General features: G+C 42.1%; 7 protein-coding genes across 10 annotated transcripts in view; 1 reads left to right on the top strand and 6 right to left on the bottom strand.

The window, feature by feature from the left end:
- Positions 1-7981: 7981 nt before the first annotated feature.
- On the bottom strand, positions 7982-25611 carry ctbp1 (C-terminal binding protein 1). 3 transcript variants are annotated; one of them, XM_049585393.1, is made up of 11 exons: positions 25507-25611; positions 24331-24378; positions 23872-24015; positions 18823-18977; positions 18402-18546; positions 18092-18298; positions 17609-17823; positions 16690-16820; positions 16469-16596; positions 11819-11936; positions 7982-11720 (listed from the first exon to the last, which is right to left on the bottom strand). In XM_049585393.1, exons 3-11 carry the CDS (start codon positions 23930-23932, stop codon positions 11543-11545), a joined length of 1338 nt encoding a protein of 445 aa, XP_049441350.1. In that variant the 5' UTR covers positions 23933-24015; positions 24331-24378; positions 25507-25611; the 3' UTR covers positions 7982-11542. The 3 variants fall into 3 exon arrangements, with proteins under 3 accessions (XP_049441350.1, XP_049441351.1, XP_049441352.1); XM_049585394.1 differs by lacking the exon at positions 25507-25611 and adding an exon at positions 25236-25454; XM_049585395.1 differs by lacking the exons at positions 23872-24015; positions 24331-24378; positions 25507-25611 and adding an exon at positions 21069-21224.
- An 834-nt stretch (positions 25612-26445) lies between these two features.
- LOC125894160 (protein FAM53C-like) lies at positions 26446-32713 on the bottom strand. The gene is made up of 5 exons (XM_049585396.1): positions 32572-32713; positions 30219-30470; positions 30053-30113; positions 29139-29971; positions 26446-27683 (listed from the first exon to the last, which is right to left on the bottom strand). Exons 2-5 carry the CDS (start codon positions 30300-30302, stop codon positions 27408-27410), a joined length of 1254 nt encoding a protein of 417 aa, XP_049441353.1. The 5' UTR covers positions 30303-30470; positions 32572-32713; the 3' UTR covers positions 26446-27407.
- A 346-nt stretch (positions 32714-33059) lies between these two features.
- phykpl (5-phosphohydroxy-L-lysine phospho-lyase) lies at positions 33060-38354 on the top strand. The gene is made up of 13 exons (XM_049585391.1): positions 33060-33261; positions 33353-33471; positions 33588-33747; positions 33828-33902; positions 33988-34075; positions 34165-34281; positions 34404-34486; positions 34579-34804; positions 36153-36307; positions 37324-37413; positions 37533-37666; positions 37773-37817; positions 38191-38354. The coding sequence occupies exons 1-12, from the start codon at positions 33203-33205 to the stop codon at positions 37814-37816; spliced, it is 1350 nt and encodes a 449-aa protein (XP_049441348.1). The 5' UTR covers positions 33060-33202; the 3' UTR covers position 37817; positions 38191-38354.
- A 402-nt stretch (positions 38355-38756) lies between these two features.
- hnrnpaba (heterogeneous nuclear ribonucleoprotein A/Ba) lies at positions 38757-42702 on the bottom strand. Of its 2 annotated transcripts, none has more exons than XM_049585397.1 (9): positions 42580-42702; positions 41837-42090; positions 41246-41414; positions 40799-40957; positions 40581-40712; positions 40398-40488; positions 40102-40257; positions 39910-39995; positions 38757-39481 (listed from the first exon to the last, which is right to left on the bottom strand). In XM_049585397.1, exons 2-8 carry the CDS (start codon positions 42073-42075, stop codon positions 39925-39927), a joined length of 1017 nt encoding a protein of 338 aa, XP_049441354.1. In that variant the 5' UTR covers positions 42076-42090; positions 42580-42702; the 3' UTR covers positions 38757-39481; positions 39910-39924. The 2 variants fall into 2 exon arrangements, with proteins under 2 accessions (XP_049441354.1, XP_049441355.1); XM_049585398.1 differs by having other exon boundaries at positions 42528-42642.
- A 1872-nt stretch (positions 42703-44574) lies between these two features.
- Positions 44575-48202, bottom strand: nme5 (NME/NM23 family member 5). Its single transcript, XM_049585405.1, has 5 exons — positions 47139-48202; positions 45564-45769; positions 45054-45154; positions 44855-44973; positions 44575-44748 (listed from the first exon to the last, which is right to left on the bottom strand). The coding sequence occupies exons 1-5, from the start codon at positions 47262-47264 to the stop codon at positions 44674-44676; spliced, it is 627 nt and encodes a 208-aa protein (XP_049441362.1). The 5' UTR covers positions 47265-48202; the 3' UTR covers positions 44575-44673.
- Positions 48203-48343: 141 nt separating this feature from the next.
- Positions 48344-53294, bottom strand: rack1 (receptor for activated C kinase 1). Its single transcript, XM_049585400.1, has 8 exons — positions 53073-53294; positions 52074-52245; positions 50502-50649; positions 49750-49845; positions 49490-49600; positions 49051-49191; positions 48699-48809; positions 48344-48456 (listed from the first exon to the last, which is right to left on the bottom strand). Exons 1-8 carry the CDS (start codon positions 53179-53181, stop codon positions 48391-48393), a joined length of 954 nt encoding a protein of 317 aa, XP_049441357.1. The 5' UTR covers positions 53182-53294; the 3' UTR covers positions 48344-48390.
- A 7172-nt stretch (positions 53295-60466) lies between these two features.
- Positions 60467-65625, bottom strand: part of col23a1a (collagen type XXIII alpha 1 chain a) — a 168195-nt gene continuing 163036 nt past the window's right edge. Inside the window, exons 31-32 of the mRNA XM_049586058.1 lie at positions 65216-65254; positions 60467-64415 (exon numbers count right to left, since the gene is read on the bottom strand). Coding sequence (XP_049442015.1) covers positions 64365-64415; positions 65216-65254 — 90 coding nt within the window. The 3' untranslated portion in view covers positions 60467-64364. The remainder of the gene's footprint in view (positions 64416-65215; positions 65255-65625) is intronic.

The following is a 65625-nucleotide window of genomic DNA, read 5'->3' as shown; positions in this document are numbered from 1 at the left end:
AAGCAGGTGTAATGTTAGTTTAGCATGCTATCATGCTAATGTTTGCTTATTAGCACAAAGTACAGCGAAAACGGGTGGCACTGTCATTAGTTTTGCAGGTATTTGGTCACAAACCAAAAAACTGGACACATTTTGACCTGATGGGGGCACTAGATGACAAGCCTGGATCACTAAGTTGCTACAATTGATCCAATGGTTTTTGAGGTATCTCAGTTTGGACCAAAACGGTAAACCCATTGACTGACCAAGCGACCGAACGACCGACAGGCCACCATTCATAGAACTACGCTAATAGTATGACAGCACGATGTGATTTTTCCAAGTAGGACATGTTCCTGGATCAACATCCCACGTTGTATTCCAGGACCATCATTGCATTCAACCAATCACAGCCTTCTGACATCATCAGATTGTCCTGGATCAGCATAAACAAAATATACAGGGTCAAAGTGACAGTGTAATCCTGGATCAACACAAGCACTGCAATCTTGCAAAAAAAAAAAGTTTTTAATTGGTTATAAAAAAAAAGGAGGGAAAACATGTTAATCGCAGGTATTTGCAATTGAAAAATTGCATCATCCACAGTGAACAATATTCTAGCCAGTTGGCTAGCTTACTTGTTAGCATAGCCTACCTAATTAGCAAGCTAACTCACTAGTCCCCCAGTGGCTTTTAAGGTTTTTGTTCAACTGTATTAACTTCATTTTGGAAAACTAGCTTAGCTCTGAAGAAGCACAAAGGACATTTGAAAGAAGCACAGCAGCAGAACACTGAAGATGTCAGAGGGCTGTGATTGGTTGATTGCAATGTTGGTCCAGGAACGCAATGTGGGATGTTGATCCAGGAGCACGTCTCACTTTGCAAAATCACATCGTGCTAGTATAACACCAACAGGACATAAAGTACTGTATTAGGTTGAGGACTATTTTCAGTAGCGGACTGAGACACATTTGGTGCTCGGGTGCGTAGTTACAGCGCCATGAGAGATTACAGTACATGCAATTGGCATTGGTTCCTTCAGGTTGATTCAAGTAAATATATCGAATCGTTCGAACCTTTCGAGTTCTGATACCCTTTGCAAAATATGGTGTCAGTTTCTCTGTCTCACTCCGTTACGTACACGCACGCCCCTCAGAACTTCTCTTCAGTGCATTACCATTCGCCAGATGTCCCAGCTACCTCCACAGCTTTATACTGCATTCATGCAAAGCCGAAATAATCTATAAAAATGAGCTTCTGTTTGGATTCTATTGCTCACCTCATGCTCACCTATTGCTCTTAGTGATAAACACGTTGTTTTAATAATAATAATAATACGTCATATTTTTAGCATCCATGTTGTTTTTACATTATAACCTAAAGCTAATGAACACACCAAAGTTGGACAAACAACCCTCTGAGGAGCACATGAATGCAACATTGGCCTTGGCTGGTGGAAGTTTTGACTCAAGTGTGATTTAATTTGTTGATTTGGTTTCGGACTTTTCATGGGATTTGATGACATCAAGGAAATACAGAATAACCAGCCTCATATCCTAAGTCAATAAATTGTTAGTTTTGGTCAAATAAACGAAGCGCTGCAGCATCTTTCAAAAAAGGACACTAAAGCCGGTGTAGTCTGATGGTGATGTAGCATCTGAGTTATTCAGTAGCTGGAATAATATTTAATCATTCCAAAGACAACCAAAGGCAAATATTTATCCACTCTGCTTTGGGGTTGGTAGCACGATCCCTCCAAAAGGGCTAGGTCATCTGCCTGGAGACTAATCCATCACACAGAAATGGGAGCACAAGCATGCACATGTATTAACTTTCTCTCTGACTCTCTCTCTCACACACACACACACACACACACACGCACACGCACACACACACACACTGTCAAACTGCTCTACTTTCTCACCATCAAGACTCAAAACAATGTTTCCTCTTTGGACCTCAGTTAAAGATTCAGCATGGAGGAGTTAGGGGAGAAATGGAATATAAGAAGTACGAAAAAAAGAACTGTGTTTACGTCACCTTAGAATGAGCCATTTATTTCTACACTGGGAGCAGGTCCTCATTAATGGAGGCCGCCACATGTTTTTCCAGTAGCCCACGACCGCCTGGCCAAACACTATAGCTCTAGAAGGGGCCATTTGTGTATTCAGTTTTCCCTTTTTTTTTTTTTTTTTTTTTAATATATGTAACTGCTTTACTTTTTAACTGGTTTAAGAGAGACCTCTGCAGATAATTCAGCTGCCGGTAAAAACCTCCTGAATGTCTGGATCTTAAGTAATTAGAGAGGAAAGGTGAGCACACATTAGCAGGCGCTAGGCTAACAGCCCGCTCCGACATGCCAAACAGCGTTGCAGAAACACTGATTTGTAACGTGTTTTCACTGGTTTAAATCACCTTTCTTTGCTATATTTCTCATTGACAGGTCGGATAAGTGCTGGAGGGGCACAAGTATTGACATGCAAACTTATGTTTAAGGGCATTTTTATATCCATTCATGGTGAACTGTGGGTGTGGAAATGAGCGCATGCGTCCAGTAGCACAATTACTGAGATTTATAAAACAGAATCAGACGTATGCATGCTTTATAAATCTGATGAAAAGAATCAGATGCATACTTCTACCTTAGTGTGTACACAATTTTAGTTATAAATCTACACAGAGTTTTATGCTCTGGCCTCTGGTCTATTTGTTTTGGAGAGAAAGAGACCTCTGCAGATAATTCGCCTCCTGGTAAAAACCTCCTGTTTCAGCCGGTTGAAATGTGCAATCCTCGCCACTAGATGGCCCTAAATCTCTCTTTATCTTACACACTGCTCCTTTAAATCATCTTGCATGACCTTTGACCCACTATGAGTTGTTTTCTTCTTATTTGTGACCCACTGACCAAAACCAATGGAAGTTGCCTGACGCAGGATGACCCACCTCACAGAGCAGTTTACTGGTGTTACGGACCCAGCAGCAGTACGGGAACCTCTTTAACTGGTTTGACCAGTGAGTTCCCAGACCTGATGGAATCTGTGAAGGCTTTCAAGCCCTCCTCCTCCTCCTGAGCTAAACAAACAAATAAAAAAATCTGGCTGCACAGCATGGGAGCTGACAGGGGTAATGTATGGCACTGGGAGAGGCGCATGATGCTTTGCTGCACTTTGTTGCACAATCTCAAGTGGGGAGCAATGAGTATGTTTGAAGTGTGTGTGTGTGTGTGTGTGTGTGTGTGTGTGTGTGTGTGTGTGTGTGTGTGTGTGTGTGTGTGCGTGTGTGTGAATCAGGTCTGTTAAAATACTGCTCGCATCCTGGGCCTCCAGGACATGTTTACATACACTGTTATGTCATACGCCTGTCCTTCACAGGACATCATGTTACAGTATGCGGTGGCTGCTGGTTCCCAGAATCTGTAGTGACAAAAATATAAAGAACTATATTTATATTATTAACAACAAGGCAAAAATCAACAAGCCAACTCAGCTTTCACTACCATGTTGGTCCAGACTGAAATAACTCTATTGGATTGACTGCCATTTCTTTTTAAACATTCATGGACCCCAGAGGATGAGTCCAACTGACACTGGTGATCCCCTCAGGGCCCTGACACACACACTGATTCAGCATTTTGATTTGATGCTGAGGATGGCAGAGCCCGCCGGTGAATGAAACCACTCTGCTTGGCAGTTCAGTTTAGCGCATGAGAAGAGAAACGGAGGTGAGGAAAGGAAACAAACTAAGTCAAGAAGGTGTGAGATCAAAACACACTTGTTATATCCCTCTGAGACTCCAACTTTTGTTTGGTATGCATTTTTAATTTCTCCTAGCTATTTGGGATTGGTTGGATCCGATAAGTTTAAGAAACTAAACACTGTCAACGATAATAAAGTCCCAAAGTCTTCAAACAATAACTTGTTACTGTTGCTAAAATTGGTCACATTTGTTGTCATATCAAATTACAAACATTATTAATCATAAATAAACAAGTTTTAACCAGAAAATGAGATCAGTTTTTTTTTTTACCTTGTCCACTTTTCTGTTGGGATCAACTGCAAACTGACTTGGCAGAGATGGTCTGCTGGTCAAATGGTGCCACAATATGCAACTGAGGGCTGAAATGCTAACAGATAACTGTAGCTCGCTAAAAAACGGAAATATCAGTAAGTCAAAGGAATATTTTAACACCTTATGTCTACCAGAGAGGAAAAGTTACACTGACTCAGTGTTGTCAGCCTTTTTCAGTATCCCTTCTCCTTACAGTACTTATCTTGGAGGAATGATGACACTTAAGGGCCATGTGACATACTCTGATATTTACAGCTTTCTGGGCGAATTAGCTAAATGCTTGATGCCCACGATATACCAAGTATCAGGATCAGTCTTCCCCATTCTCCCTGCTGATGCCTCATATCTGCACAAACTTTTTGTCCTCTTAAAATCTCAGTTATTCAGTTCTACAGCTTATAAAAACTCTGACTTTTAATACTATCCAGCCCCCCATACTGAGAGACCAGTTGGAAGGGATGGGAGTAGACCACTTCCTGACCTCCTGGATAACAGACTACCTGACAGAGTGATCTCAGTATGTCAGGCTTGGAAGCTGTGTCTCCGGGATGGTCAGGAGCAGCTCTGGTGCCCCGCAGGGAACTGCTTTGGCACCGTTCCTGTTCACACTCAACACAGCAGAGTACAACTCAGAGTCCTGCCACATACGCTCTGCCTCAATATTAGGCAAGATTATTTTAGCCATTGGGCTCTTTAGCCAGAAACAGTTCATACCTGCCTGTGTTATTTTCCGCTTGCGCACGGTAATTATCATTTGTTGTTTATGTGCTAATTGGCTAACTAGCGTCTTGAATTAGTCCTGTTGGTCCTCTGCTTCCCCTTATTTAAAGATGAATACAGACTACCTGCTGCTATAGAGAGTTATCTCCTCTCATACAGGCACTGAATGTATGTACTTATTATTACTATTATTTACTACTACTTTTACTACTAATACTATTACTATTATTGTTGTTATACTATTTTTACACTTATTTTATTTTATGTTATTAATTCTCTAAGTGCTTTGACAATATTGTTATTATAACTTTCATGTCAATAAAGCGAATTTGAATTGAATTGAATGTGCTTACTAACTGAGTGAATGTCTGAACTATTGGATGCATTGTGATGAAATTTGGTGCAGACATTCATGTCCTCCTCAGGATGAGTTGTAATAAATTTGTGAACCCTCTCTCTTTTCATGACACCATCAGAGTTTTGTCTAATAACGTTAATTCCAGTCAACCTCAGCTGAACACTGTGTGTGCTAATTCCCACGTTAGCATGACAAACAAAAATGATAAACTTTACACGTTAGCATGACTTCTGACTTTCGCCTTGTCAGGAAGACACATGATATAAAAGGCACATAGAGGAAGCATGATAAATGTCATTAAGTGAAATCATAAGCATTGCTGGGGATGTCAAAGACAAGTTTGATAACTAAATAACGTGTTTGTGTAGCGTTAAAAAGAAGTAATCTTACCAGACGTCTGCTTGCGGCTAGCAGCCGCAGGCTAAATTAGCTGCCACAAGTATAACCTGCCTGAATCTGACCAAACTGCTAGTGGTGGAGTTGCATTGTGGGTAATTTAGGGACCAGGTTTTAACAAAAAATGCATGGAATAAAAAAACATATCAGTGGCTCTACTGCATTAATTTTGATCCTTTTGTTTTAAGCATGAGTCTGACAGTCTTACATAACTGCAGTGCTAAATAGTATGAGCACTCCTTAAACATTTATGACTGTAATTGTCCAAGATACTGGCAAAGCAAAGAGCATCAGTGCAAGTTTTAGGGCTGAAAATAATTACTGGATGTATAATAAAGATTAAAACATCATGCCGTCAGTAACCAGTTTTGTAATGGACTCCATGACGCCGTGAGAGTGCCAGCCTGTAACCAGTGAGCCCCTGATGGTGCCTCTAGTGAGTGGACTTCAGCCTTCAGTCCCTCCACTCCATTTTAAGAGTAGGCTCCTGGTTAAATGCATGTGGTAGCAATTTTGGGGCTGATAATCCCCCACCCTCCTCTGCCCCGTGGGTCTAAGTAGAAGCCCCCTTTCCCGCACACCCCACCTAGTCTGCCCCCTCGTAAAGTTGTGCCCATTCAGGCACTGCAAAACCTCTCGTTGCCATATAAAAGAGCTGACAAACTGTGGCAGTAAACAATTTTGTTTATGGCAAAACCTCTGTAAACACAGCTCTATTTCCTAAAGCTGCTGAGTGTAATCAGGAGGATGACATACAAGCAGCTGGAATTAATTGACACCAACTTACTGACCATTATAATCAAGCACAGAACCTTTTATAAAAAATGTGACCAAAGGCAAAGTTAAAAATGGAGTCTGGAAAATAAAGACTCAATAAAGATTGGGCCGCTTTCTTTTATGGTCTTAAATCCGATACATACCTACCCGATCTCTGGTCATGCGACCAACAATTACATTGGAAGTCGTGTGTTTATCACGTACAGCCATGGTTTCCCAGGTCATACTTCAGTGCACAGGCTCAGATCAGTCGTCATACAGTGTCTGAGCTATGTGTTGGAACTACTGAAGTCTGCCGGATCCGCATCACTGCTGTGGATGGCTGCCCCAGTCACCAGCAGATACAGCCCGACTGCCAGGCGCTTTCTGACGGGGACGGCTTGCCTACATGACCTGGCAGTCATGCGGCACTTAATAAGGGCACATTCACACCAGGATAGTCCGGGGGACTCGGTTCGATTGGGTGGGGAACATTTGGTTTGGTTCACTTTCACACTGCACTTTTTATAGCGGACCAAACCGCCTGGACAGCATCATGCAGTTACACCAGCTGCTCGTTTGGGGGCAGTATTGCCCAAAGCGACCACTGACCAGGAAGGAAAAAAGCATGAGGAAGAATAAAACCCGGCTCATTGATTGGCCAGCACCGAAAACAGAAATCCATCCCCTTCAGCCAGCTTGGTCACCAAAAAAAAAACACTGCGCTGTGCTCTACGTCACGTCTTCTCTTTGGGTAGTCCGTTTGCTTTTCCAATGTAAACAAATCAAGTGAACCCTAGCGTGATTAACCCAGAATTCAAATGAGCATGTACACCACTCAAAACGAACCAAACTATCCTCGGAAGCGGACCAGGGTTGGTTTTAAGCGGACCAAATAGCGTCAGTGTGAATGCATCCTAAGATACTAGAATGTACTCTGAGACAGTTTTAGAGGAAGTTTTTTTTATGAAGCCCTCCACATTGCAGCCCTCCCATGCCTGACTCCTCCCACAACCACAGAGCAAGTAGCAACAGCTGCAGATAGAGCTAGTGGACTGAAAGCCAGTTTGTAAGCCAGCATCTTATCCTTGAAGCAAACTGCCATTTCTCCCAAAAATACCCTACACACTCTCGCAAATATAAGCAATTATGATGCAGAATGACATCATCGGACCTTCCTACTATGGTGATCAATCAGGATATGAACGCTTTCTGTTGCTCGAGCCTGCATGTGAGACATTTCAGGGGAGAGATCTGTTCACACTGATGTCTTTTCCAGGTTATTTCAAACATAAACATCATCAGTTTTGGAGGAAATATCAGATCTGGAACAAAAAGGTGGAATTTAACGTTAAGCCCTGTAATGTGAAGATAGCATTTCTGTTTCCAAATCACAGTCTGATCAGATTATTTTTCAGCACGAACAGAATCAACAAGTCTATCAAAAAGTTTCGTACACACCAGGAGTTGAGGGACCAGTACAGAATTATTCTTAAGGTAAAGACAAGAGCAAATGATTTCTTTATTTTTAAGATTTTATTAAAATACGGTGTGGAGTTTACCATCGGAAGTTACCATCACAAACATGATTGTTTCTAATAAAAAAGTAAACAAAACAAAAATAAAGCTTAAGAGCCTAGTTACAGGAGATTTTTTTTGTGTTTTTGTTTTTTTTTTTTGTTTGTTTTTGCAGTCTGGTGAAAGAAAAAAAAATTCACAATGAGAGTGAGTGGAAAAAAAAATGTTCACATGTTGTAAAAATACATTTCCCAATTTTAACATTACACACAGTCACTTTCAAACATTCATTCATTCATTCCTTGTTAGATGGTTAGATGTCAGTGCCAAAAGAAAGCGAAACAGGGGGGGGAGAAAAAAAAAAAAAAAAAAAAAAAGTTCAGACCTGTGCACAAAAGGGGGAACGACGGGAGAGCAGTTTCTAAAAACGGAGGAGGCTGTTCTACATTGTGAGGGCGGAAAACTTGGGACGAGGGACACGAGACACAGGGCGACTGCTAGAGGATATGTGTGCATTTGAACCCTGAGAGAGAAGAAGTGATCAATTCTCACCGTAATTTTCTGCTTCTTTTTTTTTTCTTTTTCTTTTTTTTGACAGACCACACCAGTGTCCGCTGTGCCCTCCCCCACCCAGCCCCACTGGGGCTCTGGCAGCAGTGTCAAAGACGCTTTAAGAGCCCCCGAGTGGTGTTGGTGGTGGTGGTGGTGGGTGGGTGGGGAGGCATTCTCACACCCAAGAGTGAAATATCAGCTGTGGCTTTGTGAGCATACACACTGTGCTTATTCGTTAGCCTACGCACGTACACACTGCCGGGCTGACGTGAACTATCCAAAGTTAGAAAAGAAAAACATCTTATTAATAATGCACAGTAAGAATTCACACTGGATTTATGCGTTTGAGCCCAAAACAAACTCTCTACGCGAGGCTAAATGTGGTTCATCAGTGAAAAAGAAATGCAACGTGCTGCAGATTTAGGCCTGTCGGGGTGTGAGGAGCTTTCTGCGGAGCGGCCTGTTTTTTTTTTTTCCACTGGATGTGTCTCCTGACTTCACCTGCTGGGGTCAACTGTATTAAGGCAGTGAGTGGTTCCATGGCGACTTTCTATAACAGCTATTTTTTACAGGGAGAGAATAAGTAAGGCCCAGAGGAGATCAGCTGGAAAAGACAGTTGGGATAAGACGAATTTAAGAAGAAGAAAAAGAAGAAGAAGAAAAAAAAAAAAACACCAGGAGAGGGATCTCGTTTTTTCTCCGAAATGTTTCAGTACAACATGTAGAACACAGACAGCATATTCATAAAAATGAAATCCTACAATAAAACAGAATGGTTTTCATAACAGTGCACTGCTGAACTGAAAAATATATATATAATCATCATCATCAACAGCAAAATTTAAGATTACTATTATGCTCATAATCCGAACTATGGGGGTTATTTTTTAAAAAATATATACTCATCACATGACAGAGGAGCCTAGCATCTCAGGACACAGACATGCTCCATGTCTCTCATAGACTCTGAGGGAAAACTGTACATCACTGGAAACTGACCACGACAAAAATGGCAACTCGGGTTGAAAACACTCTGAGGGGCAGGAAAGGCCGGGGAGCAGAGAGAAACAGCAAGATGACACAAATTCTTTAAGCCAATAGTATTTCCCCTAAAAAATTACCTCACATGCACTATAGATAGAGCAGCCTGACAATGAGGGGAGGGGGGTGTTAAAACAAAACTGCATCTACTACTACTGTTCTAGTAAAGAAAAAAAAAACAAAAACTAGCAGACCACGACGACCGCCTTTTGTTTTTCCTTCTTTTTTTTTTCCATAGCCAGTAAGATGGAGGTCGAAACACGTCAACTACAGCCTGAAGTCTAAAAATGGGAAAGCGTTGTGCTGAATTTTTCCACAATGAGGAAATAAAAGGTAAAGGCAAAGAGATACGCATTGGTTTCGAAGCCTGAGTATTCAGTGACCTATAGCGAACCTACGAGGATTTTGTCAATTCATTTCATGGGGCAATGCTTCTTTTTTTTTTTATTGTATCATTACTGCTACAATTTCACAACCCTTCTGGTAAAGAATAGTAAAGAAGTATCTAGAAAATCTGTACAAAAAATAAAAGGGTATGCACGGTACATTCAATATCTGTTACTGAGGTACTAGAAAGGTGTTCCCTTGACACCAGGGCAACAGCGTTAAAGAGTTACTCCTAGGGACTATTCCTTTGGAAAGACAATAGCTTGTTATCATAACAGGGTGAGGGAACATACAGACACGCATACAAACCCACACATACACACACGCACACACACCACTGTCATTAACAAAGCCAGCATGCAAGAACACTGTCCCGTTGCTCCTACAGGGAATCTAGACTCTACTGTCCTCTCACGCTTAAAGGAATTGGTGGATGCATACTGGTTCATGAGCGATGTGTAGGGTGGGCCATGACAGTGGGAGAGGAGTGGAGGGTGGGTGGGTTGGTGCAGGGTTGGTGGTGGGGTGCAGTGAGATCTTGTTAAACAATAAGGCGGTAGTCGATCCCTGCTCACCCATCCTGTGTTCTGAACGTTGGCAGTGTGTGATCATGTTCTTCATCACTACAACTAACCTGTAACTGTCAGACTGAAATTAGCTGCGTGCAAGTCTCTCAGCTCTGTGCGGTCAGACGGCGCCCTCTGCTGGCATGCTGTCGCCTTTCCAGCCAGAGAAAAGCTGCTGAACTCTATTCTGTGTGGGCACCACGTGTAAAGACCTCACACATATAGCACTCCAGCTGCTGGCATGAGATGATGCCTCGGTGCTCTCTGATATGACACTATTATCTCATTACAAAACAACCCACGAGGGGGCGAAGCATGTGTAAATACAGGGGCCCTAAAACTGACAAAGGATGCCGGGTATCACCATCAGAAGTATGAGCCGAGCAGATATAATACACTCTGACAGTCTGAGAGAGCGCCACGCTGACGGCATAATGGATCCCTCTGCTGAGCAAGCGGACGACAGTACCAGGGAGAGCTAAGGGCCAAACTGGGCTAAGGGGTAGCTGGACGCCTGGTGGGGAGGACAGGATGTACGGTTTGTGATTCTGTCTGGTTCACTTTAGTACACATTTTCCCCCCTCACAAGAAAGGTGGAGGGGGAGGGAAGAGAGAAAAGAAAAAAAGAAGAAGAAGAAGAAGAGAGCAGTAACATGAGCCATTAATGTACAAAGGGGGGCTTCAACCTTTCTGCCTCTGTGCCTCTACCGGTCAGAGTCAGAGGACTGCAGGAGGCGGCAGACTGTAAAGCCTCATGTCAGAAATGCTATTTTTTTTTTTTGTTTTTTTTTTTTACAAACAAACAAACAATAACACCTAGATCCACAACAGGTCAACTTTCCATTAAAACAACAGCCAACTAAGGATATAAACCAATCCAATCATTGAATCCTTGAGAACACAGTTATTGCTGACGTTGTGGGGGAGTGAAGGGAGGGGGAGGGGATGGCAGGTGAGTGGGGGAGATGAGGACGAGGATGGAGGGATGTGTGTGTTCCTGGGGTGTGGATGGGATGGGGCTAGCTGTGGATAGGTCACTCCTGGGCTGGTTATGTGTGATCTGAGGAACAAGACTGTGTAGCTCCACATCAGGTCAAACTGGCGCTGCCGATGTACTGGAGGGTCGGGCTGTGTCTGATGCTGGGAGGTGGAGGGGGTGGTTTCCAGAGGCGACGGAATGTGCTGGCGGCGGCAGGGGGGGCTATTGGTCGGAGGGGATGTCTCTGTCGGCTTCGGCCTTATTAGGAGAGGGGGCATGAGGCGGGTGGGAGACAGGGGCGATGCCGTGTGCCAGGGTTCCTGTAACAAGGCTCTCAACCCCCGCGCCCGCTCCTGGGAGACCCCCTGCTGCTGCAACATTGATCAGACCTGGGGGAAATCTGAAACACAGATGAAAAAGAAATTACGATAGCTGCTTACACCCGAGCCTGATGTGAAACCCCTGTCTTTTCATAGCTTCTACATCCAATCCTCTCACCTGTAAGTGGCTCCATTAAGCTCTGGGTGAACAGTGGCTGCCTCCATGCTGGGCCACTGAGAGGCTGCCATCAGGTACTCCTTATTGACACAGTTCTTCAGACTGTCAGGGATACGCCCTAGAGCAGGGAAAACAGACCATTACTTACTACACTTACTTACTATTACATACTTTTGTTGTCCGACTACCTAATCAGTGCCAGAGCTGTGTCCGGATCTGAATTTTCCGGGCCAATGCTGACTTATCAGCTTCCCATCTATGCATGTGTATATCTCCTCTCCTTTTTTTGGATTTGATAAACACTCAACATTACCATTGACGCCTTTTTCCCCCACTACACTTATATGTTATTCTCGCCTGCTGTCCAGCTATACGTGCCTGAGTCCACATCTTTAAATTCACCCACCCCACTGAGTGGCATCGTGACGTAAAACAGCTCTTTCCCAGTTGACATTCCATTGATCCAATGAGAGCCATGGGGATACTAATGATTAGCCAATCAGTGCCACTGGCGGGACTAACGTAATTACCGAGCTGTTGTCAGGAGGTGTGTCGGAACCAATTAGGAGCCATAACAATGTCAACCACTGAACACAAAATTGACGCTGCTACTGAGTGTGTTCAAAATTGATATGTCTGCTCAATATTGCCCAACATTGTAGTTTGTTTTTACTTGCCTTGCTCCACTCTTTAAAGCTGATGTTATATTCAGGCAGATACGTTGGTCTCTAGTAACTGGTTAAGGAAACTCAAATCCCCATCCTCCATGTAAACTGGTCAGAGTAAATATAATGGCCTTTTATCACACTAAACCTAACAACAGTGGCATCCTGTCACCCCAGTGTGCGATTTTAGACAGCATGCCTGCATCGCGGAAACAAAAGAGGTGTGACGTGTGTGATATGTAACAACGTTGGCCTCTAGTGACATAAAACATATGCGTTGGCATCACTTTATAAACAATAACAATAGCAAAACATGGCGGTAACAACCATTTACCATCCCTGTTTTATAGCAGCTGTTCTCGTCCTCTGCTCAGGGGATGAGGAGCTCCCAGACCTCATTGTTTTCCCAGTTTGTAGATATTTTCAGCAGATTCTTCTTCTTTGAGTTAGCGGCTAACTAGAGCCGACCGATTTATCAGTTGGACGATTTTATCGGCCAGTATTGGCCTTTCCTAGTTTTCAGTATCGGTGAATTTGTTCTCACTTATCAATAACAATGTTGCTACTTTGTTGATTACTCGTGTAATGAAAGACAGCACTCCAAGGAGGAGATGTAACAGTCACCAAGTTACCACACTAATGGTTGAAACTATAAAACAGCTCAAAAATGACAATCACCGACATACGCCACCATATTCTGAACAGACAAATCACAAACATGAATATAAAGTCCTATTTTCATTCTAGAACACGTAACATAAAACTTAGAAGCTGTACACATGCTGCGTCTTTAACCACCTGGGACACATGGGTTTGAGCACTGAGTGCATCTCTTGTGCCTACTCTGGGCCAATTTTCAAGAGTGCTGAAGTTGCTAAGCAACCATAACAAGCACCATATCATGGCCTACTAACATGAAATCCTGAGTGCAGAGCTTGACTTCTTCCTTTTTTAAGTGTGTTGGCTTTAAGTGTTGTCCATGACACAGATGTAAAGCTCTGAGTAGCCCTGCACTAAAATGATCAACTTCTTCTCTGTATTTACCACAGACTGATATTTATGGAAGGGAAAGATGTCTGTCAGCTGTGATTGGTTGATCCCAGTCACATGACATGCAGTGCTTGATGCTGTGCTCCAAAAGTTGAAGTCGAAAAATAGTAGGGCTGGGGTGACGCGTTGGTTCAAACAAAAAAAAATGGCGGTGTACAGCGGCAGCAGCAGTGCTGTGCTATTGTGCTATGGCCTACTCAAGTGCCTGAACGCAACACAGGCTCCGCTCCTGACTGTGTAATCAGTGCCGTGCTGCGGGTTTGGGCCGGGCTCAGTTATAATTGTCTCACTCGGGTCAGATGTTTCAATAAATGTTAATGTTAATAAAAGATGTTTTGGTATTCAAATAGTAAATAATTGATAATCGAAAAATTAAACATTGATTAGTCAATTAATCGAAAAAATAATTAGATTAATCGTTACAAAAATAATCGTTTGGGACAGCCCTAAAAAATAGGCGCATCTGTTGCGAGAGCACAGAAAATGCAGCGTCTGTACGGCCCTTTAAACTACTTCCTAGACTCTAGATAAACACTAGACAGGCATGATGGGAAATGAGGGCAGTCCCAACACTACAAGACTCTGAGCACCAGCACCCAGGTGCAATTTACAGCTGATCTGACCTCGGAGCAGAGTGAAGCAATGCCATCAAGTTCCAAACTAACTAGATATAATGCTGGAAAGTTAAACACTGACCCCTTCCTTTTTACTTTCCAGCAAAACTGTAATACAATTCTGTCACTGACAGCCCTAATGCTTATCATTTCAGTCTGCTGTGTTAGCAAGATAGCGAACCAGATAAAGCCTATCAGAGCAGTCAGTAACACAGTAGAATAAACTGCAGTCAAGCCAGCAGTCACTTGCAAAGACAGCTCATGGGGAGAGCTAGCTATGGACCTAGCAAAGTTAGAGGAGGGATACATGTGCAGCTATCATTGGCATTCACATTTTTACTGTACACATTTAGAAATATCTAAAAATCTTTATGTTAAGTCCCACATTTATACCTTGAAATGATTTCTTATCTGAAACTTGAGCTGGGTGCTATAAAAACACACTGCTCTGTAATTCCTGACAATAACTGAAATATTTGTGTTTATATATCGCTGACAGGAGAAGTGAATAAAATCAATCATCTATTTACAATGCAATGTTCTGCTGGGAAATTTTGGGTCCCGGCACTCAACACACACACTGCCCTCCCAAACACTGTTGCAGACCAAGTGCATCTCCTCATGGCAACTACACACCCTGATAGCAGTGCCCCCCTCCCCCCTGACCTGCCCTCCAAAGTCCGCAAATTCAAATGTGATAGGGCAATCATGAGACGGGCTGGACAAGTCCAATCTATGGAGACCCCACCTCGCAACCCACAGGACACCCTCAGAGGTCTGGTGTCTTTGCCTTGACAGGTCAGGGCCAAGTCTGACCCAAGAAGGACCAACCATGAATGGCCTTTCAAGGCACGGACACAGGAACTCTGACATACCGCCACATCCCATGGATGCTCGATCAGCTTGGGATCAGGACAATTTGGAGACCAGATTAACACCTAGAGCTCTTTGTCCCGTTCCTCAGGCCATTCCTGAGCAGTTTTTTCTGTGTGGCATGGCACACTGTCCTGCTGTGGGGACACTGCCATCAGGGAGTGCCATTGCTATGAGGGGTGTAGTTGGACTGCAGTGGTGTTTGGTGGGTGGTGCAGGTCAAGTGACATGAATGCCAGGACCAAAGGCTTCCCAGCTGAACGCAAATTATAACGGACAGAAAAAATTTTGATCATTACTTTGTACAATCAGCGGGGCTATTATGGAGTATATTATATGATATACTGAAGTCAGTTATAGGAGCACTGAGGACTTCAAAATTGCAAGCGGCTGACACTTCTCCCATGTGCCAAGTGTGAACTCCTGGTTAGGGTTCCTCTCATATTTATTGTTCAGGAGGTTTTTAACCAGGAGCTGATTATCGGCAGAGGTCTCCTCCTCTCTAAAATAATCTGACCTAGCAAAAACCGGTGAAAATACTGAAAAAAGCTGTTTCACTTAACAAATAATTGGTTTTGCAATGCTGTTTGGCTCATCAAAGACTTGAAAAAACTTATCTAGAGCCAGTGTTTGGTTTGTCCATTCTGGGCTACTGTAGAACCATGGCGGTGCAACATGGCAGACTCCTTGAATAAGGACCCACTCCCTATGTAGATTTAAAGGGTTCATTCTACGGTAACAAAAACACAACAGTTTTTATTTTCAGGTGATTTTATACTACTATAAACATGCATGTTAAATTGTATTCCATTTTTGCCATTGTCTCCCCCTACACACTATCCCTCGAAGGGATCATCCATCATCGTTTATAACCCCTTTTATACATGAACTTAGTTCTGGAAATGTAGTGGCGTTGGATTTGTGTAGTTCCTGTATCTTTATAATGAATTCATTTTAGTAAACATGGTGTCTACAGGTGTTAGATACTTATATTTAACGCTTTTTAAAACCTTTTCAATTAAATTTTACTAAATGTAAGACTAGTTTTTGGACAAATCATCTATTCTTTTTCGAGCATTGCAGGTAAGTGTAAGTTAAGTAGTATATATGGGGTCCCACACAGAGGCAGGTTTCATGAGGAATAATATATAGGAATAAGGTTATTAGAGTGGGTCAGGTTAATCTGCATTTTGTTAAGAGGTAAGTCAGATTTGTCATCAGAAATGTGGACTCCACGCACAAGAGCTTGACTCATTTTGACGAAAAGAAATAAAAAGAAAATTAGATTAAATGTTTCTGACGATTAAGACCTCACAAATTCAACTGAAGACTACTTCATGACTTTTAAGGCCTTATATTTATCAATATTCATTTGAGACATTTTAAGATTTTTTAAGGACACCCTGGTAAAACAACAGGCTTGATCCTGTAAGTGAAAAGTGTCTTACCAGTGATGGCGCGGCGAACCTCCCTGGCTGCCTCCTCACGAGCTTCCACGGACGCCTGCTCACTGTACCAGGATGTATGTGGGGTACAGATCAGGTTGGGGGCATCCTTCAGAGGGCCTGTCGAAAAACTGTTAAGAAAGGGGGAAAGGCTGTTATGGAGACAAGCAATGAAGCTGTGTGTCGTGCACAGCTGTTGGGTGTGTCTTGTGTATCGTGGTTACCTGAAAGGTTCTGTCTCATGCACGTCCAGGGCAGCCCCTCGTATCCGGCCTTCTTTCAGGGCTTGAGCCAACGCTTTCTCGTCAACCAGACCGCCTCTTGACGTGTTCACCAGGAAGGCTCCCTGACGCATCTGCATCACAGAGTGAGCAAAAAAATATGATTCATCTATTGGGAGCAGACCACACAGGAAAGGGCTGAAACTTGAGATCTACAGCAACATACAACAGCACAGACTGAAATCATCTGGCACAAACATATATTTTTTTAATTTGTCCAATCTATAAAACAGACTTCCCTACAATATCAGAGCAGTGTTTGATTCAAAGTTGTCTTTACTGTCTAAACAATTGTGCTACAAAATTGTTAACCAAGTGTTTGAGTCAGGATTTGAAACTACATTAAAAACAATCTAATTCTCACTTGAAAAGTTTGAGCTTCCATCTTTTATTTGAACAATAGCAACCAACTGAACTAATAAATGGTTCAGCATTCTGCATATCAGACTGACACATTTTTCCATTCCTTACACTGTTACACTGTAAAACAAAAGGGAGGGCTCACATTATGAAAGGCCATTGTGCTGATGCAGGAATTTACTTTGCTGATGCAGGCTTAATAACGCAAGAATTTATATTATTTCCTCTATAAATTCTACAGCTAATCCTTTAATCACGCCCACAGAAAAAAAAGAGGACAGAACTTGCACAAATGTCATTTAAAAAACACAACAGACTTCATAAGTGATTTTTTAAATTTCTACTTTTAAATTGGATAAAATCAAACTCCAAACCACTGACACAAAAATAAAAATCTGATCTGATGCCTTTCCTAATCACTTTGACATTTGAGGAGGTCGTCATGAGGTGGCAAACATGAGTCAAAATTTGTTTCTCGCATATTCAGAGGGCACCCACGAACCTGTTTGATGGTGAAGTCATTAATGAGGTGGTGGTTGTGCTCGTTGAGGCTGCAGTGCAGGGAAACACAGTCAGAGTGGATAAGCAGATCCTGCAGAGTGGCCATGCGCTGCAAGCCCAGTGAGCGCTCCACACCATCAGGCAGGTAGGGGTCATAAAAGATCACACCAAAACCAAAGGCCTTAGCCCGCAGAGCCACCGCTTGGCCAACGCGCCCTGGAGGACAAAAGAAATGTTGCTTACAATCACTGTGGTGCCATCATTGGAAAATAACATAAAAATCAACCTTTCATTTAAGCAAAAATACCAAACAGGTCTTTCTGTCTGACTATCAACTGTCAGGCTTTGATTTAACCAATCTAATATAGCACAAAATAATCTTTGTTCAATAACAAGTCAATTAAATAAAAACAATCCCTGATTTAAGGAATTGTTGGGAAACCTGGCTTTGATCAGGACAGCTCTGTAAACACTCTTCACTCACCTAGGCCGATAATGCCCAGCGTTTCACCGCGGATACGTGCAGCACCGCCAGCTACCTCCCTGATCTGCTCCACACTAGAGGCACGGGTTCCCTCCCTGAGGGCCTGGTGCATCCAGGTGACTCGCCTGTACAGGTTGAGGATCAGACATAGCGAGGTGTCGGCTGTCTCCTCCACTGAAGACGCTGGCACGTTACAGACTGCAATGCCTGAATGACCGGTTCAAAGTAGGAAAAAAATATCAGGCGCTCTGCGTGTTACTCCATGTGTGAGCTTGTGGTTGACCGTGTGTTTTAAGTTCCACTCACTCACCTAGCTCAGCAGCTGCTTTGATGTCAACGTTGTCGAAGCCGGAGCCAATCCTGACAATCACGCGCAGGCCTTTAAACTTTTCCAAGTCATCTCTGGACAAAGTGATGGTGTGGTAGAGAAGAGCAGCCACTGCCTCATTTAGCACCTACAGAGCACAAATCATAAATCAGTTGATTATCATCACATTAAACCGATCTGAACGCTTAAATATTACACCACTTCAACAAGGAACAAAGGGACATTAGAGCCACACAGCTTGGCTAGATGTCCCAGTGAAGAAGTGTGGGTGTTGAAGCAGTTGTTTTTTCTTTTGGGTACGGTGCAAATGTTAATCATTTTCACACTACGTCAGAATGAAATAAAAATCTGAATTGAGATGGACTGAGATGAGAGTGTAGGTGTGTGTGTGGATCTGCTCTACCTTCTCATGAATCTCTTGTGTGGACTGGGCATCGCAGAAGGCCACTGTGGCCACATCCTTGAGGATGGGCATTTCCACAGTGCAGTCGCGCCCGTCCAGCAGGGCAACCAGGGGCCGTGGGTGCATTGGCCCGTTCAGGATGGGGGGTCGGATACCTGAGTTCAGCAGGAGGAAAACGTTGTTCATGTTGGTCATTGAATGAGCAAGAGGTTAAACATTCAAAGACCATTACAAATCCGGGGCAAAAAAAAAGAAAAAAAAAAAAGAATAAGAAAAGTTACTCAAATCAAATTAAAAGACTACAAACAACAAGTTTTAATCCAAATCTTCCTGCAGCGATAACTTGCTGGTGACACGTGGTGTACACAGCTACCAGCCGCTTGCATTTCAGAAAACATCAAGGTTAACCTGGAGATCAGTGACTCAACAGTCTGCATGTCCCATGTCTGGACTAACCAGCATGATGCAAGTCATCATACCCTCACAAAAATCCCCCTGCACACATGACTAAAGTTAACGGGGCTAACTGCCACACTCCTTAGACAATAATAACTCAGACTTTTATGACTCTCTTTTTCCAACACATCCACCTCCACCAACACCCTAAGGGAGCCGCAAGGAGGATGTGTGTAAGTGTGCGAGTGTTCTACGGTTACAAAAGTGATGTGTAACTAAATCTGTGATGGGGCATGGAGGCAGTCCAGCATCCTGGCCTATTTGGTATTGAACTACAGCTCTGTTTGGTAATGCCCGGAGCCAGCATACGCCGTTCAGCTTTCATCGATCCATCTCCGTTCTACGCAGGCCCTTCGGCTCCTCATCAGGGGAAAGTTAGATTTTGGTTAATGGAGCAGAAATCTGGGAACCTGACCTTCCACTGTATGAGAAGTGCACACACAGAGAGGAGTAGGGCGGGAGGGGGAGAGGGGATGGAGTGTGGCGGCTGGGGGAGGGGTGGAGAAAACTGCGGGGTCTCAGAGAGGAGGCGGCGGGGGTTCATGAGGGGGTCTGAGTCATGACCTAAATTCTCCTGTCTGGAAGAGTGCCACCTTCCTATTTTTCTGGTTCTCCCCTCTCTTCAAACATATACAACAAATACATACACCTTACTAGCAAACATCTGCACATTAGGCTCATGTGCACCATAGCCTTTTATCTTTACACCAACGAGGGTAATGTTGCATGTCAAAAACAAATCAAAGCCATACATAAATGCCACATCTCTGCCAACGCGTTGGTGTTTAAATTAGAGGAAATTGATACAACGGCTATATCTGCAAATGCTTTTTACACCTCTCTCTGTCCTCCTCTCAGCAGTTCTTGGCTTGGACTGGCCCCACACATACACCAGTACACACTATCTTGTCCCTGCTGTGTGACAGGTGTGTGTGTGTGTCCCAGGGTGGGGGAGAGTGTCTAGCTGGAACATTTACTTGGACAGAGGGCAGGAGGTAATGGTGAGACTGCAGAGGAGGGAAGGGAGCTGGTAGCCGAGGGTGGAAAACAAATATTTGTGAACACTTCCTCTGACGTCTGAGCATTTCCCAATGCATGCATGAAATGCACACTGGCAAAGAAGAAAGAAAAGCATACAGCCTGGCAGGGTTATAAAAATGTGCTACAATGTACTACCCTGCTGCCGTTCAGCAGGCGGATTCACATTCACTGCAGATGGCTCAAGAATGCTAACAGGCCTACTGCTACACGCTGAACACACAAAGAGACGCTTACGATGTAGAAAAACCCAAAGGGATTCATCACAAAGACGGCCACTGAAAAAAGTAGTTGTGGAAATATACAAGTAGGGCTACACAAAGAGTAATTTGAGAAAAGGACACTGGCATACCCGAGGCCTACTAAGCACAAGCATGGCCGCACACACAATACAATTCATTCAGTGATTCATTCATTCTCCCTCCCTCTCCCTTTCTTTCCCCTCGCTCCCTCCTCCTCTTCTCTCCCCCTCTGGCCGCAGTTGGAGGAGTAAGAGGTGAGGGGGGAGGGGCAGCAAACGATGATAATGCAGCAAGCAGCGGTACTCCACCCAGACACAGCTAGACACACACACGGTTATTCAGTTCCTTCTCAACGGCTGCGACACCACCGATACGCGCTCAACATTAAAGGGGAAACTGCAAACACATAGCTGCTCCACACCCAACCCTTAGCTCTCTCCCCCCCCCACACAGATCACAAATTTCAAAAACACATGCCAAAATAGAAAACACATGAACACCAGGCCTAACCTTGCATTATGAAGTCTGTGAGCCTGTCTTCCTCTCTCTCTCCCTCTCCCTCTCTCGCCTTGCTCTCCCTCTATCGCTCTTTTTTCCTCCCTCTCTCTCTGTCAGCCTGCTCTTGGCTGGCTGGATCCCAGCTGTCATCCACGCCCAGCCCCTCCCCCACAGCCAGCCTCCAATCACGGGCAACCCCATTGAGGGCCAGCCAACCAGCACTAACCTCATTAGCATAACCCAGGCCGAGGCCGAGGGCGGTTTGGGCTGTTGTCGTTTTTTAAAGAGACAGCTGGCCCGTTTCCCTGTAGCTGCGGCCACGACCCTTCACCTTGTCCTCTCCCTCTCACCCGTCTCCAGAGACTCACCCAGACTGTTCCCTCCATTTTAGTACACCATTATGTCTCATCTACCATCGTCTACTCTCCACTCCACAACAGCTCAAAATATCGTCTCTTCGAGAAATCTATACCGTACCATCCATGACTACAATGACTTGTAGCAACACAAAAAGTTTACATATTTTCCATTACCCTCAATATGTAATATAGTGCTAAACATCCATCTGTGCATTCCTTGCATTCCAATTAAACAAAAGAAACAGACAAACAGTAACCTGCTCCACTCTCAAACGCACTAGGCAGGAGTAAGAAATACAGTCAGGGTTGGTATTACAAGCAGTCAGATCACAACCCAAGTAAAGGGCATTGCTCATCTCTATGAACAGATATCTACATATGCATTCAGAATTTGTAGGCAACAGGATTAGATTTTGGTATCGGAAGTATTCTGCTTTCCAATTTTAGTCTGTTTGTAATATTAACTATTCACATTTGAGCGGGCTTTGGTTGCATGCAGTTAACAGTCCGTGGGGAGAGAAAAAGAGGCGAAACGCATTGGCTCGAATGCAAACTAAAAACCCACTGACAATCATCTGATGACAATTTTGCTTTTGATTAGCCTATTTTTAAACATATCTGCACTACGGCTGCAACGATTAGTCGACTAATCGATGACTAATCGACTATTAAAATAATCTGTGACTATTTTAGTAGTCGACTAATCGGTTTGAGTCATTTTTCATAGAAAAGTACTATAAAAGTACCCCAAAATACTCTTGTTGCAGCTTCTTACGTTCAGATATTGGCAGCTTTACACACTCTCCCATGATGGTGAACTAAAACCCTTTGGCGTGAGTATGAAACAAAACATTAGATGACATCATTTTGGGGTTTGGGAGAGACAGACCATCATTTTTCAACATTTTAACACATTTTTCGATAAAATGATTAGTCGACTAATAGAAGAAATAATCGACAGATTAGTCAACAATGAAAATAATCGTTAGTTGCAGCCCTAATCTGCACTTTAATGCAAACATCTGTTTACATCTGCACAGTCGAAGAATTATAGAAATTAGCCGAAATGTCGTGTGAACCTAAACCACCTAAAAACATAGTATCAGTGCTTACGTATTGTGTGGAAAAACGTTCGTTGCTAATCGAACTGAAAAGAATGACGGTTCACGGAAGAGGAAGTCTTGGCCTTGATATTCGGATATCCGTTGGCTACACCGAAACCTCTCAATTACTGGCCGATGCCCCCAAAAGCTTAATCGACATCAAACAAAAGCCGTTGGGTTCTAAAATTGGGGTCACCACAGACAAGTGTGTTAACCAGTAGATTTTCAGCATCATAACACAAAAGAATTTTATTAAAACCACAACATTCCTAGAGCTGCAGGACGATATATTAAAGCAACCATTATATAGAAGGTTTATACGAATATAGTATGTGTCTGTCAGCATCTGATTTAAAAGAATGCGACAACTTTTACCTTTTTTTTTTTTTTTTTAGTTTAAAGGAATGTTGCACCCACAAAATGACCATTTATAAGTCAATCAGTCATGCTGTGTTACCTTGAATTCATGACAAAAACTCTGAAACTTTGCTTTTCTCACGTGCCTCCATGGAGAACAGCGACCATGTGGATTTGTTGAATGGGGATCACATTTAACAGTAGCAAAGCTATATCAAAACATGTGTTCATAAACTCTTACACACTTCAAGCACTCATGCAGTATAGTCTAAGTCTAATTTATTCTTGTATATATGCTCAGTGCTTCCCAAACATTTTCACTTTTTCGGTAAATCCTTACTATTTTAAACTAAACTGAAAGTGAAACTTATACATGGCCTCTTCACAGCCAGATTCAAATATATGATTTTTTAGCGAAAAATGTATGTTTGAAAAGTACTGAGCTTACAACTGGATAAATGAGACTTGGATTATACTGCAAGAGTTGTGTGTGAGTGCATAAACCGATGTTTTGGTATAGTTTTGCTGTTGTTAAACGTAGTCCCTAATCAGTCAATAAATATATGTACATATATCTCAACATGTTCATCATTTTCCATGGAGGCATGTGAGAAAATGAATTTCTTCACAAATTAAAAGTAACATGGTGTGACTAAGTGATTTACAAATGGTCATTTTGAGGGTAAAATATTTCTTTAAATAAGAAAATTCTGCCCCCACTATGGTCAACCTACATATATATTACACAGCTGCAGCCTGCAGCTAAAAATGTTGTGGTTTCCCCTAAATGGAAACAGCAAAAACACACATATCTTTTGCAATCATGTATGAAAGATGTGTTATGTTAGCACAGCAAGGCCTAATTGTGTGACTGTATGGGTATGATGACCTGGGTATAAAAAAAAGTAAGATCTAATTTAAGTACTTTAATGAAATATACTTAATAAACGCAATCTCCTACTTTTACTTTGTGTATGAGTATTAATGAAATCTCACCCTCACAGATGCGGTCAAGTCTCTGCCGCTTGACCTGTTTGTGTTTGTCCATCAGAGCCATAGACCACGCAGTCTGAACCTGGGACAGAGAAGAACAGATCCAAGTGCTATGGAGCCCCTTTAACGTTGTCCACTTAGTTTCACCTGCACAAAGAAAATAAAAATCATAATTTACTTGTTTATCTTTCCACATAGAGCTATGTGAATAATATGTTCTTAAGAAAAAGTGATTAAAACTGTCAAAATAAGGGCTGAATTGCATGTGCTACAAATTTGAAGACTAACTTTTACAGGCATGAAAATAATATACTCATGTTGGAACTTCTAAAACAAAGACATAATACTAAAGAACTTGAAGAATCCAGGCTAAACAGCAAATTTTACATAGACTATATTCATCAAGAGAAACAAGTTAATGTGGATGATTTCTACAGTGACAGACTGCAGACAGATACTAACCTGACGAACAATGTCCTTGTGCCAGTCAGATTGACAACTTAGTTTACACTGTAAACAAAGGAAAGGCAGATAGATCTCAGAATATGACAACAGGTGTCTTGTTAAAAAGACAATAACTCCATATTAGCAACACTTGCAGAATTACATATGCAACAGCCAGTAAAAATGCAGTATTATATGCATCCCTGGCGAAAACCTTGTTTTGATAAAGGTAATTTGTGCACGAGTCATTCAGGACTAGCTCATACTGGCCGGTACTTTGCTTTTACATTTTAACACTGCTCTCTGTTTAACCTGTTAGCATTTTTGATCACAGTCTACAACTTTGAGGGAACTTTGCATTAATAACACAAGTCTCTCGCACAATGCACTTAAAAAAGTTATACAACACCGCTATCAGTCGACGTTAGTTGACAGTACGAGTCGGTAACTTAACAATAACTTGACGTTAATTGTTAAAGTATCAAAGACACTCGTTAGCAGCCAAGTTACCGTTAACTAGCTAACTAGCATATGTTGTCAGCTAACCCGTTCTCAGCTAGCTATCTGTAATATCAAATGGTGGCTAATATGAACATGCTGCATGCAAATACTGAAGCTATTTAACTTGTGTTAGGTGGCAAGTTGATAACAATTAGTCGGTTCGCACTGGGGTACTTTAGCTTGCAACAACTTTTGAGTCGCGGTCCGGGCTAATGCTAACTAAATACATAGAACCGCAGCTAGCTAGCCGATGTTGGCTAGCTAACCCAAACACAAACACTTGAGTACTTTAAATAGCTAACATTTTAATTACAACTACAAATTCTCCCTAGCTCCCGAATATACAGAGCACACTGGTGTTATTTAGCTCCCACTAAGTTGTGAAGCGTGTCAATAAAAACAAAAACAAAACCCATAGCTACATGTATGAGGCGTTTGCAGCATTGCTAACGTTAGCTAGCCAGCGCCGTTAACTAGCGTGCCGCTGTGTGTGGGAGAGATGCAAGCGGAGGGGGAGCCCATTTCGTCCGATTTGTTATCAGCGAGTGGCGCTACAATGTGAAATATCTGACCCAGAAGCTACACAATTGATTAATTCGACAGGGAAAATGGGAATCGTCCGCATGACTGAACTCAAGCAGGACTACTTTGACACCCGGTGACCGAATCTTGCAAAAATTGTCAGTTATTTACCCCGGATAAACTCTTTCAAGAGTGCTGAGACAGTGTGCGTGCGTCGGTGGTGTTCCCTCTCTCCCGATCGCCATGAAATTAGACAAAAGAGGAAGTGGCTTGTCGGTTGGGGGGGGGGGGGGTGTCACACAGTCTTCTGTGAAAAAGCATCGGCCAACTGGAAGGAGCGCCCTCACCTTCCACGGCGGAACGGCAGTCTTGATCTGACAAAGACCTGTGAGACTCATCAGTGCAACATGTCTGCTTACATAGTTATAGAACTTTAAAAAAAAAAAAAAAAAAACAACTTTGCTGCACTTCAACTTTATCCACTGTTGACTGGTTTCAAAGATCCAAGCATGCAATCGTCTCAAAAAGATAAGCCAGTGTAACTCTTACAGCTATACTCAGGTTTGTGAAACCTTTATTCCCCCTTAAACACAAAATGTAGCTATGCATCAACATCTGCTGCAAGTTCACCCAGAATGCAATGTATTCCTCTGCAACATGGCTGATCCTGACATCAGCCACTAGGTGTCGCAGTTTTGCCCCAATCTACAGGCCCCTGATGTGCTCTTAACATTTCACTCCAAGCAAGATCCATGACTGTCAAATGGAAGACAAGACACTTTTTGGGAAAAAAAATATCATTCTCTATTAAATTTTATTTGTACATAAATTGTGCAACAGGAATATATCCATCTGAAAACACATGAAAAATCATCTCTGAAAGGCCACCAAATCATCTGCATCGCCACCGCTTTTGTTACCTTCACTCAGAATTGGCTCGACGTCTGTCTGTGTGTGTGTCTGTGTGTGTACTCGCTCAAACCGCTGTACAGTACATTACATTGTGCCCTATGGAGTCCAGCTGCAGCATTGATTCAGCTATTCAGTTGACTATTATAGTGCATGTGCCACCTGTTTCAAAAAATATCTATCAGCGCAAATGGAGATTGCAAAAAAAAAAAAAAAAAAGTCTGGCTGTGAAAAGAAAATCAGAGCACCAAGAACTCTGTGTTTAAGCTTAAGGCATGGTCAGTTTACAGTATCATCAGTATTATTGTTGACAAGGTGTGTTTATGTGTAAGCAATTGAGACACTCCAAAAAGAAAGAACAAAGGGAGGGGGGGCTGTCCTTTCTGCTTTAACAAGAAAAAAATTCCCTTTGATGATGTGGAGTTACTCTGAAAAGGACAAGCGAAATCAATGACAGAACAGCAGTGAAAGTAGATGTGTCTGTAGTCTGTGAGGGGTTTAAGGAGCAGCAGTGAAATCCTGGAATGTATCCCGTTAAATACACAGGAGAGCATTTATATAGAGATCAGTATCATGTTGTTTGGGCTACTCGAACATTATCTGAACTGTGTGCACCTTTAACAGCTCACATATGGTCATGTCCAAATTCAGGGACCTAAATATAATAGCAGACTACACCAGTATCTGATGGGGCAATGAGGAATGCTTGCCTCTTTGCCATTAACACTTGTGAGGAAATATTAAGCACGTTCTGCTTACTCCACTACACAGCGTTCTTTGATGATGATATGTAAGGGTATCAAGATGCATACCAGTGGTGAACTCAAATTAAGACTCGTATCAATATGAAATTTTAGCCAAAATTCAGTGTGCATGAAAACTAGCATATTTGCTCATGCACATTTCCCTATGGAGTGTTGAATAGGCAGGCACTGTGACAGTTTTGTGAAATGTTGAATAGTGAACTAGCTCAAGTGTTACAGTCATAAAATTGTAATTTGATATTAGCTTATAATTGCTTGGTTCTTGATTATGACCTCTGGACATGTGCCTTAGGAGGGCAGCAGGTTCCCAAGGACTCTGCCAGACGAGCGTACAAAGCCTACAGGTGTGCTTAACATAGTTATGAATGCAGTAATCACACTCTGAGCGTCAAGGAGTGGTCAGTTCTCTTCTATAAGGGTCAAGTCCAGTTCTGTACAGTCTCTTTCAAAAACAATCTTTTGCCCTCCATCGATTGCAGTCCTTTTTCTTTTATCCTCTTCCTCTTCCTCCTCCTCCTCCTCCTCCTCCTCCTCCTCTTCACTTTCACTCAGTGGCCCGATGCTGGCTCGTCCCAGGAACTCGGCAGGGGAGAAGGCTGAGCGCTGCTCTGCCTGGGAAGACGCTGGAACGATGCAGCCACCTGTAGCACACACTAGGCTCTCGTGATTACCAATCTACACAGGAGAGAGGAGCGTGGTGATTATCATTATCATGACACAATCCTAGCATTTAACCTGTGGCAAAAACACTTCACTAAAATGAGGCCCAGTCTAATTCTCAAAGCTGAATTATCACCTGCATAAATCTCCAAGATCCACACCCAAAGGTAATAAAATGTAGGTGGAGCAGTGATGATGTCACTGGTAGTGCCAGGAAGTCTGCATTGATGGCAGTGCCTGTTTCTTTGGTTAAATACGGATTAACTGATAGCAGAGTTTATGGGCTCGGCTGGCATGTGTGATCTGACCGGCACAAGCAAGGGCCTAAACAAGCAGCATTAACGCTGGAAACTACAAACTCTCAAATAATGTAATTTACATCAATGACAGTTAATCTCAAAAAATATGAAACAGACTAACTCTCTGACATACATAGATTAAAATGTGTAGGCAAATACCAGGAGTGCCAGTGAGCCAACATACTGTAACTTTCTGGCAACCTAACTTTAAAAGGGGAACTTCACTCATTTTCAGATTCATACATGTTGTTCCTATGGTCTGAGACAGTCCAAAAAACATAAGTAAATATGAACAACTCTCCCATTCTAAAAACTTGAGTGCTAAAACTCAAATTTGCGACATCATAGTAGTATAAAGTATAAAGTCTGGAGCTGCTCCATAGACAATCAACTGGGAAAGATGTTACAGGTGACGCTGCGAGCACCCAAGGAAATGTTATGAGTACATGGGTACACTTGGTGTTTCATAATTAAGAACATTACAATAGAATGAAGCTCATCTGGGCATAAAAATATATATATTCTGTGGTTGCACAAAATCAGGCTCAAGTATAAAGACTTACTTCTCTGGTTTCTGGCTTCGAGGTAGAGTAGTTCATGCTCATAAGTATTGACTAAACTTTCCTAGGCCATGAAAACAACAAATTGGAATTCTTAATTCAGGTGGTGTTCCCCTTAAGTGTGTACTGGGTGGTTCATCTTGGTCATGGAAGAAAACCAGCTAAGAACTGCACTTTAAAAAAGGTCCCCAAATTGTCAGACAGTCTGCATTTAAGTATTTTGCCTTGAAAACCTTGCAAACTTCTCATATCAGGCAAATTTATTATTAGGCAGTTGCAACCAGAAACAACCTGTGAAAGGAGTTTAATTATGAATGGGTCAAACTCTGGCTGGAACTGTGCTCAGTAGTGTGCATCATAGCAGAGTGGAGATAGGAAAATTGCAGCTTGAGACACTTTTGTTGCCAACTGGGTAAAACTGCCTGCACCAACCCCAGCCCAAAACCCCTATTGCCTCTCAATATCCAGAGAAAATAAAACATGGGCACAATTAACCCAGGTCTGAAGATTACTCACTGATACCATTAAATATGTGGATATCAGTATATGTACATATGAGGAGATTGACAGAAACTACCTACCTTAACAGCCCATTGGATTTTCTTGCTCACCTGTGTCATCTTACTGAAGTCAAGGCCTGGCCTGGGGCAGGGCAGAACATCCGGGTCATGGCGCCTCTTCAGGCGAGGCTTGCGCATGTCGCAGGGCTGTGAGTGGCATCGTGGCAGCGCTGGGTGCAGGTCGCGCCTAGAAGAGGATGGTGTGCTGCAGGCTGAAGTGGGAGACGGAGACAGGGCTGGGTGTTCCATGCCAGAACAGCCATATATCAGAGCAGAAGAAGGGGAGGGCTTGGGGGGCAGGAGCACCACAGAGGCATCCTGAATGTGCACAGGGGAGAGGGAGAAGCGGCGCTGCAGCACTGAGTGAGAAACCAGGGGGGCCGGTGAGGAGGAGCAGGAGGAAGGAGTAGCGAAGGAGGCAGAACAGGCTCCTTTCAGTCTGTCACAGGGATCCCATGAGAAGCTCCATGGTAGTGGGGAGTCAGAGGACAGTGCTAAGCTAAAGAAGGTAGGGCTAGAAGATGAATTTAGGGAGGAGGAGGTAAAAGAAGAACTGGGCCCACAAAGTGGCAGAGAGCTGGCTCCAGAGCTTGAACTAGATGCCTCTCCACTTTGGCAGCCACGTTTGACTGGGGTCCAAACCTTGGATGCACTGGGATGCCAGGTGGAGCGACACTGAGACAGGTCCTCTGGAACAGAGAGGGACCGGCAGTGGCGTTTCGGCGGTGGGGGTGGAGGTGAGCTTTGGAAAGCCTTGTTTGTAAAAGAAACCTCTGGTCTCTGGAGAGGTTCTCCAGAGTGGGAAGGAGGCCACAGGAAGTCCAATCCACAGGAATCATCCAGAAGGTTGGCTTTGGATGATGGGTGTGTAGCTGAACTGGTCTCTGAAAATGTCAAAAGATAGAAATGAGACAGATTTCCCCTCGTAACAGCTGCAAATACTGCATTTAGTCCAATGAACTTACCTTGTGTTGATCTACACGCACTCCACGAGACAGTGGGACTGGAGCCCACTGCAGGTAAAGACTGAAACAGAAACAGAATAAATCAAGAACCCATAAAACCAAGTGCATCAAGTGAAAAAAAAGAACATTTTTTAGAGGACAAGATTAGGTTTTGTATCCAACTCACCGCATTTATATTGAATGAGAAAGCCTTGTAGTAAGGCTCTTCCAAACTTTGCTTACGGAGCTGCTCTGTGATAAGCGTCACCATATTTGTAGCTACAGTCCGGGGACAGACATGGAGATGATGAGGAGATTTACTGAGGGCAGTGGAAATTGTATTAGTCAGAATCCTGGCGTGGTTTGTGGTGTCCCCTCCACACCTCAACCAGCCAGACTGACCAGCTTTCTCACTGTGCCACCGTCATTTTTATGCCACCTAGAGGGACAGATGTGAAGGGATCCTTGTAAAACAATGTCAGTGATTAACTGAAAATGGTCACACACATTGCAGAGAAAGCCCTTCATTGAACAGCAGCTTGTACATTGCTAGACGGCTGCACCAGGCCTTGGTTAGCGGTGTAACATCTGCTAATGCAGACTTTACCTCCAAAATGCTAAAATGCAGAAAAGCCCACAGAAGGAAGAACAGAATGCCTAAATGTGTATTCTAAGTACTAACCACATATTACTATTCAAGAAAGACCCAGGCTGGGATCTACTTGCTGCCACAATCACATGTGAAAGGCAGAAGTTCATGTTCACAAAGGCAGAGAGAGCACACATGGATGTGAAGAGACCCAGAACAAAGAAACAATTCACATTCCATCATGCACAGTGAACATAGCCATGTCTTATTGGGACTACAAACATGGACTGGTGCAGTTTCAAAGAAGATGCAGAATATTTCCAAAGCAACCTTTGGGGCAATATGGCAGTCAAAGTCAGTCAGGTCCAACAAAAACAAATGACAGGAGCTACAAGTAGTGAAGTGAATGGGGGGGGGGGGGGGGGGCCAAAAAGGGTAAAGGATGGGGGAAGTGTATGGGGAAAAAATGAATGGGGATAGGGGTTTGGAAGCATGCCATAGTATCTTTGCAAGGGGGACAAAAGAAAAGTGACCAGATCCCAAGAATTTATATTACCAAGGCAAAACCAAAATGGTGTGAAGTACCCAGAGGGCAGGGGGGCCGCAAGACAGTCTGTGTGTCAATTTCATTAACACACATTCCTCCTATATTTCCTTTGCATGCAAATAGCAAGGAGTTAGACATTAAGATCTAAGGGTTGCTCTCAAACATCTTTAAAGATTAACCTGCAATGGCCGATCCCAGCAAACCCTTGTACAGCACAGAATGTACACCTCAAACTGAAACTAAAACAGAAAGACAATGCACAATATCTAACCACTGCATTAAAATGTAACATGGACATTTGTGCACCCAAAATCCAGAGCACATTTACTCCTGACATCTAAAGTAGACATGACACATCATAATGAGACAATGTCACAACTGTGTCAACTTCAAATTATCTGACTTAGTCTGAATTAAAAGATTTGAGGATGTGTAGAGTATGACTCATTGAAGAGACTTGTTTCAACATTTGCTTTTGGCAGTCAGATGTGGCCTCCAGGGCCTTCCTCCTTGTGGCAAATATGGTGCTACATTGCTAGCCTAGTCCCACATGCCAGAAGACATGCTACCTCGCCCCGGCACTGGGGCACAGGCTGAACCTCATCCTGTAGCTGCAGCCACAGTAAAAAAGCTCTGCACCCACAGACTCCATTTGCTCAGAGTGGTGCTGTCAGCCACCAGCTGATTTAAAACTTTACAGTCACTTTACAATCTCGGCTACAAACTTGAATGTTAACATCACTGCGAATGAATGATATCATACTTTTACAACGACAAACGAGACAACACTACAATCACAAAACAGTATTAGAATTATTAGTAAGGCTAATAAGTGGATTTGGCCTATGGACTCTTTGGACTCTAATGTGCAAACCAACACATAAGTTAAAGGTAGTGTTGCGCAGCTTGCCCTTATCTACAAAACACAACGTTTGTTTTAGCCAATTAAAAGCCTATAACGTTATCTCCAACATTAGCTGCAGGACAACTATTTGTCATTGAGAATGTAGGACTTAATAACATTAGGCAACACGGACTGGCTAAATCGGATACTCACTTTTGCTGGTGAGCAAAGTATAAAGTAAGCTAGCTCAGCAACACGATGCAGCTCGTGGAACACTAACTAAGTTATTAGCCGGGTGCTATTAGCTAACGTTAGCTGATAACAAGCGTCCTCACTGACGTTACTAGCGTTAGTTTGCTTACATTCGGTTTGTCTGCTACCGGTTTATGGCTTGTCATTGTACCCGACTGTAGCCACGATTCATTGGACTGGAATATGAGCCGAGGCGTTCATGAATTTAACGGCTGGGCCGATAATGTGTTACTACATTAGTTGTAGCGTTAGCTTGGTTACGCAGTCTGATTGCAAGCTAGCATGCTACAGCTGTCCTGATGTATTACCTGCGTTCCGTGGTTCCTTAGCAACCGAAGCTGCACACAGTGCACCGGATAGAGAGCAGTTAAGCGGAGTACTTATAGCCTTTGGACCGTACCATTACAGAGGTGTTTTTGAATACACTGCCATGAAAAAAACGCAATGTGAGGAAGCCCCAATATGCTGATATTGCACATGTTTCTCCAACAATACTTTACTTGATGTGTTTCCAACTGTAACTACACTTTAAGCAACATTTCTTGCCCTTATTTTAATGTCTCTGCGTCGTTACCCGCCCCACAGTTAGGTCCTTCTAAATAAAGCGACAGCGTAAAATAATAACTGACCAAACAGTGTTTTAGACATATAAACGTAGCTTATCTGATTTATGTAGAATTATATAATACGTATCTAACTGAGATGGCCTACATATATTTGCGATGGAAGAAGAATCCATTGCAAACTGCTCAAACTATGTGAACTACAGTTTACCATGTACGCATGCGTGGTGGATGTCAAGCCCACAGACCAGACATAGCCAAACAATTTCAGAAGTAGATGCAGAGAAAGTCTTGATTAGTGTCGTCGCGTCGCCCTTTGTTCATTTCCTCAGTAGTCTTTGACACATGTCACATCTACGGGGATCCCAAAGACAACATGGCACGTGAAAATTTCAGGAAAGAAGAAACTCTAGCAATGAGGAAGAGACTGATCGGGTATGTAGGAATGAAACTGGTATTGTTTGATTGTTTTGATGCAAGCTGGTGCAAGACAGTTACTGACACGTAGTAATTGATTGGATCATAGGCAGTCCATCAGACTCTTCTATTCAGGCGACCCTGTGAAAATAGTGAGAGCAAGAGGGCAATATCTATTCGATGAGAATGGCCAGCGCTATCTGGACTGCATCAGCAACGTCCACCATGGTGAAACATTTATTATCCAGTGCAAAGTCTATAGTTATTAACTTTATAAACACAGTACATTACACTCCTTCCTACTAGTGGTAGAAACTTCATGTGTTGCAATATTCCTTTTGCAGTGGGCCACTGTCACCCCAGCATTACAAAGGCTGCAGCAGCACAAATGGACCTCCTCAACACAAATACAAGATTCCTGCATGACAACATAGTCATGTATGCAGACCGCCTGGCCGCCACCCTGCCTGAGAAACTGTGTGTCTTCTACTTTGTTAACTCAGGGTAAGTAACACACCCAAAGCTCAACAAACTGGTATTCCTCAAGTACCATTGTGGTGATTTAACATCTGTTCTTCTTGCAGTTCAGAGGCCAATGATCTTGCCCTTCGCTTGGCCCAGCAGTACACTCAGCATGAGGACGTCATTGTGCTTGACCAGTACGTATTGAGCTCTAGTGCAACACTTTCGCCCTCTGACAATACACCTGCTTGTCAATTACAATGAGCTCTCCTTTTACACCAGTGCATACCATGGGCATCTAATGTCCCTCATCGACATTAGTCCTTACAAGTTCCGGAAACTGGCAGGACAGAAAGAATGGGTTCATGTGGTGTGTAAATCCATACGACCATCATTTCACAAACCGCTGACCAACAGTGGACTCCTGCCTGTCTGAAAGAATGTGTTTCATCCTCCTAGGCACCCTTACCAGACACCTACAGGGGCTTATACAGAGAGGATCACCCCAACCCCGGCCAAGCTTACGCTGACACAGTAAAAGACCTGATAGAGGAGGTGCACAAGAAGGGTCGTAAGGTACACTTTTACTCAGCTATACACACCCTTACACTTAGATCACTCATTGTTATACAGAGAATTAGTAACACTGTAATGAACAGGACCATTTATAATACTCACTAACTTCCATTTCCCCACAGATCTCTGCCTTCTTTGCTGAATCCTTGCCAAGTGTTGGAGGACAAATCATCATGCCCCAAGGATACTCAGCTAAAGTTGCAGAGTGAGTGATGACTCATTTTTCTAGGTTCTGTCTTTGCCCGACCACATGTAGAACAGTAGAGTCATGGTGCGTCTCCGTCAAACTCTCCACAGATACGTGCGCTCAGCAGGTGGGGTGTTTGTGGCAGACGAGGTGCAGACAGGCTTCGGACGTGTGGGAAGTCACTTCTGGGCTTTCCAGCTGCAGGGGGAAGGGTTCTGTCCCGACATTGTGACCATGGGTAAACCAATGGGCAACGGGCATCCTGTGGCATGTGTGGCAACCACTGTGGAGATAGCAGGAGCTTTCACGGCCAACGGAGTAGAGTACTTCAACACGGTGATTATACAGTAACCTCAACACAATATGAATGAATGGTTCAAGTTGGTATCTATAGTGTTTTCCAGCTGTAGATACACAGTCAGGCTCATGACATTCTTAGTTCAACCCTCATCTTACCAACATATTGAGCATACTGGGGCTACCAACTGGAGTCTCCATGAATAAGCTCTCTACCTAACAGCCATCCCAGCAAAATGTTAACTTATTTCCTCTCATAACATTATTTGTTGAGTAGGTAAGGTCATTTAAAACACAGATTATTATTTAAATAGTTTGTTTGCATGTTGTGTAAAATGAAAATATATACTTTTCTTTAATACAAACTCCAACTTTTACCCTAAGTACAGTCCACATTAGTACTGAGGAGCTTATTTCTTCTATCATTTATGACCGATGCTCATTTAGTTTTCAGTCATTTCAAGTTGTATGTACAGTATATATTGGAACCAACCAAACTGAATGAAACCCACAGTCATTCAAAGTTTAAAACCTTTTAATTTTAATTGCTCTTCAATACAAAAGACCTCAAATTTCCATTTTTTCAAACACCACATGCTACTAGCAGTTACAGCACACGATTTGGCTCATGCTGTTCTCACTGCATACTGGCACATCACATGCGGAGAAAACGTGTTAACTTCCTGTCTGCGTTTCGGGGTCAAATGGTAACGCCTTTTTCAAGTAGAGGTTCCAGCTGAGCATTTGACATCCATTGCGGCTGGTGGACTTCTTTGTGATTTGATCGTCATAAAACTTTTTATCATGAAATAATTTTGAACATTATCTTACCTTAGTGAAGAGCAGTATTTATGGCCATCAAAATCTGTCTCTGTGTCCTTTAAAACGACTGATTGAACTGACTGATGAGTCCCCCACCCCTTACAAGCACTAATTAAAACAGAAACCGTAAATGATGATATGAAGTCATTTGGAACAAACTGACAAAGTCATGACAGTTAGAGAAATATAACACAGCTCCGGTGGGATAAAACAAAAATACCTCAGGGGTCTGCAGTTACCCCAGTTTGCAGGGTCAGAGATTGCGTGATATCATAGTTATCTATTATTATTTTTAGTAACCTACGACATGAAGATAGTGTCTTCTAAGGTACAATGTCAGAACCAATGTTTAATTTAGGTGCTTGTGTCACTCACTGACTACTGCTTGACAAATGTTAAAGACTTTTCACTTACTACTACGCTGCAGCATAAAATATACATTAATAATGGGAATTCTTAAAGTCTGTTACCCCAAAAGAGATTTCTGTGGACACCTGTATGCACTGCCTCTTAAAATGCATGCCTATATCAAGATGAAATTTGTTTTGCCTCTAACATCATGCAGTTTGGAGGGAACCCAGTGTCCTGTGCAATCGGCCTGGCGGTCCTTGATGTGATAGAGAAAGAGGACCTTAGAGGAAACGCCACTCGGGTTGGAGGACATCTTAAAGATCTGCTCATGAAGCTGCAAACTCGACATCAAATAATTGGCGACGTCAGGTGAGAAAGCGGTGACTATCACACTCCCCAAATGCATTAAGGTCGGCGCCGTTCTGTACTCAAAAGTCCATGTGATGAAATCAGATTTAAGTGATAAGGACAGTCTAGCACACATTAGCTTGTCACATACCATTTCACTGCTACTAATTACTAATTAAATTACTAACAATAATTAAATCCACACAGGTGTTTTCTTATCTTTTACCTGATATCAGACAGAACTCTTTACACCCTGTGTCCATCTTCTGTCAGCTCAGAGGAGTAGGCAGGACGGTACTGATCGATCTCTGACATGAAAAATGTTTTGATGGAACAACTTATAACTATTGGAATTGGCTGCTAGAAATAAAATGTGCTTGGCCTCGAAAGTTAACATCTATTTATTTTCATGATGGGGACAAAACCATTTAAATCTGTTCCAATACAAAGAATGAAACTGGTGTGCTGCACATGGAGTTTAGAGCTATTGCTCATTTTTGACCCGTGTCCCTAGTTGTTTAATTATTAATGTAATTATTTACGTTGTAGAGGAACTGTAAAATACCGTAGGTAAAAAAAAAAAAAAAAGACCCCACATTCAAAACCTATTATTAGAAGTGTGTATCAGGCCTTCTTTCACAGCAGACATTTTGAATTCACACAATAGGAAATGCACCGGGATTAATAACATTAGCAATGGCCCTGTTCTATTTAAGTGCTCCCTCCTACTGAGACATGTAAATATCTACTGTGATAAGGACAGACTTATGGCACTTATATTTCCTTACCCAAGGGTCAAAACTTGAGCTAGTAATTTAATTAGAATACCAGACACAACTTAAGGGAATAAAATGACAATAACAACAGGGACTTTGAAGACATGCCAGTTGGAAGCATCCAGTTACCTTTTCAATCTGGGCCGTTTCATTACTCAAATCCAGTTTTCCTTCGTCAAAATAACAACTAAAAGTTGAGGTGAGTTGTAAAGTGTCGCCCCCTGTCTTAGATTGTTTTCTGTTGTGTTCCCTATTTGACAGAGGTGTAGGTCTGTTTGTGGGTCTTGAGCTGGTTACAGACAGGAAGAAGAAGACTCCCGCCACAGAAACAGCAGCAGCAGTGGTGAAAAGGTACCAGACTAGAGTGCAATACAGTAGTCACAGTTACAGTCGAAACACAGATTACCTTTAACTTGATTTTCTTGTACGCACTGTTTCTGTGATTTCACTTCATGTCCCTTTTATGTTAGGTTGAAAGAGGAGGATAAAATCTGTGTCAGTACAGACGGCCCCTGGGACAACGTCGTCAAGTTTAAACCTCCCATGTGCTTTAGTATAGAGGACGCCGAGCTGGTGGTACAGTGTATTGACCGCATCCTCACAGGTTAGTTTGACAGACACCGCTACCTGACACTCAAGACGTAATATAAAACACTGTGAAAGAGTGAGTATCACACATTCATAATTTTAACCATTCCTTTTTCTCACAGACATGGGAGCCAGTGCACTTAAACTGGAAAAGGACGACATCTAAGGTTTGTTAAACCTGTAGAAAAACCTTTAATTGCATCATTGTCAGACGGTCACATTCATAAAGTTCAGAGGTAGAGATGTGAATGTCTTATACTCGAGGTTCCAGTAGATCGAACAAGTTCAGTCATTTCACTTAGCAGAACATGTTGCTGTCTTCCACTCGTCACTGACCACTGTGGGGACTCACTTTGCTTTAGAAATGGATTAGTCTGATGATAAATTGTTTACTAGTACAAAGTTTAATCTAGGAAATATCAAAATGGTGGAAGTGGATTTTTTTATGTCAGTCAGAAAAGGAGGATGACTGCTCTTTTCATTTGTCTACAGCCATGCAACTTTAAAGTGTATCAATGTAAGTTTTTTTCTTCCCCTCAGGTGTTCAGTGCCATTTTTAAGGCATCTCCTATGCAGACACCTAACTGGTGAAACCCAGCCAACTGGAGGTTTACACATTTTATCGTTACCATCTGCAAGTCGACCCATTACACAAGATGCTAATTTGACATTCATGATCTACAAAGACTTGTTTTTTTTCTCCAATCAAGACACTAATTAAACACCAAGCATTTTTTAAAGAAATCTTGACTCTTACTTTCTTTTACCCAAAGTAGCAATATTTAAAATATTTTATCCCACGTTAAAACACTGAGCAGCAACATGTTCCTAATACACAGTATGGTTGAGATAAGCACTTACCAGAACACTAGCTTTAACTCCTGGTCACATTCATAAAAAATGCTCAAGTATCGCAGTTTCACATCTAGTGGGGTGGGTATTAACACTCAGCAAGTTATCCTGCAGGTATTGAAGCCCTCTCCCACACCTTCCTAAAGAGGCATCCGTAGAGGTGTTAACATTACTCAAGACAAAACAAGCAAGCCATTTAACAGTACAAAACATTTAACATTATCTTTACAAATAATAACAAAAGGATCCGTGTGTAATATAAACCAAAAGTTTATTTCTACCAATTTGCCCAAGACACTAGAGGAATGAGTTTCCAGTGAGAGAGGGAGTACCCTCTTACATTAACAGGCTTGCGTTCAGTTGAATAACACTAGTAAAGCCACTTAAAATTGCAGACATGATGGGGGAAGAATCTCCTTAAAAGCCAAAAGAAAAAAAAAAAAAGAAAATAAAGATGCTGGTTGTCTTCGTCTACTAGGCCATCTGCAAACATTAACTTGACACGCTTACAATGAACCCTTTGATTAGTTTAAATCCCTTATTTTTTTGCCTCACCCCACATCTGAAGCCATGCAACTCGCATCCAACATTCAGCACGGGAGAAAATAACTAAAGATCTAGAAACACCAAAAAAGAAAGAAAAAAAAAAAAGCAAAATTGTTTTATTTGTGAGCTTTAAAAGCTCTTGCTCCTGCTCATCTGTAAATCCAGTAGACATGTAAAAATACAACCATACAATACATTAGATTCAAAAAGGTACCAAAAAGTACAGTAAAAATAACACTTCCATCACTGGAAATGTAAATGGACACAAAACAATATAAAATAAAAAGTGGAAAAGTGACATTTGCTTCCCCAGTTCCTCACTTGATCTGTACAAATGGAGCATGAGTCCAAATTTCTGCCAACTCCAAAGGAAAAGCCAGAGCCCATGTTCGTTGTGGTCAGACCATGGATCTCTTTCTTATTTACTTTAGACCTTAAGAGAAAAACACGGTGCTTAACGTTACTGAGAATAAACCAAATATGGCATGCAGTTACACAAAGACAGACAGGTGCATGAATGAGTTTGACAGGTCAGTGAATGGACAGACACACTTTGGGAGGGGGGCACGACCGCTAACTAGTACACCTAGCACCCTGGTGAAAGGTGAAACGGTCCTTATTCCTGTTCTCAACCACCACCAACTCAACCCTTATTGATCAAGTAGTAGAGATGCATCTTAAGATGGCTGACAGGTGGAATGAATCCATCTTTAATGATCACAGACCCCACAACACAGCCTACCCTAACCCCACCACAATGCTTGAATGGATTTAGAGTAGATGGAGATCTTTGGGGTCAAAAAGGCACCAATGGTTACAGCTATGTTCTCATACTACCACGGATGATGCAAAAATGCATACCTGCACTACGTGTGATCAGTATGGCTTGTAGCTATTCTGGTGGCCTCCACGTCTTGGAGTTTTCCCATAGCTTGTATTGCCCTGGTCTGGAGGACAAGAGAAAAAGGGACTGAGTTCTTCTGTACAACAAGGAGGACCAAGAAAATAAAGTTTCTCTCATTCTTTCTTTCCCTGGGGGCACTTATCGCTTACTGTAATCGTAGCCACCCCCATAGCCGTAATAACCAGCAGAGTAGTCATAGTTGCCGTAGCCGCCATATCCGTAGCCTTGCTGTCCGTAGCCATAGTTCTGGTTGTATCCCTGGTTCCAGTAGTTGTTGTAACCTTGATTCCAGTTCTGGCCCTGGCCTAGAATGAACAGGTGAGGCCTTTGTCACAACTCTCCAGCACACAGGACCCAGGCAGTTACTCGGCATAAATTCAAAGTCTACCGCTGAGTGTAGTTTAAAATAAAGATTTTGCTGGTACACATGCAGAAGAGCGCTTACCTCCACGGCCCCTTCCGCGTCCTCCGTATCCACGGGCGCCATACTGCTGCTGCTGGTAGACCTCTTTGGGCTGGGCTATTTTAATTTCACACTGGAACACCACACAAGAGCACGAAAAGTATTAATAAAACTGAGACCACCTCTTCGAATTTCACGTTTGCAAAATGTGTGGTATGCAATTACCTTGCTTCCACCGACGTTGTGGTATTTCTTCTCCATGACCTTCTTCACGGGAGCCTCTTCTTTATACGTGATAAATACGAATCCCCTCCTCTTTTCTGTCTTTGGATCTTGTGGGAGCTCAATGGTCTCAACCTGAGCAGAGAAACAAACTTTGAAGCAGTCTTATCTTTAGCACTCACTCCCTTAATGACATGACTAAAATCTGCGGAATAACGCACCTCTCCAAAGGTCCCAAAGTACTCCTGGATGACTTCCTTTGAGGTGTCGGGGTTAAGGCCTCCCACAAAGATTTTCTTGACTGGGTCCTTCTTCATGGCCATGGCCTTCTTGGGGTCGATCACTCGGCCATCTAGCCTGTGCTCCTTCTGTTCGAGAACCTAGGAAAGCAACACAAAAAGGGAGGGGGAACACATTAGAATTATTTAGGCTAGGGCCGAGTCAATATATCGATAATATGAGATGACTACATATTGCTCTAGAGTTTGGATTGTAATGTCGTTTAGTATGGTTTATTCCTGGCTACATTAGAGTAACGTGATGTCATGACAATTCTACAATTTGTCTTTACATTCTTGGTCATTTCATCCAAATTATTGGTGCATATTTATCAAAAATCTCATGGTCTATATCGCCCAGCCCTGACTTATAACAGCCAACACACTCACCTTTTCTACGCTGGCTGCATCTTTGAAGAGAATGAACCCAAAGCCTCTTGACCGGCCCGTCTGCTGGTCCATCTTGATGGTGCAGTCTGTCACCTCTCCAAATTTAGTGAAGTAATCTTTAAGATCCTTCTTGCTTGTCTCCCAGCTGAGGCCACCAACAAACATTTTCCTGAGCACAGAGAGATGGAAGGGGACATGTTTAGAATTACAGGCTGCAGGGCTACTCCAACTTTATATATATATGGCTGTGGCGGTGGGGGTGGGCAGGAGGGGGGTGCAAATGTACACACTGTTCCAGAACATCTGTTGACACCATGACATGGTGGGGGGGCGGCTACAGTTGCTGGAGCTGAATATTATTTTATAGCATTAATTCAATAGTCGAAAATCGCTACGATGCGACCTCGTCAGACTTGTCATATCAATAGTTTCTTGTGTTAGATCTGATCCATGCTCAGGCGCCCATCCCCCCTCCGCTCTGCATATGGCGCCAACAAAGGCCGGTTGAACAAAGAAACATGGCAAACCACGAGTGCTTATTGTAAATGTCGTTTCCACCAAATAGTCAACACCATAGCATTTTAAACTCACCCGGCATCCTCCTCGCCTTTGCTGGCGTCGATCTGTCCGCCCTCTGTGCCTCCGTTTTGCGAATTCCCGTCGGCGTCGGGCCCTGCGCCCTCTCCTTCCCCCTCTCCCTCTCCCTCTCCGCAGTCATTCACAGCGCTCTCGTCGTTCCCCTCCTCGGTGTGGTCGGCTCCGTTAAAATCATCGTCGACTTCGTGGCCGTTTTCCGATGTTTCCATGTACTGCTGCTCTGTCTCAGACATTTTGCACTATTATACCTAAACCCAAAGAATAAAAAAGGCATTTCACTACACCACGGTGGTTATACAATCCATCATGCCGTACATGCCTCGCCATTTACATGGTGCCAAATACATGCATTTCCCACCATTTTGGCCGGCACGGTCGCTTTCCATACATTCACAGGGAGCCGCATTTGTTGCAGAGAGCCAGCAAATGGCAACACGTATTTACACAACGCAGTGACCACTCGGCATGCAAAGTGCACTTCTGGTGGAGCAAAGATTAGAAAGTCCAACCAGCTGCATCACACTGATAAACCAAGCCTGGACTGTACAACTCAAATTCGCAGTTACGTAATGTAAAGGCCGTGCTGGCCGTACTGTAGGCCTACGGCTTTTAATTGTCCCGGACATCCCAATTACATCTACCTGGGAAAAAAACAACGAAATACTGGAGCAATTAAAGTACTTACGTGACAATATAAAGACAAAACCAAGGCTAAAGAAGTAGGAAAACCTGCTTACTGGTCACACAACCGGAGAGCTCTCTTCAAGATGGATTCTCCCACACGACGACAACTCGTGGTTGGTTTTCTAGAACCGGCAGGGAAAAAAACGCCATTTCTGCGGAGACGCCACCTGATTGGATGAGCGCTGCTGCCACTCAGGGAACGGACCAATCATACGCGCGTCTCTTTCTTTTCACAGAAGATGTTCACGCCCCTAACACACAGGAAGGAACTCGGAGTACTCTTCTGCGTCTGATGAAAAAGAGTTGTTCGCTGCTCGGCGATTTAAAAAAAAAATACGATGAGTTGTTGCTGTTGCTGTAAGAAATGGACTTGCTCACACTGTTCGTCAGTCTGAGGCTGACAAAAATGTGTTCAAATGTGACAGTAGCCCGGTTCAGGGTAGTTCAAATTCACGGACAGTATGTGAAAAATGTGGATCTTGGTGTCTCAGTGTGAATTAATGATGGCTAAAGGCACAGACAGCTGCCATCAAGCTTTAAACATGTGCACATGGACACATATAAACCTGACTTTCTTTGACTACTGTAGAGGTTGTGAGGAAACACTGAATATGGGTTGGACAAAACATTAATTACTTCAAATACATTATAAAAAAAACAACAGTTCACTATATTGTTAAGTTTATATACAGCCCTTTCCTTTATAAAACATTTATTTATGTTAGAAGGCATTATTGCTGCAAGGCAGGAGAAACTGAATGACTATGACTTCCTTTCACTACCATGTCTGTCAGTGGTTCATGATGTGTGATAGTGTAGTTGTGTCATTTGTATTTGTAATGTTTACTTTTTATTTAAGATGAGTTTCTGTGTTAGTTAAAGGAATACTCTACCCACAAGATGAGCATTTTTAAATCAATCATGCCTTGTTACCTTGAATTTGTGAAGAAAACTTTTTGTCTCGCATGCCTCCACAGAAAACAGCAAACATATTGATGTATTTATTGACTGGGACTGTGAAATCTAAGTTTAATTTATCCAGTTGTGTGCTCAGTACTTCCCAAACACGTACATTCACACGAAAAACTTCAGTACTGGTGTCTGGCTTTGAAGCGAGCATAGATAAGTGTTACTTTCACTTCAGTTTTAAATGGCTTCAGCAAAAATGCAAGTAGGCTACTGAGCATTCAGCTGGATACGTGAGACAATTGGACTACTCTGCAGGAGTTGTGTGTGAGTTTGTAAATGGATGTTTTGATATAGTTCTGCTGTTGTTAAACCTGGTCTCTAATCAATCCATATATCAATATGTTAGCCATTTTCCAAGAAGGCATGCAGTTTTCCTCACAAATTCAAGGTAACACAGCAGGACTGACTGATACATAAATGGTAATTCTGTGGGTGAAGTATTCCTTTCATGAGAGATTGTAAGTCGATCTAGTGGATGGTGGAGACAGTTTGATAACTGGTGTGTTTTGTTCCGTTTAATAAAGGATAATTCACTTGACTTATCATCCACCCATCTATTACTATCACAGCTTATCCTGTGTGGGTTTTCTATCCGAAAACAAGCAGTCCTCTCTTTACACTTTAAGTTAGGAACTACATTCACACAAAGCTATTAAACTGCAGACTGTATAGTCAAATGGCATTTAGAGACGGATTTAAACATCAAAAACACACATAAACTACTATTGCTTTCCTGCATAATCTGTTAGCATATGCAAACTGCCTGAGAAAACTACCGTAATGCTCTCTAGTCATCTGCGTTGTTCACTCCCTGTCAGACAGCCATCTGTCTGTGTAGGCCCTTAAGTCATGGAGTCCTTTGACAGGAATGCATTTTGTGTTTGGAAGCAGTTCCAGAGGAGCAACGAGAAGAAGCTGATCAAAGCAGGTTGAACAGATCATGTTACTGTGCGAGTGTTTGGTCCAATTTAGTAAATGTTATCATCTAAACTCAGGTCATACAATTTATATAAACAAAGAACAAATGGTTTATAAAGAGGCCAACTTCAGCACAAACCAAACAGAACAAATGATAAGTGCTAAAAAGGACATTTTATTACATTATAGTACTGTACAGATGCATTGGTTTAAACATGAACATTGTCAGATTATGTATTTGTCCCCCTATTTCCCTGTTATCATTCTGTTTCTTCAACATCGCATATCTGAGGCTTATTTGGATCGTTCTTGATCAGCCAGTCAGCGAGCCAAATCTATTGGAGACAAATGTACATGATAAGGAGTAAGATGTTTCAGGGACCAACGCTCAACACCAGCAAACAACACGGTAACAGCAAATACTGAGTGCATAATACTTACACAGGGATTGTGAGGCTTGTGCTTGCAGAGTGCGGTGAGTCCACGTAACAGAGTTGGGTTCACATACCTGCTCAGGTATTCTTGGGTGGCTTCTCTCGAGGGAAAGGGCTCAATTACAGCTGCAGAGGAAAAGCATGCTAGTGTTCAATACTACATTTCTATGCAAGCAACAGTCTGTGTGGCTGTGTGTATTACTCACAGTTTGGGAACATGAATTTGATCTCCCTTTCAGCTGCATGGAATGACTCGCTGCCATGGAGTGCGTTTTTAAGGTCGGAAACTCCATATTTTGCTCTAAGGCTGGGGAAAAACACATTGCATTCATATAAATATCTCAGCCAGCGTTGCCATGAGCGCAAACTTTTACCCCTGTGTGTTAGGTACAAACACTCAATCATGATACCAAGTCATACACATGCAGAACATATTTTGTTGTCAGGGAAATGGTAGTTATTCAAGATGTTTCTTAATATACTGAAGGTCTGTTTTATTTGTGCTAGCTTTTGTTTCTAAGCAAACACTTGATGCATTAGCAGGAACGTAGAGCATTAGAGCAATAGGCACAGATTGCAGCCCTGGTTTGTGTGTGTAACCTTCACTTCAAGGCAGTGATTCATTCAAAACGCCCACTATTATATTACATTACACAAAAAGGAACACACAACAAAACAAACCACTGAATCAACACCTTATAAGTTAACAGACTGACCACCCTGGATGAGTTTCTCTGGCCTTGGTGCTGTTGGCAGGCCCCATGAGGGACTTCCAGTGGGCGATGGCGTTGTCGCAAGCCAGAGTCATAGCGACGATCGGGCCAGAGCTCATGAAGGCAGTCAGGCTGGGGAAGAAGAGCTTTCCATATTGGTCTGCGTAGAAGTCACTGCATTGCTCTGGACTGAGCTGCAGCTTCCGCTTCTGTCACAGAAATTACGTATTGCACGCGTCAGTGAAATGTGAACTAATAGTACTGGGTTTTTGAGCTCAGTAGTTATGTGAGTACCTTATAGTCCAGTCAATGTAACTCAGAGATGGGCTCAACGGAGGAGAAATTGCAATAGTAATGTTTTACACCTTCATGCCTTCATGGATTTAGTGGAACATTGTTTTTTAAAGGTCAAAAGCAAAGTTTCAACATTTTACAGTGACATGGTCTGGGTGAATTGATGTTAATATGGGTGAGTCTATGCCTACCTATCATATCTCAACATATTTGGTGTCTTTTCTTAAGTTTTTGGTGTCAATCTTCTCAATAAACACTTTTTAAGAGGATAGTCTGATGTATTGTACTTGTATTTGGAGTACTACTACCCAACAACCATGTGTTTTTGCCAAATTGTCCACTTACAGTTTGTAGCACACTGCTCCCATGGGTGCATCTAAACTGGGTAATTATTCTGTATATATTTAGTATCTACACGTCATCATTCATTGTAAGTTTGAGAGTTATGTAGCTATTATGTGAGTTTGACTGGTTCTATTAGCAGCTATTCTACTCTGTTCTATTTGGTTTTATTCAAATATTCTATTAGCATTTTTACTCTTATTGTCAGCATCCTATTTTTTCATTCACTTAAAACAATTTAAATAAACTGCAAAAGCAACATGGAATGCCGTGCCTTGTGATGATGTACCAGAAAAAGACATCCTGTGCATCTTAGACGAGATGGGATAGGAATGTGAAAGAAAATCCTAAAAAACTAATGTGTCAACATATACTATATGAAAATACCATGTTCAAAAGCAGACATGTGCACTTCTTTGTGTTATGCTGTGACATAATGGCCCACATATCGAGCCCTAACTTTACCTTGATCCACTAAGTATATAATGGTATGCTTTTTATATGTTATTTGGATGTCCCACATCAAAAAATGTTTATTAAAATAACACTTTAAATAAAGATCCATTAGATTTTTAAGAAGTGGCAGCTATATGCTGAGCTGGGCATTCTTAGCGCTCTCTGGTGGACATACTACAAAACGGTGCCCGTTTGTTGCCTTAAAAAATATCTCTTGCATGTCTGTACTGCCCTTCATTGTCACAAATAAAACATATCTACAAAGAACAATATATCTAAGATAAATCAGTCTTGCTGATGTCTCAGTTAGGCCACTTGTTTCTGCATGGACATCTTAGAAACAAACTAGCGCCTCAGAAATAATCAGTTGGCTCGACCCCTTCCTGACACCATGCCGTTACAACACACCCTGAAGATAACACCTCTTCCACAAACGTCCATGTTACTACGCTTACTGTTGTGTTCTCAGTTTAGATGTTAACCAACCTGCAGGATCATGAAGCCCGATTTCAGGATAATGTCCTCGATCTCCTCAGCTCTGTGGATGGCATCTGGTTTAATAAGGGCCAGAGTTTTTTCCACATATATGCGATGATATGAAGTTTGGTCCATCTTCCCCCGCGTGCTAGACAAGCACCAGGAGCCTTTTGCTGATGAAGCTGCGATACTTTCCGTCAGTCCTGTCGACTAAAGTCTAACTTCATGCCGTAATTGGCTTTACATTAGTAAGAGTTGGGTTATAATTAACACTAAATGTAGCTGATATATTTATTAAGTATGTTTAAAATGTCCAAAACTGGTTAATTGCTCGTTTAAACCGCTTCCCTTCGGTCTCCACTTCTCTTTAGGTTGCTAGGATACCATTACAACTCTACGGCAAGCCGAGCAGTTCAAGTGGCACAAGATACGACGGGCCTTTCACACTGCATTCTCTTGACTCTGGACGAACATAAGGACACTTTTCACACCACACGCACCTTTTTAACTTTAGCCCAGGACTTTACAATTCACACCACACTTCCGTTGGCCCTGGGTTTCATGTCAGGTCAAACTCATTAAGAAATTCTGTTGTTTACCTGGCCTTGTTTTACACTTGAAACTTTCAGCACCAGGTTCGGTTCAGTTCATCTGCCAGAGACTACCCTGCAAACTTGGGGCTACCCTGCTCCAGACCAGGACCTGCAAGACCTAGGCTAATGTCAGGATTGTGCTCATGTGGACAGCTTTGTAATCCCCAGGCCAACAGCTCTGTCTAGGGGTATTGTGAAAAGCTCTTTAAAGACACTGACAGTCTGCTTTAGCCTTGTCTAAAACAATGACATTAATTCAAATTATCCTCACACCAGGTTTTAGTGTGTTTATTAATCTCAAGATCTTGCAAGCAAAAATAGGGTATATTCTCCACACCACAACTGAAACAGCCTGTGTTAACAAAAATCAAGTAACCACAAATGATTGTAAACCCTGATTCTCACTTAACTTTTTATGGTTTTTCCTTAAACTTTAATCATGTTTCAAACTCACCATTACATGTTTTCTTATGTCAAATGTTTGGATTATCTGGAATCTACCGCTGTCCCTACTGCGACTATACAACTTGTGTGAAACTGAGTATTTAAATAGGATGAAGTTCTACTGGTAATAAACATCGTATTATATATCGGACAGTGTTGAAACCAAGACGGCACACGTTCCTTTCAAACAGTCTTTTATTCAAAGTTGCTTCGACGAAAAGTTCTTATCGAGTTCCAATAGTGACCTGCCACACTCTGATCAGGTTGTCGGTGTAGCCAGCAAACAGGGTCTGGAAAGAGAGGGATAGAGGAACAGTGATTACTCAAATTTTGTAACTTCAGTCTTATCGTGAATCCACTAATATTCAAATCAGTGTTTCTAGCTCCCCTCATATTTGCAGGACTGTCACCATTAGACATCAGAGTTATAAGTGAATGGGTATAATCAACGGGGGTTAAACACTAACCCACCAATAGTGGGATAGCAAGACATCTGTACTGAAAAGGTGCTACAGAGCTAAGTGTGTTGTACCTGTCCATCAGCAGACCATGCCAGGGAAGTGCACTGTGGGGGTTCAGCCTTGCTGTTTGTGCTGATCACTTCCTGTCTCAGCTCATCCACAATGACCTTGCCCTCCAGATCCTACACAAGGAGAAGAAAAAGCAGGAGGCAGCACAATGAGTTAACTGCTCAGAAGTAGCAAAGAATAAACGGCAGAAGTGAATGCATCTAAAGTTATGTACACAATGTACACACTGATCTAGGCTAAAGCTCAGAAACAGCCTCTTTATCATCATAGAATACAGTTGGCATTTGAAGTTTCATCACTGCCCTGTAGCTTTAATAGCCTGTATATGGATAAGATATAGGATGAAGTCTTTACCCAAATCTTGATACTGGGGCCAGTGGCGGCACACAGCCAGTAACGGTTGGGGCTGAAGCAGAGGGCATTGATGGTGTCACCACTGTCCAGGGTGTAGAGGTGCTTGCCCTCATTCAGGTCCCACAGCATGGCCTGACCATCCTGAAGGAAATGAAAAAGATGCTTCAATATCTTTTAATGCATTTGGCAGATTTCTAGGATATTTACACGACTAACAGCTTGCAACTAGGGAGTTTGCTGCATATTCTTTAACACCAACACAATGAGCTTTGGAAGTGCAGGTTACACTCAGAAACAGCCTCTTTATCATCACTGCTAAACAGATGCTTTCAATGTTTTCATCACTGCTGAAACCTGCAACTATACTTCAACTGGTGCTTCAGTTGAGCCCAGAACCATTATTCTGTTGTAGTCTACAATTAAAAAGTTTATTTCATACCCTTCCACCAGATGCACACAGGGAGCCATCAGGAGACACAGTCACCGTATTCAGGAAGCCAGTGTGGCCGATGTGGTTGGTCTTCAGCTTGCAGTTGGTCAGGTTCCATACCTAGGAGCGAAGGACAGGACAACTGTATCACATCTGTGGTAGTAGACAGACCATCATATGAAGATAAACCTCACAATTCTCATCAGTGAGGCGGTCAGCTTTTTCCATTCAGGTCAAGTTAAGAGGGGTTTTAAAAAGGAGCAACATACCTTGACCATCTTGTCCCAGCCGCAGGAGACAATGATGGGGTTCTGGCTGTTGGGGGAGAAGCGCACGCAAGATGCCCACTCAGTGTGGCCCTCATCCTGCAAATCAAAAAAGGTACATATACATGTGCTCAACACAAGATTCTCTGGTTACCCAACATTATGATTTTTTTTTTTTTTTTTTTTTTTTATAAAGCCACGTGAAATGAAGCAAGGTGGGAAAACCCAGACAGCTACATTTCAGCATTTCGTTTGGCTGCTTACTAGCAACATCAACAACCCAGATTATGAACATTCCCAACCAACCAAGGGTCAATGCATCATCTGATGAATGATATTAAAGCATGGCAATGCTGGACATCACACTTAACCATTATAGAAAGCTAGTCTTGTAAAGGAAAGGTGACTGGGTGATCAATTGGTACTGTATTTGAGGGAAACTCTGAAATTTAAGGGCAGTTTGGTTTTTCAGCTAGTAGGTGCTGCAATATTTCAACTTCTAATTCAAAGTTACTCAGACTGTCAGTTGAAGTGCATGCTTGGCACCAGCTTGAAGTCCATGTTCCCTTCTTGTCTGCTGATTTCATTCACATACATCACGAAACTTTCCAACAGGAAATACATAGGGGCCCATTTAGAATATCTGTCGTCAAGTTTTGAAACAGGCTGTACTAAAACCCACTAAAATCTAGCTCCCCTGAAAGAAAGGGGGCGACTGCTACTCACAAAAATGTCAACATGGGTTAGCAGCTCACCTGGATGGTGTACTTGCAGACTCCAAGAGTGTTCCATAGCTTGATGGTCTTGTCTCGGGAGCCGGACACAATCTGACGGTTGTCAGCAGAGAAGGCCACGCTCAAAACGTCCTTGGTGTGTCCGTAAAAGTGGCGGGAGGTGCTGCCACTGGGGAAACATAACACCAAACATTTCAGAACTCAAAGCTGTTGCACATTGTAAGATTCCCCAGTTGAAGGAAGCATGTATAATATCACTACAGCGAAACCAGTGAGAACATTTAAAAAAAAAAAAAAAAAAAAGATACACACACATTTATTTAAGAGTTGAAACAGGTTTTGCTCTTGAACCAATGAACTCTGTTTCCACAGAGAATGTACATGTGTAGTGTATTATGTTCTGTTTTTAAAACAATTCAAAGATGGTCTGCACAGGCACTGTAGTTGATCCATAAATATAGCGCCTTTGAGGTTTTCTTTGCAGGATTGTTGGTTAATGTTTGTAAAGATGGCCACCAGCGAAAGCCAAAGTAAAAGCCAACCCCAGATTCACTCCCACATGGCCATAAGGGTCCCATAAAATAAGAAAATACAGGCAAAGTTGCAGAGTTGACAGAAAAATACACCGCCTCCCACCTTGTTTTGAAAATCCTGCGCAGTATATCTGTTCCACCGCATGATTTTTTTAATTCCCTGTTTTTTATATGGCTCAGTGAGGGCAAAGCTGCAGATGCAAAGTCCAGCAGAAATGGATGCAACAACTTGGTGACAATGAATTTGCCATATACTAGCAGCATCAGTATTTTCAACACACATTTGGTCATGAGACCTCTAGAATAGCTGGACGCAAGATCTTCTGACCCATTACTACCTCGAATCTACACATTTACTTTGAGTAACATTGTGACACTAAATAGTATATTATCACAAGATGGTGAACAAAAATGTCTTGGTTGCAGATATTGTGGGGGTTTTTTTTTGTTTTTTTACATTTAAGGAGAATCACATAATTAAAGCATATGATTGAAAGGACATAAGACACATTCAGCAATACCGCCCAGCACGGATGCTGGTCACGTGTTACAAAAGGGCTCTATGACATCCATCAAGTTGCTGCAAAGTCAACCAAAGTGTCTAGCCACATAACTTACACTGGGCTTGTATCTGATTTGACCTACTGATGGTATAGAAAAGGCTTGCTGCAGACCTGATGCTGCTGGGCTATTAAGAGTCACATTTGATTGATGCCAAGATGACCCAATGCAATGTTAACAGTGTCATTGTGGCATGTTATGTGATTGCTGTGGTTAGGTTACACCAAGCCTAGGTCAAGATTTTGATGTCTTTTAACACACCTACTTTTCTCCTGGTTTGATAGCCTGTGATGGCAGTGAAATCTTGAATTTTAAAGCCAGTAGTAAAAACTTTCTGATTTCATTTATCCAGAATTCCTTACCCTCCCAGCAATGAAATCACTATTCTGCAAATCTTTCACGTGAACACAAACACACCATGAAAAGTAAACATGCAGAGGACGCATCTCCCACTTTACACACCCAGTATCTGACCGGTGCTGAAAAGACTTATACTTACGTGGTGAGGTCCCACAGGCGGAGGCTCCCATCCCAGGCACCGGACAGGGCAAACTGTCCATCTGAGGAGATGACCACATCACTTACAAAGTGAGAGTGGCCCAGCAAGGAGCGCTGGGGAATGCCATAGTTGGTTTCATCACGAGTCAGCTTCCACATGATAATGGACTTGTCTGGAAAACAAATATACAGGTTATTCATTTAACTCAGTGTCTATTTCTTACTATGTCAGGAGCAGATAAAGATCACCATGTAATGTTGTGTTCCCAGGGTCCTATGCTCCCCAGCACAGTAACCTCTTAACATGACACATTAGGGCACCCTTTCTAGGGGTTTATTTTTGAAATAATGACAAATGCCAAATGTTCTGTAGGTCAAATGTTCATTACGATGGCATCACTCACTTACAGCCTACTGATGTTATGCTCCTTGAAACCTACATCTACCACAATTTGTGACTTCAGACATTGATATCAGCAGTGCTGCAATGAACATCCATCTCCTTTTGTGCATTTGGAGTCTTAACTGTGACGATGACCCTTCCTCATCTCTTGAATGAGGACCCAGGAAACAGAACTGACCCCATGCATTACTAAGGAAAGCTGTCAAACTGTCAACAGATGGCCCGGTTTACTGTGATTAGAGGCGTAATGAGTTGCCAGATCTACACATTCAATCACATAACTTTATTGTACACTACTAAGTATGTTATTACACGTGTCGCAGATGCAATGTGGAAACCTGACGCTCATTTACAGATGACGCAAGCTAGAGTTAGCCAGCTAAGTGAGGCTAACCAGCGTCTTTCTTCTAAGTTCGAGCAGATTCTGTAACCATTAAAAAACGTTAGAGCAACATGACGTACAATAATGGCAATTTATTCATATTTCGTTAATGACTCACACCAGCATTGCACTTTGTCGTACGCTACAGCCGCAAACCGACTAGCTGGCTAATGCTAGCCTAGCCATGTTGGCCGAGCCGGCGGGGGAAGCCTCACCTCGGGACGCCGACAGAATCATGTCGGGATACTGGGGCGTCGTAGCGATCTGGGTGACCCATCCACTGTGCCCCTTCAGGGTCCCCCTCACTGTCATCTGCTCGGTCATTTTGGCGAGGTTCGGTGGTACCTTTTACAAGGATGGATTCGGATTTTTCTGAGGTACAGAAAAATCTAGGTCCTCATCGCATCTACGCACAGAGGAAAAGGAAGTACAGACCCGGATGCAAAAACTAAGAGGGGGTGAGCGGCCCGCAGAGGATTCTGGGAAATGTGGACTTTACACGACTTGTACTTTATCACGGTTTATCATTGTAACATGACCCCAACAATCAGTAGGAAAACTTTATTTAAGAAACATTGCAACAAGAAAATATATATGCATGTTAGTGATGTATGCCTGGATCTTGTACTTGGACACATGTAATAAAGTCAGATTTAAATACACATCGGGAAAATTATTCTAAATCTGTAGGCTATTGAAATACTTCACCACCACAGTGTATGTGATACAAAACACTCTTACTCATATAAATGCACATATATCAAATCAAACCAAATTTGTTTATATATTAATATATTATTTATAATAATAAAAATAATGGGCGGCACGGTGGTGTGGTGGTTAGCACTCTCGCCTCACAGCAAGAGGGTTGTCGGTTCGATCCCGGGCATGGCAGCCCTTCTGTGCGGAGTTTGCATGTTCTCCCCGTGTCAGCGTGGGTTCTCTCCGGGCACTCTGGCTTCCTCCCACAGTCCAAAGACATGCAGATTGGGGACTAGGTTAATTGGTGACTCTAAATTGTCCGTAGGTGTGAATGTGAGCGTGAATGGTTGTTTGTCTCTATGTGTCAGCCCTGCGATAGTCTGGCGACCTGTCCAGGGTGAACCCTGCCTCTCGCCCGATGTCAGCTGGGATAGGCTCCAGCCCCCCCCCGCGACCCTCAAGAGGATGAAGCGGTTAGAAGATGAATGAATGAATGAATAAAAATAATTTTTATTTAATATATAGAGCGCAGATCAAAAGCAGCAGCGCTGTACAAAAAATAGACACACAAATATATCGCAATATAGCAATATAAAATGTACACACACTGGTAAGAACAATTACATATGTAATAAAAAATTAGAAAATTCTAAGATATTAAAACCACTACAAACAACAAACAAAAGCCATTGAAAACATGTATGTTCTAAGATTTTTTTGGGGGGGGGGGGGGGGTGAGAGCAGAAGGCTATTCCAAAGCTTTGGAGCAGCTACTGCAAAGGCAGGCTCCCCCTTACCCACCAGCCTCGATCGTGGGACTGATAAAAGACAGTCAGTACGTTTACACAGCTTAATCGAGCTATGCTCAAAATTCAATTTTGGCGTCTAATCGGACTTCTGTCCTTGTCCCAGTTTACACGCAACTGAGACCAGTTGACCTATTACTTCGCTTAATAATAAACAACTGGAGTCAGGTGGCAGACCAGCATTTTTGAACAACAGCAAGATGAATAATCGTACAGTTTTGTTCATCTAGTACATAATGTACGCGTTACTGATTGTGCAGATAAGGTGCACGCTATCCCTTGTGGTCATGGTGATTTCGAGAGGCAGGCAAGAACACTGTATGCTGTTGAAGGGCTACAACAGAGATATTGGATAAAGGAGATACCCCACCGTAGGCTTATCCAATGTTAAGAAAACGGTTACTCTTCCTGTCTCCTAAGTGGGCGTGGTTAGCTCTCCCTCCAATCAGAGCCTGTTCTCCCTCAACCCCACTACTGTGTTAAACAGAGGATCTGTGGATGTCTGTGTATGCGGATCGAGAAGCAGGTGGAATGAAAATACATTCTTCCTATGCAGCCTGTTGCTGCACAAAGCTTGGGCATTTTTTATTTATTACTGGCAGTAAATAACTGTTTGTAAGCTAACTGTGATTTTACCGCCTGTATATCAAGATCACGAGATCTCGCGATAACTTGTTTTCTGAGACGGACAGGGCTCAAACAAAGTTAACTTTCTCTTGATCTATGCGGATGAAAAATGCAGCTTTAGTGTCAGAATGTTGGTAAGATGTGTGGCTTGTGGAAAATGAACCCAATATTTACTTTAGTGACTACAGGGCGAAAGAATTGACCATAAATTGTGATCACGTTCATTTTCCTCATTGACGACAATAGATTCAGAGCTGCCAAAAGTCTCCTACGGGGGGGGGGCGGCATCTATGGCCTTAAAAACAAATTAAAAGAACCTTAAAATCAATCCTGTGTTTGATAGGTAGCCAGTGCAGGGATGCTAGCGCTGGTGTAATGCTGTCTCTTCTTCTGGCGGTGACCAGTGACCAGTGAGGAGTCTTGCTACAGCACTCTGCACCAGCTGCAGTCAGTTCCCCATTTATGTTCTTATCAAAGCCACTAGAGTCCACTGACAAAAAAACAGTCATTTTAGTGTAGTCTGCCGCAGCTTCGATCATTTGCTTAGTGTTATTGCGTGACTGGTAAATCGGAACGAATCCTTTCAAACGCCAAAGTCACACAATAAGACCAGCAGCTTCTGTGTTCAGTAAAGTTAAATCGCTGTTTTCTCAGTGGAGTCTGGCTGTGAAGAGAGTGATCCAACTGCTTAATTTTCCTGTTGGAAATCACAGGCTTTAAGGTAAAGCAGTGAAAACACTCAATATAGTATACACTTAGACTGATACTGGTTTTGTTCTGTGGGAGTTTTTTTAGGAGGAAATACATTTCTCTGCTGATTGCTTAACTCCTATGTTGGAATCCAGCCTGCTTCCCCAAGCTGGGCACATGCCGACTGACATCTACTGTATGTAATATACTGTCCCTTTAGAACAATCATGAAACATGTAAATGGAACATTTTTTAAACTCACTTAAACTTGATTTATGAATCAATTTACAGACGACCTTCCTTTGTTATGTAACACTGAAGCTAAAGCTGATATTGAGTCTTTAGAAGATTATTTTAATATAGATGTAGAGTTGCATTGGGTTCTTGGAACAATATGCACTTCTTGTGCTTGCAAAAATATAACTAAATTATTTAAAAAATCAGTTGACTCTAAATAAAACTGTTTATTAGGCCAATACTGCCATTATTAAAAAACATAATCTCCTTCCACTTCTATGCTGATGACACACAGCTGTATCTCCCTATCAAGCCTAACCACAAGTCCTTTGTTGCCAGTCTCATAAAGTGCCTTTTTCCAACTCCTCACCATTGCCAAAATCAAGGCATTTCTCTCTCTCAAAGACCTGCAGGTAGTCACCCACACTCTCATCTCCTCCTGTTTAGACTACCGTAACTCTCTGTACACTAGTATCAGTCAGTCATCCCCGTCCGGCCTCCAGCTGGTTCAGAACGCCGCTGTCAGACTCCTCACAGTTACCCGGAGGAGAGACCATATCACACCTGTTTTGGCCTCTCTCTCCACTGCCCGCCAGTAAAGTTAAGAACTGACTTTAAGGTCTTCCTGTCTGTTTACAAAGCCCTTAATAGTCTGGCCCCATCCTACATTTCAGACCTTATAACCCCCTATTCTACGCCCAGGTCCCTCAGGTCAGCTGACCTGGAGCTCCTAGCTGTCCCACGCTCCAGACTGAAGCTCAGGGGTGATGGTGCCTTTGCTGTGTCTGCCCCCAAACTGTGGAACAGCCTCCCCCTTCCAATCAGATCTGCCACCACCACTGACTCCCTTAAGTCCAGGCTTAAAACCTACTTTTATTCATTGGCGTTTGAGTCCCCCTGATGTGGTTTTCTCGTACACGTGCCTGTGTGTGTTGTGTCTCTTAATGTGTGAGCTGTGTACCTGACAGTTAAGTTGCCTCTTATTTATGTGGGTTTTTTTTAAATCATTTTATTCCTTTTGTGCAGCACTTTGGTCAACGTGAGTTGTTTTTAAATGTGTTTTATAAATGAATTTGAGTTGAACATCTGATCATGTTATTAATCCATAGATCATATTTCTTACGCTAAATAATCCTCATGGTTTCCTTTGGTGCTAACTACTAATGCAAATGTTACAAAGGTACAGTTTTTATGTGGCCAAATTTCACACATTATGCACATATTTACCGAAAACTGTGGCGCTATTGCGTAAATAACATTAATGGTAACATTTAAACTATTTTTGGTTGGAGAAACCTCCCAGTTTAAACACAGTAAATATGCATGCAATATATAACAATCCCATGATGGCCAGTGACTGTCACAAATGTGGCATCAATTTAATAGTCACAAACATTACACCACAAACATAAGGTCATTTGTTTAGAAACATGAAATTCAGAGGAGCTGTAAACAGTTAAAGTGGATGTAAAGTTGAGTGCCTTTGTTCCAGTGTTTCCTGCCACATGGATCAACTGCAGCTAATTGTGTAACATGTTGTTTAGTATTAGAAACAATGAACTCATTCAACTGTAACAACCGTGGCCACATGAGAATGATTTGTGAACGTTTCTATATCTTTTTCTTTCTTTCTTTCTTTCTTTCTTTCTTTCTTTCTTTCTTTCTTTTAATCAAATTTGTAAAATGAAGAGCACATTTCACCGAACTAATGGGCAACACAACAATATCTGTCCTTCTTATGGGCATATTTAAGACAGATGGTCAAAGGAAACACTGATGCTAGCATCAGCAGCGTTTGGATGAGAAGAAACTTTCTGCTGGCGCTGTAGTGTGTTGTTTAGAGTCAGTTTACTGTGAGTTCACAATACACGATTTTCACCGCGATTTTGATCTGGCATGCTAGAAAACTGGAGAAGTCTGACACGACTGAGAGAGCGCATCAGCCCAGTGAGAAGCGGGATACATCCCACGTCAGCACGCAGGAGGATGGAAGAAATGTGAGGAGGACAAGCCGCTCATTTGGGCTTGCTCTCTAAACGTCACCTTTCTCTATCCATCTAATAAGTTATTTAAACGCATGATAATCACTTCTTTTGGGCTTGTTTCCATAGCCCTGGTTGCTTGTTTCTCCCCCAAGATCTGGCAACACTGACAAGCTGGCAAGCAACAACAACAATGGCGGCATCCACAGGATCATGGGGAGCACATTCTGTTTGGACCCAGGCCCTGGACGCACATCTGATTCAACACTGGGAAGAATATCCATGCCTTTACGATGTGTCATCTCCAAGTTTGGTGACATCACCGCGTCATCTGGGGCACTGTCGGCGAGGGCTCGGTGGAGAAATCTTGTGGTGTGCACACACAGGTCGTAACGCAGTTGGCAATACTCCCGCTGACAGAAACACACGTCGCCAAGCGTGAACACTCAAAAGATTACGATAGTCTCTGCGACGCAAAATCGGGGTGAAAATCGTGTAATGTGAACTAAGCTTAAGGTGAAGACATGCTCTTTTGGAGCTTTCCACAGGGTGTCAGATGTCAAAAACAAACAGGAAGTAACAGGGACTGATCAACACATTCAGCAAAATAAACTTCATGGCAGCTGTTACTGGAATATTTTTTTTTAACACAGTGTAGGTTATTTCAGTAGGCTATTTATTGATGCTGACTTTTTAGGTTTTTAATTAGATAAAACTCGGAAAAGAGCTAGCATCTTTGCAGTTCTTGTTCCCTCGCACTGAAGTCAATAGGTGGTTTTTAAAGGGCTTTTGGTGAGATGCCTGAATAAGGTCTGTCGTTTCACGCTTTGCTCTACAACATAATATCCAACTCGTGAATTCTGAAGCTTTCATCTGCCTTTAAAAAGACAGTTGTACAAGTGGCTAAATGAGAATACGGAGCGTAATCATGCTGAACATGGTTTTAAGTCAGTTACGTTAGCTTTTTGTTTCTGCGAATTGCATTTACTCTTCAAAAACCATAAAACTGGTGTTCATTTTGAAGATTATCTCACTGAACAAAATGTGTAAGCATCATAAACTTTTGTTTGCCACACTTTATTCTCTGCAATAATCCAAATTCATCCAATTAATCAAATGGAAAAATCCCATTTGGCTTTTTGTTGAGGGAACCAAGGCAATGTATACTTTTGTAGTGACGTCATCACTGCAGCACTCTATGCTATAGGGCAGCCTTCCATGGTACATTGGCCTCTGATTGCCATTATTGCACCTTTATTTAGATATTAAAGGACATGCATATCTTCAATTTATATTTTAAAATATTCTGGTATTGTTTCTTTTTTATGTCTCTAGTTTGTTACTTTTTGTATTAGCATTGTCGTCTTGTAGCAAGAGGAATCCGGGTTCTAACATGCTGGCTGGCTTGGGCCCTTTTTTGTGGTCAACTGCTACTGGTTTAAATAACAGTCCACTTACTTGTTTTGTTGGTTTTCTCATTTCATACAAAATGTACCTGAGTAGACATGAACTGAACTCGAGTCCAGCTTCTCAAGTGGACCCTGGTATGTCAATCTGTGCTCAGGTACAGTAGCCTATACAGTTTGCAAATTAATCAAACAAACCAGACTTTGGGGTCAAGCATACTCAAATTTGGGCCCAGGTCCCTGACGTCAAAGTCCCCTCAGTGTCTGGCGACCTGTCCAGGGTGTGACCTACCCTGCCTCTCACCCAATGTCAGCTGGGATCAGCTCCAGCCCCCATCACCCCAAGTAGGATGGGTGATTACAGATAACGGACGAATGTGTGTTTTTGTGCCACTTCTGTTTGTTTTTTTTTTTGTTTTTTTTTTATCTCTCATCAATTTTTTTCTCTCTTTGCATAATAAATTGCCATGTGTTTACTATTACTAAATAATTCGAGCATGGTCTCACTCCGAAGTCATCGAAATCCGGTGCTTGGGCAGTGACTTTTGGCGTCAGAAACCAATGAAAAAAGGTGTCCTTTAACTTTGGTATGATACACAGATGGTTGCTGTTATAGTTCAATGGCACCCGGTGGTGTCAGGGGGAAAAGGATGAAAGTTAAAGCGATGAAAGTCCCAGTGGGGTGGACGGAGGGATGGATTCAACAAACACTGACTTTCATCCGGAGTGGTGTTCGCGACCTGCAAGATTCTTAAGTCGAGCACTGTTCTTTTTTTTTTCTTCTAAACCTAACCACTTCCTTTTTGTTGCCTGAACCCAACCATGTGTGTTTGTTGTCAAAGGAAAAAAGAAGTTAATTTGTGTGTTTATTTTGAAAGACACTGTTTGTAAACGTTACATTTCCTGGGAAAATGGAAGTGTATCTTGAAAGAAGAGAACTTGACCTGGTGTCCCAGAACGTCAACAACCAACGCACCCGGAGTACCTTGCACTTACTTGGAAAGTCCATGACCAAAACGTCCATATGTGACGAGGTCGGAGTGATAATGTGTTGATAATTCCATGCCTATGTGCCGTGTGTTGTGTCACTGCATTTTTTTAATATGTGCATGGTGAAACATCTTGGTGTTGTATTAATGTCAAAATAAATGAAACCAAATTAATTTTACATGATTATGATTTAATAGACAAAAAACATGAAACTGGAGAGCTGACTTCAGTCTACATGTTTAGTTGACCGGATTTCACGTTATACATTTTTAGAGAAGTAATTACAAAAATAGCTTAATTCTTTTACAACCAAATACACAACCGAAAAGAAAAACATTCTCACAAAGTCAAGCTAATACTGTGATATATGACTTGCTAAATCACCAAATTGTATTCAGACACCGTGTCATGTATACTGACCCCATTAGACCTTAAAACTGAAACTGATAGAATCTGCAAAAGAAATAAAAAACATATCACAATGTTAAGTGACAGATAACCATCAGCTTCCAGTGAAATAAGCTAAGAACAATGTGGTTTACAGTTTAAGCTTCCTGCTTCTAATGTAACTTCTCAGTCAATGTTTTTGTTTTCAGCTCTTCTATTTCAGCTTAATGATATGCAACTCATTTACGGATTTGTGTTTTGTAGAAAAGATTTCTATACTAGTACCTTTAACTTCATAAATGAGTGGTGCAGTGCGATCTTTCTTGCAAAACCTTTCTAAAGTTAAAACATTAGGTAGAACCTCACATCATATGTATCCCACTGATATGGAAATGGCTTTGTGTGATGCCAGCAATTCGGCTTTGTACTTTGCAGGTATACTGTACATACTGTAAAAGGAGCTTTGCACAAAAAGAAAAATTCAGATAAAAAGTCATCTTACACACTGTCATTTCAGACCTAAACAGGGACGACCACTACAGAGATATGCGGCCTTCATCTTGACTACTGCGACATCACGTGAGCCTGCTAGTTTAATTACAAACAGAAAGTCAACGTTATTAATGTACTGTGGGTTTTCTGGGTTCAGTATTGGGCCGCCTGTATGTTGATGGTGACTGAAGATAATCAACCACTAAAACACTCTGTTCATATTCAGGCTGACAATAGAAATGTTTTAAAGATTGTCCGTCAGTCATGCCTAGCGATTAACAGAATATATGTTGCTGAATATTTTTCATATTGTTAAAAAAGTGCACCAAATATCAATGTAGAATACACACATGTCCACTAAGAAACTGAAACACATTTTTCCATTCGTGCAGTGGTGCCCCCAGAAAATTTTTCATCGGGGCAAAAGCAAAAGCCAGAACTGAATTTCAGGAACTTGCTTATGCTGTTGAAGTATAAGGCTAGCTGTAAACTGTATGGAGAGTGAAGGAATCGCATATATGATATACTTTGGTTTCATATTTTACAGTTAATATTACTAATTATCTTAGACTGATACTGGTGCAGTTAACATTTAGAGTTCCACAACAATCATGTTTTAATGTGTTATATATCAATACATTTTAAGGAAGTCATTGTTTGTCAAAAAGCTGGTTGTCCTTTTTGTGGGAGTACATTGACTGTAAGGAACAAATCATTTATTGGGAACGAGCCTTTAAGTTTAGGGGAGACTCTTGGGTGCCCATAGAAGCCATTTTCATTTAGATATCTTGAGGTGAGAGTTCGAAGGACCCCTTTGAAAATCGCCATGCCAGTTGTTCCCTCGCCAAATTTTTGCCTAAATTTGGAGCATTATTTGGCCCCTTTATGGCAACTTATGCTGACATGGTTGGTACCAATGGTTAGTACCAATAAATGGATATCATAGCCTCTTAAAGAGAGTAATATCAGCCTCCAGTTAATCAGTACACCCAGTTACAATTTCTTTTTCCCCATGTTCATCAGCCGTATTATCCTCCCGAGACCCTGTGTCCTCATATCAGGACATCATATTTTGGGTTTACTTGACCTTATACTTCATTCTATGCAGAGGTGTGGTGGTAGTTGATGAGGTGGGTGTACTACTAAGTAGATGGGCAGGTTAGCGTGGAGGAAGTGGGTATACTCTCCTATATATTACAATGGCTTTTTGGCTGATAGGTGGGTATACTGTAAATGGCCCGAAAAAGAAGTGGGCATACCCCGTATACCTGCGTATACCTTCCAATACACCACTGATTCTATGTAACTTAGACCTATTGTCCCTGTTCGTGGGCACATTTTGGTGCCATCTAGTTGGCAGTAAGAGCACAATACACTAGTCCATGTAAAAACAAGATGGCAGCCAACTCTACAGCCAGTCTGCAGCCGATTCCGACACAAAAGTGGACAAGGTCCAAAACCTGATCACATTTAATGATTGCAACTTCATAATTTATGATTAATAATGTTTGTAGTTTGATATAGCAACAAATTTGACCAATTTTAGCAACAGTATGGTAAGATGCTGGTAATTAGGATGTACTCGTTTGATTTTATTATGGTCTCGTTTGAGGACATTTGGACTTAATTATCGTCGACAATATTTCGTTTTTTATACTTATTGGGCTCTGCCGATTACAAATAGCTAACAAAAGTTCAGGGCTCAGGAAGTTATACATATTTTTATGTTATAATACTTTAAAAAAATATATCTTTGTCATATTTTATTGTAACTTTTCTATTCTTAATTTATGTTCTTGAGTGTTGCAGTACTTTGCCTTATTCTTATTCCTCTTAATATGTTTATTGTATGTTTAATGTATGCACCATAAACAAATCAAATTCCTTGTAAGTGAAAAACCTACTTGGTAATTCTGACTCAACATTCCTTTAAACAACAATCTATGTATAACTGTGGACATGTGTGAGGTCTTGCATATGGATATGCAGAACAGAGCTTTAAAACGGGTACATAAGAGTATTTAAGCACCAAGAAATTCCATCTGAGAAAAAAAAAGTATTACAAAGACCAAAACACACGAATAAAAGTCATCTGATTGGAAAGACTAAAACCTTTTGTGATAACTGAAAAAAGTACACACGCAAAATGCTAAATAACCGACAGTTAGAAACCTTTGTCCTAATGTGCACTGCTGAATAAAAATGAATAATTACCCCAAAAATTGTGTATACATTTGATTCAAATTTCATACTTTAGTCTGTTAGTCCTTCAGTCCAAATGACTAATATTGATTCAAATATATCAAACAAACAACACACATTTAAGTCAGCAGCAAAAACTTACACTGTTGTCCAGAGCAATCAGGGCAACAGTAATTAAACATGTCTTCATCAGTGATTAAAGGATAATGATCAGTCAAAAGGCAACAGTTACACAGAAAATTAAGGAAAAAAACTGATTGGCAATCGTTTGTCAAGGCAGCTGAAACACTGGTTTATAACAAATACTGTAAATGGTTCCTTCAAATCTGGCCTTGAAGTTGCGCTACCTATATATTATACAAACATGACAATGCACAGGAATGCAAAATGTAACTGGACATGAAATGTGTAAGAATATAACAAAGGAACACAAGTCACCACTGCCACAAGTGTGAGCCATTAAAAGGCAGACTCACTGACTTCTCTGAGTGGCTTGCTCAAATGGAAAGATGATTAAAGGCTGCTTATTGCAAATGAAACTGAATCTACTGTTGTTTGAGGTTTCAATGAGGGACCACAAGTCATACAAGCTGTCGGGATGCTAAACAACGCTGTGCCTTCTTAAGATCATGCATTTAATGAGTGAAAACCTTTACAAAAGAGCCGTACAAGAGATCACCACAACTTGTTCAATGTATCTGTGCAGTAAATCCTTCCTTATGTGCCAGTGACGTCAAATAACTTCGACCGGTTGTCAAGCTGTTGCGCAACATCATCAGCCACAGGTGTGTCTTCGCTTCTCAGGTGAATGTGGAAATGCAGGGTTCTCTGCCGCCCCCTCCTGGAGAGTTTCCATAACAGAGGATCTGAGTGTTCGGTGTGACACTTGAGGCATGACATGGCTCGCTCTGCCTCATAAAGGCCAGTCTGCCCCTTGAGCTCTCTGCCCGTCTATATGTCCTTTCTCCACCAGGCCCTGAGCCCCTTTAGGGCTGAGAGAGACGCTTGCGTTTGAGCTTCTGTCTTGCCATTTCCTCCTTTTATAAAAAACAGAGAGAGGAGAAGAGAATACTGACCCACGTTCCTCCATCTGCCACTCCCAAAGAGAACTGTCCATCCATCCAAGCATCCGTGAGACTGGGTAAGTGCACACACAGTTATATCCATTCGTGATTACAATCAGGCAGCGAGTCAGGCTTTGTTAGTAAGGCCGCGAGACCGTCAAGGCACTCCAACACTGTCATCTGGACTGTCCTTCAAAGAGTCCAACTGCCAGTTCAGTTTCTTCTCTTCAAAACCACAGCTGCATTCTCAACGACGCTGGATCTCTACAAAAAGCTTTCATAATACTGTAGACTCAAGATTGTCCTTGTTAAAAAAAATCTCAATATATTATATAAAACGTTTTATGATAAAAAAAAAAAAAAAGGAAAAAAGGGAGCGGGTTGTTGGTGTAGTATTCAATTGCAATATATTCCATATCAATATGTACAGACTCCATGCTGCTGGTTAGTCATCACTGCAAAAGAAGAATAGTAGGGATTGATTATTAGTAGCATATCAAATTAAAAATATGGATCTCAAATACTCATGCTTGACATTTACAAGCTCACACACTGTCATATACTTACAAAATGCCCCTGTGTCAAATCAGAGTCAAGCAATAAATTTAATGCTGACAATCCTTGGGTCATAACGTAGGCTTTAGTTGCACATAGTGTTAGGTTTTAACTGTTCTATGACTGTGTCGGCTGCTGTCTTATAATGAAATGGTAATTAATTCATTATTAGTTAGAATATGTTTTTAAAGAAAAAAATTAGACCTCTTAACACTCACCTTGTGCCAGCAGCCTGGTATGGGCAGCCCGTCTTGTCCCTGCAGAGAGAGAACACCAGTGGAATGTTAACACGGAAGAAAATGTCATGGGACGCGTGCTTAAACGCACCTTACAGTCGTGATTCTGATTGTGGGTCATCTAGTGGTAGTAAGAGCACCATACGCTAATCCATGTAAAAACAAGATGGCAGCCATCTCTGCCAAGTCAGTCTGCAGATCAGTCTACAAATTTGATCAATTTTAGCACCAGTAACAAGATAAGATGCTGTTAATTAATAAGTACTCATTTGAAGACATTGGAGTGTTATTATCGTTGACAGTGTTTCGTTTTTTATACTTATCGGTAGTGATGGCCTCATGAAGCCTTATGAAGCATTTGCTTCATTTTCTGAGCCCACTAGATGGCGCTC

Source organism: Epinephelus fuscoguttatus, linkage group LG9 (genome assembly GCF_011397635.1).
Source record: "Epinephelus fuscoguttatus linkage group LG9, E.fuscoguttatus.final_Chr_v1".
Lineage (NCBI taxonomy): Eukaryota > Metazoa > Chordata > Actinopteri > Perciformes > Serranidae > Epinephelus > Epinephelus fuscoguttatus.
This window is presented reverse-complemented; position numbering and strand designations above follow the sequence as displayed.

Coding starts and splice junctions, on each gene's coding strand:
- hnrnpaba (XM_049585397.1), bottom strand. CDS start 42,075: ATGTCTGAGACAGAGCAGCAGTACATGGAAACATCGGAAAACGGCCAC. Junction 40,713..40,798: donor ACTTTGGGACCTTTGGAGAG/GTGCGTTATTCC, acceptor TTCTCTGCTCAG/GTTGAGACCATTGAGCTCCC. Junction 40,489..40,580: donor ACAACGTCGGTGGAAGCAAG/GTAATTGCATAC, acceptor GTGGTGTTCCAG/TGTGAAATTAAAATAGCCCA.
- ctbp1 (XM_049585393.1), bottom strand. CDS start 23,932: ATGGCTCTGATGGACAAACACAAACAGGTCAAGCGGCAGAGACTTGAC. Junction 18,299..18,401: donor CAAAGCAGCTGCTGAGCTAG/GTGAGTGAGTGG, acceptor CCGGTCATTCAG/GCATTGCAGTCTGTAACGTG. Junction 16,597..16,689: donor CATGAGACAGAACCTTTCAG/GTAACCACGATA, acceptor CTTTCTTAACAG/TTTTTCGACAGGCCCTCTGA.
- LOC125894160 (XM_049585396.1), bottom strand. CDS start 30,302: ATGGTGACGCTTATCACAGAGCAGCTCCGTAAGCAAAGTTTGGAAGAG. Junction 30,114..30,218: donor TCTCATTCAATATAAATGCG/GTGAGTTGGATA, acceptor TTTCTGTTTCAG/TCTTTACCTGCAGTGGGCTC. Junction 27,684..29,138: donor ACTTCAGTAAGATGACACAG/GTGAGCAAGAAA, acceptor TCTCCTGTGTAG/ATTGGTAATCACGAGAGCCT.
- phykpl (XM_049585391.1), top strand. CDS start 33,203: ATGGCACGTGAAAATTTCAGGAAAGAAGAAACTCTAGCAATGAGGAAG. Junction 33,748..33,827: donor TTCTACTTTGTTAACTCAGG/GTAAGTAACACA, acceptor TTCTTCTTGCAG/TTCAGAGGCCAATGATCTTG. Junction 37,667..37,772: donor TATTGACCGCATCCTCACAG/GTTAGTTTGACA, acceptor TTTTTCTCACAG/ACATGGGAGCCAGTGCACTT.
- rack1 (XM_049585400.1), bottom strand. CDS start 53,181: ATGACCGAGCAGATGACAGTGAGGGGGACCCTGAAGGGGCACAGTGGA. Junction 52,246..53,072: donor GATTCTGTCGGCGTCCCGAG/GTGAGGCTTCCC, acceptor TTTGTTTTCCAG/ACAAGTCCATTATCATGTGG. Junction 48,457..48,698: donor CATGGTCTGCTGATGGACAG/GTACAACACACT, acceptor CTCTCTTTCCAG/ACCCTGTTTGCTGGCTACAC.
- nme5 (XM_049585405.1), bottom strand. CDS start 47,264: ATGGACCAAACTTCATATCATCGCATATATGTGGAAAAAACTCTGGCC. Junction 45,155..45,563: donor AGAGAAACTCATCCAGGGTG/GTCAGTCTGTTA, acceptor GTTTTTCCCCAG/CCTTAGAGCAAAATATGGAG. Junction 44,749..44,854: donor ACAAGCCTCACAATCCCTGT/GTAAGTATTATG, acceptor TGTCTCCAATAG/ATTTGGCTCGCTGACTGGCT.